General features: G+C 44.1%; 9 protein-coding genes and 1 long non-coding RNA gene across 17 annotated transcripts; 7 read left to right on the top strand and 3 right to left on the bottom strand.

Moving 5' to 3' along the window:
* Positions 1 to 10129: 10129 nt before the first annotated feature.
* Positions 10130 to 11692, bottom strand: LOC129586100 (uncharacterized). Its single transcript, XM_055479107.1, has 2 exons — positions 11128 to 11692; positions 10130 to 10990 (listed from the first exon to the last, which is right to left on the bottom strand). The coding sequence occupies exons 1-2, from the start codon at positions 11377 to 11379 to the stop codon at positions 10589 to 10591; spliced, it is 654 nt and encodes a 217-aa protein (XP_055335082.1). The 5' UTR covers positions 11380 to 11692; the 3' UTR covers positions 10130 to 10588.
* A 2812-nt stretch (positions 11693 to 14504) lies between these two features.
* On the bottom strand, positions 14505 to 20735 carry LOC129586036 (uncharacterized). 5 transcript variants are annotated; one of them, XM_055479019.1, is made up of 9 exons: positions 20335 to 20579; positions 20195 to 20226; positions 19678 to 19959; positions 19523 to 19598; positions 19047 to 19472; positions 17451 to 17725; positions 16989 to 17386; positions 15641 to 15765; positions 14505 to 15479 (listed from the first exon to the last, which is right to left on the bottom strand). In XM_055479019.1, exons 1-9 carry the CDS (start codon positions 20379 to 20381, stop codon positions 15308 to 15310), a joined length of 1833 nt encoding a protein of 610 aa, XP_055334994.1. In that variant the 5' UTR covers positions 20382 to 20579; the 3' UTR covers positions 14505 to 15307. The 5 variants fall into 5 exon arrangements, with proteins under 5 accessions (XP_055334994.1, XP_055334995.1, XP_055334992.1 ...); XM_055479020.1 differs by lacking the exons at positions 20195 to 20226; positions 20335 to 20579 and adding an exon at positions 20605 to 20735; XM_055479017.1 differs by having other exon boundaries at positions 20195 to 20578.
* A 136-nt stretch (positions 20736 to 20871) lies between these two features.
* On the top strand, positions 20872 to 23973 carry LOC129586057 (uncharacterized). 2 transcript variants are annotated; one of them, XR_008690094.1, is made up of 3 exons: positions 20872 to 21492; positions 22144 to 23458; positions 23609 to 23973. It is a non-coding gene; the product is annotated as an uncharacterized LOC129586057 (long non-coding RNA). The 2 variants fall into 2 exon arrangements; XR_008690095.1 differs by having other exon boundaries at positions 20872 to 22420; positions 22485 to 23458.
* A 194-nt stretch (positions 23974 to 24167) lies between these two features.
* LOC129586072 (uncharacterized) lies at positions 24168 to 26620 on the bottom strand. 2 transcript variants are annotated; one of them, XM_055479071.1, is made up of 2 exons: positions 25777 to 26620; positions 24168 to 24429 (listed from the first exon to the last, which is right to left on the bottom strand). In XM_055479071.1, the coding sequence occupies exons 1-2, from the start codon at positions 26437 to 26439 to the stop codon at positions 24361 to 24363; spliced, it is 732 nt and encodes a 243-aa protein (XP_055335046.1). In that variant the 5' UTR covers positions 26440 to 26620; the 3' UTR covers positions 24168 to 24360. The 2 variants fall into 2 exon arrangements, with proteins under 2 accessions (XP_055335046.1, XP_055335045.1); XM_055479070.1 differs by lacking the exon at positions 24168 to 24429 and adding an exon at positions 24924 to 25380.
* A 9765-nt stretch (positions 26621 to 36385) lies between these two features.
* On the top strand, positions 36386 to 37446 carry LOC129586101 (uncharacterized). The gene is made up of 2 exons (XM_055479108.1): positions 36386 to 36992; positions 37172 to 37446. The coding sequence occupies exons 1-2, from the start codon at positions 36551 to 36553 to the stop codon at positions 37279 to 37281; spliced, it is 552 nt and encodes a 183-aa protein (XP_055335083.1). The 5' UTR covers positions 36386 to 36550; the 3' UTR covers positions 37282 to 37446.
* A 3914-nt stretch (positions 37447 to 41360) lies between these two features.
* On the top strand, positions 41361 to 42427 carry LOC129586107 (uncharacterized). The gene is made up of 2 exons (XM_055479115.1): positions 41361 to 41844; positions 42032 to 42427. The coding sequence occupies exons 1-2, from the start codon at positions 41409 to 41411 to the stop codon at positions 42142 to 42144; spliced, it is 549 nt and encodes a 182-aa protein (XP_055335090.1). The 5' UTR covers positions 41361 to 41408; the 3' UTR covers positions 42145 to 42427.
* A 9271-nt stretch (positions 42428 to 51698) lies between these two features.
* LOC129586104 (uncharacterized) lies at positions 51699 to 53619 on the top strand. The gene is made up of 3 exons (XM_055479110.1): positions 51699 to 52111; positions 52262 to 52738; positions 53178 to 53619. Exons 1-3 carry the CDS (start codon positions 51707 to 51709, stop codon positions 53418 to 53420), a joined length of 1125 nt encoding a protein of 374 aa, XP_055335085.1. The 5' UTR covers positions 51699 to 51706; the 3' UTR covers positions 53421 to 53619.
* A 1551-nt stretch (positions 53620 to 55170) lies between these two features.
* LOC129586068 (uncharacterized) lies at positions 55171 to 59435 on the top strand. 2 transcript variants are annotated; one of them, XM_055479066.1, is made up of 7 exons: positions 55171 to 55302; positions 55499 to 55863; positions 56454 to 57026; positions 57145 to 57284; positions 57840 to 58015; positions 58351 to 58555; positions 58701 to 59435. In XM_055479066.1, the coding sequence occupies exons 2-5, from the start codon at positions 55648 to 55650 to the stop codon at positions 58000 to 58002; spliced, it is 1092 nt and encodes a 363-aa protein (XP_055335041.1). In that variant the 5' UTR covers positions 55171 to 55302; positions 55499 to 55647; the 3' UTR covers positions 58003 to 58015; positions 58351 to 58555; positions 58701 to 59435. The 2 variants fall into 2 exon arrangements, with proteins under 2 accessions (XP_055335041.1, XP_055335040.1); XM_055479065.1 differs by having other exon boundaries at positions 58632 to 59435.
* A 612-nt stretch (positions 59436 to 60047) lies between these two features.
* LOC129586070 (uncharacterized) lies at positions 60048 to 61648 on the top strand. Its single transcript, XM_055479068.1, has 2 exons — positions 60048 to 60511; positions 60571 to 61648. The coding sequence occupies exons 1-2, from the start codon at positions 60448 to 60450 to the stop codon at positions 61332 to 61334; spliced, it is 828 nt and encodes a 275-aa protein (XP_055335043.1). The 5' UTR covers positions 60048 to 60447; the 3' UTR covers positions 61335 to 61648.
* A 1057-nt stretch (positions 61649 to 62705) lies between these two features.
* LOC129586028 (uncharacterized) lies at positions 62706 to 68030 on the top strand. Its single transcript, XM_055479007.1, has 5 exons — positions 62706 to 62913; positions 63041 to 63426; positions 66712 to 67176; positions 67235 to 67570; positions 67652 to 68030. Exons 1-5 carry the CDS (start codon positions 62706 to 62708, stop codon positions 67838 to 67840), a joined length of 1584 nt encoding a protein of 527 aa, XP_055334982.1. The 3' UTR covers positions 67841 to 68030.
* Positions 68031 to 68768: the final 738 nt, after the last annotated feature.

Below are 68768 nucleotides of genomic sequence, written 5' to 3'. Positions count from 1 at the left end.
CGAAAGACAGAGTAGTACCTGTAAATTTGGATGAGTAGCACTGTAGTACCATCCAAATAATTATTGGTACTTACCTAACCTACGTACTTTTGGTACTACTCATACGCACTTTGGATTTTGTCCATCAGTTGCAGCCTGCAGGTAGGCTGTACTCTGTAGGTAGATTTTTAGCTCAATTTCCCAATTGCTTTGCCATTTGACTGTGAATTTTATTTCAATTATTGTTGTGTTCATCCCGTAAGCATGCCTAAATACTCCCAAATTTATAGTATGAAGATTAACTTTTGATCACCCAAAACCTCCCGCTGTTATGCTTACTCACCGGTGTCACACTTGTTTATAAATCTAGTCAATACAGAAAATGCCAATGCCACTAATAATTGCAAGAAATGTTCCAGTATTACATTCGCTAAATTTCCACGAAATACACAGTCGCCTCTATGGTTGGCCATATAAAATTATGGTGAGAGTAAAACGTCAAAAGCGCACACTAAGTAGTGCTTGCAAATAAACTACAAACAAAGAACAAAAACGCTTGTATAACGAGAACTAAGACGCTGCAGAATGAAGGGTTAGGTAAGTCGTATTTCGGCCGCACAATTGGCGTGTGAAAATTCAGCTTTGTTGGCGGGCAGTGAAGGTACAAACATGGGCCGATTTGCGTTTCGCTTTACGGGAAAAATCGTTTCCGGTCCATCTAGTTTTTTCAAGTGATCAGAGATCACCTGTGGCAACTCATCTCTAAAAATTATTATGGTATAGTACACAGTATCTGTACAATACACTAGAGCTTTGGTGGCTTTCGGTTTGTGGATGTCTGCTTGTGCAGTGCGTTTACCGGGTATTTGATACATAATTTTATGCTGGTTTCACTTTTTCTCCGGGTGTGCATTCTAATGGTTTGGACACGGAACCGGAATTCTGGCATTCTTTTCCAGATTTAAAATAAGTTTTAGAACTTTCGAAAGTTATTCTAAAATTTGAAAAGCATAATGCAAACTTGGTTTCGCGTCTTCATGCTTATGTGCAATTTTTTGCAAAGTTGGAAAGGATTCGGGCAATAATGAGACTGTGGGTACACCAAGATGTATGCTTTCTAACTTTTTGGAGCTTTCTTACAGTCGTAACTCCCGAACCGGATGTTGCCCCACAAACAATTTTAACACTAACGTATACGTACAAACATTAAATTTTAGCTCTAGAATACAGTAACACAACGCATAAAGTGTTTGGGACTCAAGGAGAACACGAACGTTCATGCTTCTACCTGCTTTTAGCATGCCTGTTGCCAAAATATCGACCTACTTAAAAAAAACGGTTTAATTTATACGTTTTTACTTTTTTCCATTATACAGTAATTACCTTAAATACTGTATTGAGAGAACTAGAAGTAATTCTGGCATTGTGGTAGTGGCAATCGTCCATAGCGCTTTTACGATAGAAACTACGGGACAAGCTTGCACGTGCATTTGTGCATAGCGTGAATATTAAGGTGAAGGTTAGGCAATTAATTACAAAAAGTCATTAAACGTTTTGGAGCATGTATCCAGTTAGACAATGTGTAACCCACATTTAAAAAAATCCGGCTCGAAAACAATGGATTCTTGACTTCAAACGTAAACAAAACATTTTCAGACCTCTAGCACGACAGGCGAGTGTTATCCCCTGAGACGGATCTGAGTTACGCAGCTGCACTGTCCTGACCGATCGAAGCTGCAGCGCTGTGTCTTCCCTACGCTCTGTCTCTCACTGGCGTGCGCAGCCTAGTGTGAGCCGGTCAGTTCGGCTTCCTTGGTAGCGTCAGTCACATATTGTTTATAATTTTCATAATTTATGTTCGTTTTGCTAGTGCATTAATACTATTGTACATAATTCAACGAAATGTTGTCCAGGATAACAGGCTGTGTACTAAGACGAAAGTGCCGAAGTTTGAGAAATGTAGCTTAACACGGGAAAAAGATATAGCGTTTCAAAATTTTTAAAATCAATTTTAAAATCTATAAAAATTTTTTTCGAGAAGCTGTAATGGGCACTTTTTGGGAAAAGCCTTTTTATGCAATCGATCCGCTTAGGGGGTAACAAAACTTCGAAGCGTTCAAATGCAGTTCAACGATACGCATTTTGTTTACAGCCTGCTGTTTACGCGTAGCCTGCCGATATTGTGCTGATCACGATGCACCATTCGGCAGCAAAATTATCCTGCTGTTAGAAAACAGTCGCGATAGCGCTTTAACTACATACAGTAGAATGATAGAGCCTTTAAAGTGAGTTGGTCCATAATTGCCTAACCCTCGCGTTAAGCACGATAAAGTGCTTCTACACATTGTATGCAGTAGATACGGTTTAATAACATGATCGCAGAGCTACAGAAAATATTCCTCATACTGACAACAATGCAAACAGTCCCTTGAAGATATCATCAGAATATTGTGTTCGATGTGTTAATTTTTCCGTTCTGTAGTACGTAGATCCAAGCGGCCATTCTCGGTTACGTACTTTTTTGTTGGAAGAACCTGAATTTTGATGCAGACATATCATAAAACTTTAATCACAAATTCTTAAAAATCAGAAATAGAATGGTTGCCTAGAGCAACCACGAAAAAGTTTTTACAGGGTGTTCGCGCCAAGTGTGGACAGTTGCACAAAGTAAATTTAATTATATTCCTGTAAGAAGATTCAACAATAACTTTCCACTTTCCTTGTGTAACTTTTCCTTACGGAGAAAATAATAATAAACCACAATCTTCTAACGTATTAGTAAGGGGCGGGTGGAGCTTAAGGGGAGGGCTATGAGATGAAAGTGGGTCTGAGAAAACATGAATAAGTTTAAAACAACTGAAAGAACACTGTTGCCATTGTTCTGACTGCATGCGCGAAAGGTTTGGCCACACAATGGTGTGCTGCGATCTTGTCTGCGCTCTGTCTAGACAGAGCTGTTCAAGAAACAAAGAAAAAACTTTGGAATCAAAAGTTGAATGAGAAAGTTTTTTCGAATGAGATGCAATACACATCATTGGATGTGTTTTAGCCTGGAAAGCTTATATTCTCCAACATGTTAATAAAAAATGTTGTTAGTTTACAAAAAAATTGAGAAAAACACTTTTTGAAAAGTGTTTGTTTCAGTTTATTCAAACATGCTTTGTTGGATTACAGCGGAGTGACGGTATATAAGCTTTCTAGAAAATAAAACATTATCTGATGCACATTTGGAAAGTGTAGCAAGTTTTACAATGAAGTTATCGATTTTTAAAGCCCTTTAACTAGTTTTTTGAAAACGTCCGCTGAATGGAGGGCTTGTTGACTGACCGGCAGCAATGTGTGCCAGAGCCGGCTACCCATGCCCGCGCTTGCAGAAAGAGATCAGACAGGACATAGCTTGAGAGGGAAGAATGTGTTTGCTCCGGCCACAGGACAGCATCAGGTGTTCTGTCTGAGATCTTCTGTGGCATATCTGCCATGTCGCTGGCCATGGCTAGCCGATAACATCACTGCATTTATTACGCCGCTGCTGACCCGGTCATGTTTTTTACTAATAACTTATGATTACAGTTTACGAGATCGTGTTGGTACACACTCTCTGGAAGCCCGAAAAATTCCCTACAAGCTGATGTTAAAATTTGAAACGTTTTAAACGGAAAGTCATCTCATAGTGGTCCCCTTAAGGAAGGAGGGTAGCGGGCGTTTTTCCTGTGTTTATAACTGCCCTCCTAAAAAAATCGAAGAGGTGTCCTTTTTGTATGGACTTTTTTAAAAACTATTGAGTGGCCCAAATGGTGTTCTCTGTGGGTAAAGGCGGCCTCGTAGTTCACCGAAAACGGCAGTTTCGACTAAATGGTGTTCAGATTTCGAGCGATTTTGAGGACATCGTTCCCCGATTCTCCGTCCCATTTTTACGGACGACTATGAGGGGACATGATCGTGTTAAAACCGAATCGTCGAAATTCGTCGAAATTCTCCCTAATAAAGTCTCCGTTTTTTTTCGCCCAATCATACATACGTTTGCCCAAGTGGTCACTTCCCACCTGGACGCCCAGATTATTAATACAAGTATATTATGTACCTGCACATATGTCCATCTTGCATATTATAATTTGCACCGACTAATTACTATTACATAAATGCACATCTAACATAGCCCCTTTTTGTTAACAGACATTTTAATTACTGAACTAATTACTCCTGTACGTATATTTTTTCATATCTGTAAGTTAATACATATTATACATGATTTTCCATCTGTGAGCCGTTAGGAAAATTTTACGTTTGTTTTACATCTGCTTATTAAACTGCAGCAAAATGCCTCGTAAAACATTAGCAGCATAAAAAAATTAATACAGAATAACTCGTAATTCAGAGCAGCTGAATGAAATATTGAAGGCATTTGCAGATAACAATAAATATGCCTATGGAAAGTTACCAATGAGGTATTTTGTGCCAAAAATTACCGTGAATGGTTAGACTGCCAAATTAAAAATTTATGAAAAATTTAGTTTTTCAGGTTTGACAACTTAGGCAATAAGTGCTCAGTAACTTGTTGAAATATTGTTTGAGCTATTGCAAAGCCTTTACCAACCCATCCTACTTTTAATCGACATGTAAGTACAGTACTGTAATACCGAATAATACTCAATACTGTACTCGGCTTGCCATAAGCCTAATGCCGGCTTTCCATAATGCAGCCTTCAACCGCTCTGGGCGGTGACTTCCAAACGTTGCAGCAGGCGGATGTCTACTTCCTGTCAACACGGTGCCACTAATATAGCCGAAGCACGGACAACTATGAGGAATACAACTTTCGGACACCACGACGGGACGGTAAATCGGAGTGACCATGTCGTGGGAAATCCGTGACCGCGGAAACTCCGTCAGTACCGTCCCACCGAGAAACTTTTTCTCCGTCCCACAAAACGGTTGACTATGGGGCCGCCTTAAGCAAAGGAATCCTGCGCTATCCGTGCTCGTGGAAATTTCGATAAAAGATGTAACGCCCATAGACCTGTATGTTAAAAGCCACCTTCAAAAGAATGTGGAAATGTACCACTGTAAGACCACTTCATCAGTTGATAGTTCTTAACCACCCACAATTTTAAAAAAATTATTGGCAGATCATAAATATTTCTTATCAAGCAGTGCGAATTTTGTGAAAAAATTGAAAGTTAAAATTCGGCTCCCGATTCCTACATATGAGCTTCTAGTGCAGTTGACTAAAAAAGTTGCTGTAGATAAAGAACTACTTTGTATCATGAAAAAATAGCGAAAGCATTTTGTGTTCAACGGTAGCAGCTGGGAATTTTTTGTTTACTGTCCACACTTGGCACGAACGATCTGTATTTGTTAATACTGAAACTGGTGCCTATAATTAGCTTATTAGAGCGATGCAAAAACGGGTGGCTATGATCAACGGGAATGAAATTGGTGAGGCCATAGTGATTTCCTAACTGTAACCCGAAAGCGGCTCATTAATACTTTCTAAATCACTTGTTTAAGCTTTACTTTATGAAAAGCTCAAACAATTACTGTATGCTGTTGTTGCGGCGAGAAAAAATGAAATGGTGGCTTAGCAGAATGACCTTTCTTGGACAGTGATATTTAGTAGTTTCATAACAATCTCTACTTTCATTGATTTATCTTGACTTTTCACTAGGAAAACCGCGTGAAAAAACGCGCCTTCAAATGGTACTTCTCAAAATTAACCAATTTGTAACTTATTTTCAAATTAATGGTGATCATGTTTTACTAAGCAGTGCGATTTTTGCACAGAAAACCAAATTAGAAACTGAACCTGAAGTTCCCTGTGCCTCAGCTTTTCGCGTCGAAATGAAATTATTGTAGTGCTGCGCACAACGAACTATCACAAAAAAGTTAAAAAAAAATTCAACTTGCACTACAGATCCTGGAGTGCAACAAAAGCCACAAAATATTATCTGTATACGCCTGTTTTGTGCATCGAAGTGCATCGCCGGCAAGTGTAACCCCATAATTAACCGTTTTCTGAGACTTAGAAATAGTTTCTCTAGGAGGCGGTGTTGACGGAGTTTCCGTGGTCACGGATTTCCGATGACACGGTCAGTCCGACTCACCGTCCCGTCGTGGTGATCGAAATATGTACTCGTATTCCTCATAGTTGTCTTTGCTTCGGCAATGTGACAGGAACAGGAAGCAGGCAACCGCCCGCTGCAACGGTAAGAAGTCACCGCCCAGGGCGGTTGAGTGCTGCATAGCCGGCATTATGCTTATGGCAAGCCGAGTATTATTCGGTATTGCAATACAGTAGAGACTACAGAGTACAGTACAATGAGTAAATGTCAAATACAAGTTGCCCGATAGTGATCTGTGAGTTAAGGCTTCTGCAACAAGTCAAACAACATTTTAACAAGTTTTGTAATCATGTACTTACTGCTTAGTTTTCAAATCTAAGAATTTCACAAAAAGTTTTAGTTTGGCAATCTACTTACTCACGGTAATTTTTGGCACAAAATACCTCATTAGTAGCTTTCCATAATTAATGTTATCCCCAAATGCCTGTATTAAGGGATTATAGTATTATTCTATGCAAGTTTGTCTGCAAGATGTACATTAACTATCTAGGCGTCCAGGTGGGCAGTGTCCACTTGGGCATACGTATGTATGACTGGGCGAAAGAAAACGGAGAGTGTGTTAGCAAGGAGCCATCCTCTCCTACACCGCAGTCATCGAAACCACGAATTTCGACGATTCGGTTTCAACACGTTCATGTCCCTCACAGTCATCCGTACAACTGGGACGGAGAGTCGGGGAACGGTGTTCACAAAGTCACTCGAAATCGGAAAACCATTTAGTCGAAACTGCCGTTTTCGGTGAACTAAGTGGCGTCGCGCCGCAGCAACCGGATGTCACAACAGGAAACAGTACATAATATTTAAAATTACTACGTAATTTAAAATAGAAAGCGAATATTTACAATATTTGAAGTGGAAAGCAGTTGATGCATTTTTCGTTTGTAAAAATCAACACCGACCGTAAATTTCAAAATTAACTTTGACAGTGGAACGTAGCAGATGTGACGCTCACGTAAATACGCGTGCAGGCTCTGGAGTCCTGCACGAGCAGTAAAAGTGATGCTCCGCGTCTGATTTTACCATATGTACTGCCGTAACGTCACACTCCAGGCGGGTGACGGCAAGAGAACAGGGGAGCGGTCCGAGTAAAATGGTTACTTGGTATACGTTTATGAATATTAATTATCTGTGCTAGACTGTCAGCCCCTCTCCTTCCCGGCCAGTCATTTCAGCTTCTAATCACCCAATTTCGCTGATCTAAAGTGCAACAAAATCCACAGAGTGCGGAGAGTGTTCCTGAGCTGTTCACCTTTAGTCAACTTCATTTGTTACTCCCAGCGGTCACTGAAACCCTTGTTACCATGCCCGTAGGGCTAACACGGGCTGCTTTGTTATCAATAAGCTTTTGCTACTTCATTTTTCTAGGCCCCTTTGTGATGTGCAGGTCGGCTTCCCTTTTTTATGACGCCAAAATGTTGCCTTATTGTGAATTACGTAAAAATTTTGCTTTGATTGTTTTTGTGAAACTGTCCCTGTACAGTTTATAATTTACGCCTTTTGCGGTTTACGTGCCGCACTGTACCGTCTGTACGGCGGTATGTGATTCAGTAAATGGCGTAATGACAATGACATTAAACTTGTTGAATGACAGTCCTGCATAATGCAGTTCGACTGCAACTGGTCCTATTTGCACAAAGTGACAAAATCCATTTTTATCCTGGCGGCGGTACTTTGACTACTTCTACAGATATGTACATACTGTACATGCACGGGATTTTTCACTTTCCTGCCGTACTGAAGTTCTGAATTACTTTGTGATAGCGTATACAAGTGGCTATAATCATAATAATTTTTGCACTGTATATAAGCGACAAAATAGTTTGTCCGCGCAATATCTTTTAAACATTTATAGGTGAAAGCTTGAAATGTTTTATAATACAGTAAAATAAGTTTACTGTCATTGAAAGCTTCGTTAGAGACGGACCTTCTTCAAATTTTGCAATTAATTTTAGTCCGAGTATCGAAATTAGCACTGTAAACCAAGTGATTTGCACATAACGGACTACAATGCACTTACGGACTCTACTAGACATCTCTCCAAGCGTGGTACTCGTGTAATCATGTTCATAACAATAATAGTTAATAATCTGTGGGACGGCCATTGTCATGGAAACTAAAGGTCATCTGAACTCTGACATAAAAGCAAAAAGCACTAGCAGATCTGCATCCAGTGTTTTTTCCACTCATAACTGTAATAAGTTCTGCACTTAACTTGGAATTGAAGTACTGTACAGTAAGCACAATTTTACTGATTTATACAAGTGTCAAGAACTGAACCGCCGTACCAGATGCGACAGTCCGAATAAGCTTTTGAAAAAAATCTATATGTAAAAGGAAGAATGTCAGCTTTTCTTACCATTCAAAATCGTGACGGCAAAAAAATTAATTTAGATCTTTGCAGTATTCAAAAATTTTTAAAACATTCTACCCCCTCTCGATATAAATCAGCAACATAGTCGTCGTGCCTTACTCATGGCCTTAAAAATTAATATCGTTGATATGAGTATTGCAATCTGTGTTGATGTGCTCAAAATTGCAGCATCCCATGCGATTTTCCCCAGCAAACGCGCATGGCATATTGATATTTAAAAAAAATACCGAAAAAAGCGTGTCACCGCCTTTTCATTCTATTTTCAATTGCTCTTTTATGGTAAACGTTACGTTCGAGCAAAAATCCTGATAGAAATAGAAACGCCTTACCGTTCAAATCGCGTGCTTGCTTACATGTAATTTAATGCAAGCGTGCATTACACCGAAGCAGTCGCGTAGTGTTGACCATCATATCAAACTTTTAATTGTTAGCAGAGCAAAACTAGGACCAGAATACAGTTTAACTTGTTAAGTAGTTCTGTATCTATTAACCATAGTATTAACTTTGATATAGTCATCTAAAAAAACGGTTGTGAAAAGACCCCCGGCCCCCACGGGGCCATTCATATTTCAGGAAGGGTAAAAAAAAATATTTTAAATTTGCGATTTTCGTGATGTTTTGTTTTTACTGATTAAATTCCATTTCCAGGCAACAATACCGATACAAAGTATTGCAATTCCAACAAAAACGGTTGCCCCGAGACACTTCGGCCAAATAAATATACAGCCAAGCCGAATGTCAACAACTCTGCTGTCGTTCCTCAATCAAAATCGAGTGCATGGCTTCAACGAGGAATGTGAGCCGCTATCAAGGACAAAATTGTATTGTGAAAGTTATCTAGGATAAAATCTTGATGTATGAGAGATCCATGCAAGACGCTCATTTCAAACATGACATTTTTCGGTTCACCTGCATGCATTTAAACTTTTTCGAAATCATTTTGAAGCAGTTACTAAATCTCCCGCTAATGTTGGGCGTGCAGACGGATTTCACGCCAAGGCAAACGAAACCTCTGAACACGAAATCTTACAAAACAATGAAAATGAAGTATCTGAAAATGTGTGAATGCAGAAGTTTCGGTGCATGTAAAGAAACTGGTATCATCAATCATGTAATTTTTTTCACTAGAAATGGAGTAACTTCAGTGCGGGAGACACATTGTGGGAAATCTAAGATTCTAATTCATACCTTAATTAACTTGTATCTGTGTGACCTATAATGATCGTCCCGTGGGTGCCACAAAAAGCCGTCCTAGCGCATAAGGCAATCGGTGTATTCATCAGCCATTGTGGGTGAACAGTACGGTGGAAGCGGCGTCATATGGAGTGCCAGTTGCAGCAGGGCCGTTTTTTGGCGACCAGCCGCTGAATGCGGCATTCGTGGAACAACGGGAAACAGGACGAATCATGCCGGAACCGGTACGTGGATACCAACACTGGTGTCGAGTCTATACCCTGTTGTAGTTTCTCAAGGCGAACACAATTTGCAATGCCAAAAGCTGGCGGTGGAAACAAGATTTACAAGCGCCATTCCCGCTGCGAAGCGGTAGAGAGCAATACGCCATGTACTTGTATAAAGCAATTTTAATAAAGAATAGAGGCTTATTATCACGTGACAGTCTCAGTGGAAACAGAAATCTTACTGAACCAACGTTGTTTTTTTTGATTGAACGAAACTACCGCTTTAGTACATGCAGCACGACATTTTTGACGCGTAAATAGGTAGGTAACCACAAATAATTGCTCATATACTGTAAGATGCACATATGCCAATGAATGAGTCTAAACGTCCAGAAAATATGAATACGAATCCCGAAAATAAGCGCTTAATGTTTTGAAACGATACTAGAACTGCTAACAGAAGAGCAATCAATAAGTTCGCTTACGAGTAAGAATATGCCTAGGGGAGCCGATGATATGTGCGGTTGCTCCTTGATTAAATATTATCATGACTGTGGTTACGGTACTAAAGACTGAATCCGTAATATTCCTTTCACAAGAGCAAAAAGAAAACGGTTCATCTTCTTAGTTGAAAACCCTTGCGTGATACCATGGTCTGCGCATGCTTTCAGTTGTTAGAAGAGATCACGGTCTCCATTTTGAATTACAGGTACTGGCCCTCAACGACCAAACGTAACCAAACGCTCCCACCAACCCCAGAAGAAGACTTGCCCGAGATCCAGCCACCAGGAAAGACGATTAACCTTTATGTGAGCGTAGAATTCTTTTCCCAAGTAGACATTGACGTCGATAAGAACAACATCCTCAAAGAAGGTCAGCATCGGACCGACCGCAATTGGTAAGGAGACGAAGCGCAGTTGGCTGCATGCGTCCACAAGCTGTTGACATACGGCTTCACTCTCGATGAACAACCGTGGATTTTTCCATACTTCCTGAGCTTTTGTCACAATCTGCCGGGCGCAACACAGCGTCAGAATGGAAATCAACCAATACACCATCCCGGGTAGTACGACGTTCATCAGTAGATATTCCGTCCGTTTCCGAAAACGCGTTTCTTCCGGCTACCAAGATTTAGAATAACGATCGTTGAACTACTATCTGTACTACTTCTACTGAAAAGCACTTTATTACCTTTATACTACGTCAGCGCTGGCTTACCTCTGATTACTCATTACCGTATTAAAGCGCACACGCATACCTCATGGGGAAACGCGTAGACCCTGCTAGTCAGGGCACTGATGGTATCGCATGGGATCCTGAGGGCCGCCAGAAGGAGAAAGACAGCAGTATAACGACTGACCGTTGCCGCCCATAGATTTATGTTTTCGGTGTGGCTAACCAGTTGGCTATAAACATCTGGATGGAGCACACCCCTTATCATTCGGGGTAGGCCGGGTAGCCACCGTGTTTTCCGAATTTTCGGCGTTTGGACTATGCTGTCCACGAGCATCCTTCCGAGCCATCGTCAAACGAATTATGGTACTGGTTCGAAGAACGGTCTCAACTACAAGGGTCTCAATAGATGACAGTATGAAAATAGGTGTCCAAAGCGGATTTATAAAGCGGTTTCCGCGTTGTAGGAAGGCGATGGTTGTTATTTGATAAAGCAGTCTCTCCTGGCTAGAAACAAGCAGCCATATTTGTTGTTTCCATAATTGCTGCTCTGAGCTATCTTTGGCGTAAAAATTCATGAGAACGGGCTTCCCCCGTGTGTTGCTCGAGTCGTTTGCCCAGTGCTTTGATGATGGCGATAGCGGACGGCCCCCAAGGGCCCATTGTTTCGAAAGCTATCGGTACAAAGATGTATCTGCCACTTAGATACAAATAAAACCGGGACTTCTTTTTTTCCGCTTCCAACGCCGCTGCACCTGCGTTTGCTGCCGTAGACTTGGGCAGGGGATAAAAGGTGGCAGTGGCACCTGCCACTGGCAACTGCCACCGGCAGTGGCAGTTGCCACTGCGCGTTCAGGGAAGCGATAAAACGTGGCAACTGTTAAAAATTCAAAAATCAAAACATTGAAGGAAGGCACCACCTTTCTCATTATTAACAACTCAAAAACCCTTAAACTCTTGAAGGCGTGCACGTGCATGGTCCACGTCAAGTATGATGAACCCTCAGTATAGAAAAAAATCTTAGTCCGACATGGTACGAGGGATACCGTACCAATTGTTCGCTCAGGGTTTGTCCAAAAAAAATAGAAAACGAAAACAAACAGAATATATTGCACAACTACCACATCTGTAGTATCTACCGTACAGCAGAGATACATAAAAAATTACAACCAGACGCGCTCTTTGTTTGCCAGAATCAAGCGCAGGGCTTTTTACCCTTACACCTTATAGTCTGTTGGGCGTAATTGAAGCCTTTTAAGACTTTAAGCCGGTGTTTGGCACATCAGTGCGGCCACCGTCATGCGCCCCATTCGTCGGTGGACAAAAGCGCCTGCAATTCGGCTTGCAATGCGTCCGCCGTAGCATTGCAGCCTGACTCGTACAGACAAAACATTTTTTTAGGTTTCTTGCGCATTTTGCGTTCCTTAGAATTCTTAGGGTTATTAGGTTTTTATAGAATTCTTGATTTGTTTATTTTTAGAAAGCATGAAAAATCCAACAAACTAAGAAATTTAAAATTAAGAAGACCCTTACATAACGATAAAAACGAACAAGACGTGAATTTTGATAGTCTGTCCCTGACTTTTAACAGTCAGAGTCAGACTCAGCCCTACGGCCACGGGCCTGTAGCCCAACAGCTTCAAACACTTTTGGCACATCAGTTATTTGCATTGGTCACAACTGAAGCGAAAACCTGAACGAACTTTTGTATTTTCATTGTTTTTAAGACACATACCGGACCTTCGTCAAACACGCTTGTTTTACGCCGCGCTTATCAAGAGCGGCGTAAAACAAGGAGCGGTTTTATAAAACAAGGAGCGGTTTTAAAATACCGTCGCATTACCGCGCTTCGATCGTAAGCGGCACTGAATCTGAGTGAATCTGCGCCAGTTGTGTCTGCTGAACAGCGTTGCAGCACTCATTTAATGCTGCATTGGAAGGGGTGGTCACAAGACTCAGCTGAGGTGTGCGTCCGTGGACAACTTCGACTATAGAGTCCATCTGTGAAAATACGAAAATGCTCTCCCTAGAAATTATCGTTGGATGGCAAAATTGTCTCAAGCTGATTCTGAATTTTTAACAGTTTGCCACGTTTCATCGCCTGCCAGAACGCGTAGTGGCAACTGCCACTGCCACCTTTTATCCCCTGCCGTAGACTTGACGTGGGAAGGCGCAACCGTGTCGACACAAGTGACGTCCCATGCTAAGCACATCCCTCTGTGCCAGGCGAAGGTTGTGCAACCATCAGGACGTCGTTCGGACGTATGCGATGTGCCACGCGGCTCCAGTTTTGCCGGAATCCCAGCTGACACAAGAGATCGGCATACGATCGGAATACGATAGGCTATTTGGTCAGCGTTTGTACACGTCATGGTGCGTTTTTCAGTTGTAACTTCTCTGCAGATCCGAGCGAAGAGAGCCATTGATAGCAAAATTAGACTGAAAGAATAAAAAAATTAGACGACGGCAACCAATATATTATAAAAATAACTTACAATTTCCGATAAATGAAAACTGAATCGAGTAACTTTAATAACCGCAAACAATGCACTAATATCAGTGGTAAAATTTGCTGTCTTTTTGTGCAATGCGCATTCGTGATTTCTGTAGTCTGTAGTGAAAAAGGTCACCATGTCCAGGTGCAAACATAGACATGTCGATGCCGTTAGCATTATTTTCCCGGTAGCAAAGTGAAGGCAAAGTTACTTACCACTTACATTGTTAGAAGGGCCTTTGGCCGGCTTTGAAGTAGGTAAATTCTCATTTTGTTAGGAAAGGTAGTGTACTGCCGTACATAATATGTCGAAAAATAATTTCATCTGCAATGTTTATTGGGGCGGAGCAAAGTGAAATTTGTATATTGTAATAGATCAGTAGACTGCATTAAGGTTTTATCCGCAATTTAATTTCCATTCTGCGGACAGGTTTTTCGGCTACATACTGCTATGTCCGCAAAATCGAAATGAAAGTATGGGCAAAAGCTACATTAATATCGAAATAAAAATATGCGGTAAATATGCAAAAAAATATGCGATAAAGCACACATTTATGATTATTGTTTGGCCACGCCCTAGTGATCACTGCAGATAAATACGACCTTTCTACAATATAGAATCTTCTCTGAGTTTGGCCGACATCAGCTTTGGAGCCAGCTTACATGACCTAGTTAACTGCAGCGCGGAAAGTTATTATAAGCTGTGCATTATGCGTGATACTAGTATAAGTCTAGTTAATAACACATATTAACTTTAAAATGCACAAGCATTAAGTTAGCTGTTTAAACACTTATGGAGACAAAAACTTGGTTTAGTACACAGTTAACGAGATCAAAAGTTTTACGCTAATATAAGTAGTATTGCTGATTTCTGCAGTATCGTAAGTACATATTTGCCGTAACATTAGAGCCATAAACACGCACGTTGATGTACCGTAGCAGTATGTTTGAGGAAACGGGCCCGGATATGCTTCCGTGAATTTGAGCAATATATTGCAAAAAAAAACAGTATGAAGTGGAAGCCTGGTGTAAGCGTACGTAAATTTTTTGCAGCAGCACTTCAGATTTCCATACGTATAAATCTTTAAGCAAGCTTAATCTGTTTGATGTTCAGCTGCAAAGTTTTCGATCGGGAGATGGTAATCCCCTTCAGGGTGGGCAGGGTTTTGGCTAACAACAAACTGGTCGTCTATTGGGTACACATCAAGTTCTCCCGCATCGGTCTCATGGATCGGAATTTCCTGGCTTTGACGCCGGTTGGAAGTCGACCAGTGCTGGACGATATCAGGCTGGGCACCGTTTTACCCGCTGAGGAAATCCTTGGTTAGCGGGTCGGATAATCAGGGTCGTAACGCAAATCATTCAAATAAAACCTGGTCTTTTACCATTAACAAACAAACAGTACAAAATATATCAGTATTCGCTTTCTGCAACAAATTGTCGCGTAATCTCCAACGCAACCATATGAAGCGTATCTGTGCACATAAAGAGAGTATGTGCGGCGCATTTACGCAACATTTTGCAACAACGGTTTCAATGTTTTATCATGTCGTTAAAGTTAATGTCAATATGTATGTCAATACGTATGTCGTTTGCGGTGCGGTTGTTTGTGATATTGCTTTGTACTCACATTTATACTCTTATTTATAGCCTTTCGATTAGTTTTTAAGCTCCAAATTTCCCACATTATACAGACTGAAGTAAGGATTGGGATCAGCTAAATCGATGGAAGGTCCTACACATTAGCTACAAACCGGAAATTGTAATTGAGCTAACTGAAAGCTGACACCGCGACTGTCCAAGTTCGGACGATTTTGACCTTTGCGATGCTTTGCAACAGGCTGTTTAGGTCATCAAATGATGGATAGCGCCAAGGTTTCCAATCAAACTGACTTGGCATTTCGGGATACGTCAGCGCAAAAGTAAATCTGGTAGCGTCGCGCCTATATAAGTGAAACAGGCATTATTATTGTTAACATTGATAACTGCTAAGATGTGCGGTACTGTTACACACATCGATTTAGCGCTGAGAAAAGTTGGTGAGCATTGAGCAGCGCTTTTGTGAGTCACTCCACGCTGTTGCCGAGTCAACGCTCAAACTCACCCTTTTGTTGTTTTCAAATTATCATCGCGCTCGGTTACAGTGATGGTCAGTGTATTATTGTACCCTGTCTGGTTGTTCGAAATGGCGAAGGCTTGCTGTAATGCATCCAAAACCTTATCGGAATTCTGTAAAGAAAGAGTCCAAAATTTAACAACCTTGGATTGTGCAAGTGAATATATTAACAACCTTGGATTTCACACCTATCGCTTTTGAAACAATGGGACCGTGGGGACCAGCGGCCATTGCCATTATAAAAGAACTGGGGAAGAGATTACGTTCTCATTCTGGAGAAGCCCGCTCGCACGAATTTCTTCGACAACGTCTGTCTATAGAGATACAGCGTGGTAACGCGGATTCTGTTTTGGGGACGGTGGAGAAAGCGGAAATGTTTAACGAGTTGTTGTTTTTGTAACTGCTTCTTTAACACGTGTTTAAGTGGTGGTTTGAAATAAAATAATCATCAGTGAATATTCGTGGTGCGGTAGCGATAGGCATGTCCGCAAGAGTGGATCCTCCTGTCTACCGAAACAGATACGGCAAGCATTGGTCTTACCAGGGCCCCGTCACCGGATGTAAATTCAGAAAATTTTGATCTTTTGCGGAAAGACAGAGGAACATTGCAATAAATGGGAAAAAAAATAAGTTTCATCTGCCTTGATCAACGGGTGTGGCCGTGTGGCCAAAACAGAATTTAACAATAAATTCTACACTATGCTGTAGCCTATGGGCAATGCACCGCATCTTACGTTATTATGTTATCAACGTTATTATGTTTCTTACGTTATTATGTAGGAAATGGTTCAGTCTACATTTAGCTTTTTCAGTAGAAATAGATTTGCACTGCTCCTTATTTTTATCTGTTGAACGAATGCTGAAACTGGCCTCGTTTAGGTTGTTCAGTAACCTTTCAACATGCTATGTAGTCCATTGTCCATTGACTACAGCATAGTGTAGAATTTATTGTTATATTCCGTGTTGGCCGCGCCCATTGATCGTGGCAGATGAAACTATTTTTTTCCGTTTATTCTAAAAGTTTTCTGTCTTTCAGCAAAAGATCAAAATTCTCCGAATTTACATCCGGAGACGGGGCACTGGTTAGAAGACTGAATGCACTCAACAGCGTTGCTGTTAATACAGATATAAAGAATGTAGCAAAGCGAACGGAGAAAATTTTTAAAAAATCGAATGGATTGTGTGCAGAATCTAGAATAACTACAAACTGAACGACCGAACTTAGGGAACAACCCTCGTAACCCTCAGCGAGCACTTGCGTACACATGTGAAGAAATAATTCTACTGACCGGTGTAATTCAATCACTTGGCTTAAATAGGTAATTTCAGAGCCTACCGGCAGCTCCTTGAAGAATCCGTTCGGCAGGTACTGGTTGTGTGAAACAAACGATACCCACTCGACGTACAAGGAGAACGTTTCCTTTAGCTGCTCTTCTACCGGTAAACAAGACCATGCACTCTCGCTTTGGCACTGCGGCGCAGAAGCTGATGCTTTAACCACATCCTGCATGTGACCGGGTAAATGAAATCTCATCAGCGTATAGGTAACATTAGTCGATGGTAAGCGAAACTGGAGACCATCGAGTTTGCGGTAGATGCTGGTGGCATACGGCAGTCTGGCATCTAGGGCCTCTCTTAGCGGGGATGCCGGGTACGGTAGCAGGACAAAAAATTTGACAACCGCAGCATCCGGATCGAAGTCCCATAGACGCACTTCAGCTGTGGAACTTTTACCTAGAAAAATAATGTCGACTGGCGCATTCTTTATACACTGCTAACGCGCTGTACGAGCGGTCACCCATGCCGATGTTCAGTTGAGATTGCATCGCAACTTCCAGCAGCGGCAACCACTGGCCACTCAGTGGACGATCCAGGTGCATACGGAAGGAGAATGCTGTATTCAGTGGTGGGTTGTCGACTATACGAATATTCTTGAAATCTTTCTCGAGCCCTGTTTTCGAAACGAGATAGTAGCGATCCGTATGGTTGAGCAGTGGTACCATGCTCATAAAATCGCGGACTAGGATCTTCTCCCGCGTGCGGATGACAAAAGGTATGGACATAGCTATCACGCTGCTCAAAAAAGAGAAAAGTGTTTAACATTCAACAACATATCTCACAGTAAAGCTGGCACACAATTAAGGCAGTCATGCTATTATTTCCAATCCAGTGTACCGAAGTTTTCTCGATGAAGCTGACGTTCAGTTAGGTCTCACCAAGGCCCGCTCGGACGCTTCCCCTCAGAAAATTTTCATGTTTTGTTGGAAGACAGAATAGGTATTGGGAATACTTAAAAAAAGATTTCATCGCCAATGATCCAGTGGGCGTGGCCAAAAACAAGTAAAAAAAATCCTATGTCTTGTCAATGTAACTACGCATTCTAATAATGCTGGTTATATTGGTGATAACTTATGTTCTGAGGCCCGACTATTGGCAATGTTCGACCTACCTCTTCATTAATTTTTAATTTTCAGTAACTGGTTTTATAATATACATTTTGGAAAATCTCGTTGGTGTTCGATTTGATTTGATCGCATTTCTTAACCTCTGTATTTCTGTTGCACCACTCGTGCGCTGTATGTAAGCGCGAAGGTTTACCAAATGTTGTTTTCCTTGTCAAGCCAGTTATTTCAAAGTAAAATTTAGCGAAAAAAAAGTCAAAATACTAGTAGGAGTTTTCACCAGCATGATAAACAGCATTTACTGGAAATACATGTTTTGTAGGTACATTAACTATGTATAACGTACCCACTGCCAGTACAAAACATACACTGGCAATACATACGTCTTTTAATTTTGTTTTTGGCCACGCCCACTAAACCACTGCCAATGAAAATACTTTCTTAATATTTTCCAATACTTAGTACCGACTCTGTCTTAAAACAAAGAATGAAATTTTTCTGAGGGGGAGACTCTAACGGGTCCCAGGTCAGAATAAAGCCGGTCCGACAGTTAGTTAGGTCTCTTCAGTTGCTATTATGCTACGTCTACTATAATGGCAAATTTACTCCTCTCAATATTTATTAAGGTAATATTAGAGATTATTAAAAATATTAAAATAATAAATATTAAAAATATTGAAGCTGCAAAGTTCCTGTTCTATATTTTATATCGTTAGTTTATAATTTGGATTGATATTTGGCACGCATCAGCCATGTAAAATGCGTGCAAAGCGTGGCGCGTAGGTACATAGTACTTACATAGTGTGACGATGCGCGGCGTAATACGGGGTTTGACGTACGTAACCCGTGAATTTCTATCAGGACTGTAAATAGCGTGACCTTTCTTGTTTATTTTTGTGTATTTTACAGAATCGTAAACTGTGATTATGTAACTGTAACTAATGCCGGCAGCGATTCCACCGGTCAATCTTGCATTGAAAAACTAGTCTTACTAAGTAAAGGAGCCATTATCCCTCGAGGGCACGATTCCCGGCTGGAGCTGGCCAAAATGAATTTCCCAGTCGCTCATGCCGGCACTACCACACTGTTGTTTAAAACGCGATTGCTGAACAACTTCCGTCATATCCGCCTTCAACTGGTCAATATCCAAGAAGCTGTCTGTAGAATTTGCCCGCAGGAAAACATAGTCCAGAGCACCATTGTCCTTGTAAAATACTGGACCTTCGTAAACTGTTAAACCATTCTCCTGCATCCGCTGTACCAAACTGCCGATCAAAGGTGGAACAATGGGGGTTAATTCGTGGTATTTGGAGTTGCTTGCGTACATCCAGGGAAACCGCTGCAGATGGCTGGAACAATTCGCCGGAGATATGGCATCGGACACCGGTAGAATGTAGCGAATAACCATCAACGGCGACCTGCAAACTCTCATATATTGTATTCCAATACAAGGCAAACGCATGATTACCCGTCTCTCGAGAAATGAATGGTTCCGTTGTGGATCTCCAGGATTTCGGCGTGCGTCGCTGTCCAGTTGCTCTTTTCTGAAATACACTCTTTTCTGAAATATTCCGTCTTAAAAGAAGAAGTATATCTACAGAACTACACTGTAGTCAATCATACCGAGACTGGGCAGCCAGACGTAAGTGAGAGCTTCCTGCAGTTCAGCTGCTGTTCGGTTGTTGGTCTGTAGCGCAACCTCATGCAGGCCGACATATTCCTTCAGCTCGAGGAACGTCTGAAAATTGTGCATAATATAGCTGAGCGGCGCATTGAAGGTTGTACTGCTCCTCCCACGTAAAGACCGAAGGTCATCGTAGTGCCGCTGTCCTGTGCTGGCATTGAGCAGTTTCGTGTCCGAATCCGGGCACAGGCTGAGTGTTCCGGGGAAGGTTTCGTTCTCGCCTACAAGTGTACACTGTACAAAGATGTCATTCGTCCTCCGGGAAAAATACTGAAATAAATTTAAAATATAATTTTATAAATGCAGAAGGACTGGAAATAATCAATTCAACGGTTGACTATTTTTATGAGTAACGCTCAACCGTTTCCAGACCTGATTCCGTATAGGTGACCGAAGCGCATAGTAGATAAACCAATTTTTTAGTTTCATGGTTTTAACTAGACAGGAGATACGTACGTAATTCGTTGACTTGATCAAGTATTTTTGTACTGTCAAAGAACGGATTTGGAATGTTACTAGAAGTTATAATCTTGATGGGTGACACGACTGGCACAGACAAAGTCAGAACAGAAATGAAAATCGGTGCCGCAGTTGACCTTGATACGCCACGGAACCGGAGCAAGTTTTCTAATATAGTCCTCATGGTTTAAATCAAAACTGCGGATTTGGCTTAACTGGTACTGGCGGTACATCAGCAAGCTTTATCTGGCACGACTTCGTATTAAATAATATATGCGTACGCGGCACGCCATTTGCGCCAGAAGCAAAGTCAGCTAGTTGTTGTGAAATCCGGTTAATATTTCAGCGCCAATGGTAAAGAATTAGAGTATACCCATGTGATTGATTGCGCAGCGTTTGTTACTCACTGTAGGTACAAGGAATTCGGTTCGAGTACTGGCAAACAATTTGAACGCCGTTGTGGGAAGCCTTGTTCAGCATTTCCGGAATGATCTCGCACTGTTCAGCACACAGTGCCAAACACTATGCTATCAAAAACTCGTTTCCGGGATTTGTTTTTGTTTCTCGGTTGATGTGCAAGTCACGAGCTATAACGTGACTTCAGGCGCTCAGAGTTAAAACGAATGGGCAATGCATAACGTTTGTAATAACGAAGACAAAAGATACCTGCGAGATTCTTTCAAGCTGGACAGCTTTCTAACACAGTCAAATGGTCCTTGTGCCTGCCGATTATTATTCTCGCGACGTGCACTGTCGAGAACGAACATCGTGTCACATTTAGCAGTGACTCAGCACAACACGCATGTGTGGCGTGCCTACTCGAAATTTGGCGATGAAAACAGTTGCATCGTACACCTACTCTCGCGATGTCTACGACGACTTGCACACGATCACATACTGCAATAAAGAAGAAGCGAGCAAAAGACTGTACTGAATCAGAACACGGCGAAATGCAAATTGGCAGCGACTGGATGTTCTCAAACGGATCACCAAGCAGACCGACGCATTTCTTTGATCGTTTTGTGATTTACGGTACCACCCCTGAAGGAGTTGAATTTCTTCAGAGCACTGCAACATGAAGGCACGGTTGCGGGCTCTGGACTATGTTTTCCTGCGGGCCAATTCAACAGACAGCTTCTTGGATATTAACCAGTTAAAAGCGGATATGATGGAAGTTGTTCAGCAATCGCGCTTTAAACAACAGTGTAGTAATGCCGGCATGAGCGACTGGGAAATTAATTTTGGCCAACTCCAGCCGGGAATCCTGCCACGAGGATTAATGGCTCCTTTACAAAGTAAGACTAGTTTTTCAATGCAACAATGACCTCTGAGACCCCTGCCGGTACTAATTACAGTTACATAAACGCAGTTTACGATTTTGTAAAATACACAAGAATGAACAGGGAGAGAGTTCACATTATTTACAGTCCTGATAGGTAAGAGAAAATTCCCCTTCAGCCCTCATATTGCTCAAAAGGCTATAATAAGTCTGCAGTCATACAATGGGTATACAATAATACAAGCACGTCCCGTAATTTCTATCGGATTAACGCAGCGACAGATACACATTCACGGGTTAAGCCAAACTAAATAGTAAGGCGCCCCCCGTCACACTATGTAAGCTTTGTACGCATTTGACATGGCTGATGCATGCAAAATATCAACCAAAATTATAAACTAACGATATGAATTATAGAATATTAACATTGCAGCTTCAACATTAATTTAAATACTGATAGGAGTAAATTTGCCATTAAGGCAGACGTACTGCAAATTGAGAGGCCCAACTGATCGGATCGGTTTTATTCTGAGACCTAACTGAACGTGAGCTTTATCGAAAAAACATTGGTACATTGGATAGATGATAGCATGACTGCCTAAATTGTTTGCCTGCTTTTCTGTGAGATTGGTTGTTGAATGTTACACTCCGTTCCCTTTTTGAGCAGCGTGATAGGTATGTCCATACCTTTTGTCATTCGCACGCGGGAGAAGATCTTAGTCCGCGATTTTATCAGCGTGCTCCCGCTGCTCAAACATACGGATCGCTACTATCTCGTTTCGAAAACGCGGCTCGAGAAAGATCTCAACATCACCGATATTCGTATAGTGGGCAACCCCCCACTGAATACGGCCTTTTCTTCCGCATGCACCTGGATCGTCCACTGAGCGTCCAGTGGTTGCCGCTGGTGGAAGTAGTGCAGTCGCAACTGAACATGGGCATGGGTGAATACTCACACAACGATTTACCTGTGAACAAGGAATGTGCCGGTAAATACTGTTTTTCTAGGTAATAGCTTCCCAGCGGAAGTGCGTCTGTGGGGCTTTGATACGGAAAATAGGGTTGTCAAGTTTTTTGTGCTGCTACCGTACCCGGCATCGCCGCTAAGAGTGGCCTTGGATGCGAGGCTCCCTTATGCCGCCAACATCTACCGCAAACTCGTTGGTCTGATTGGTCTCCAGCTTCGCGTACCGCCGACTAATGTTACCTATACGCTGATGACATTTCCTTTACCCAGTTACTGGCAGGAAATGATTAAAGCACCAATCTCCGCGCAATGCCAAGAGGATGAAGCAGGAATTTTTTTTACCGATTGAAGAACAGACTGATGAAGAAAACGTTTACCTTGTACGTCGAGGGGGTATCGTATGTTTCACACTTACAGTACCTGCCAAACGGGTGTATCAAGGAGATGCCGGTAAGCTGTAAATGTGTTCATGCCAGTCGATTGAACTACACCGGTCACTAATTCTACCCTGCACATCGGTACGCAAGCGCAAATTGCGATGGGTGCTCGTTACAGTTCTTACTATTTAACTTTATCTTCTGTACAATTAAATAAATTTTTTCAAAGTATTCTCCTTAAGTCCATTTGCCTTATTATATTCTTTACATCTGTGTACCCGTTCATTGTACATCAACTTGAAAACTTATGGTCGAGAGAAGAGATCCTCAAGATCGCTCTCTTCGTTATCTTAAAATTTTTCCTTTTAGCCGCGTTTTCGAGGTAAGCATACACTAAATAATTCCATGGCACGACCGTGGACGTTACATACTATCGACATCAAATACCGCGATCACCTCGAATATTCACTTGCACCATAAAAAGCTGTTACATCTTGGACTATTTCTTCGCAGAATTCTGATAAAATATTGGATGCAATACAGCAAGCCTTTACCGTTGCGAACAACCTGACAACGAACAATATCACACTAACCATAACTGTAACGGAGCGCGATGACAATTTGAAAACAACCAAAGGGTAAGTTTGAGCGCTGGCACGGCAACACCGTGAAATTTACTACAAAAGCGTTATATAACAGCTTTCTCTGCGCTATGTTACAGTACCAAACACCCTGACAGTCGGCAGGTATTACTCATAAAACTAACAATGCTTGCTTCACTTTCACAGGCGCGACGCTTCCAGATTTACTTTTACCCTGACGTATCCCGAAATGCAGTGCCAGTCAGATTTGGAACTATGGCGCTATCCATCATTCTATGAACTAAACAACCTGTTGCAAAGCAAACTTGGACAGTCGCGGTGCCAGCTTCCATTTAGTTCAATTACAAATCCCGTTTATAGTGCTTATATGCCTGGAACATAGAACTTTTGATCGGTTTAATTGCTCCCAGTCCACACTTTTGATCTGTGCGATTTGAAAATTTGTAACGTGAAAATTAATCGAAAGGGTGTTAGTACGAGTCCGAACATCAATTGTGTAATATTACAGACAGCCGCAGTCCGCAGATGATGTTTTCGCTTTATGTTTTCAAAATTTGCCTCACCAATCAGATAAAGATTTGCCATGCGCTTGGTATTGTATTATGAGTACTACTGTATTATCGTAACTTTATCTTTATTGTATCGTATTGTTCGGGAAAACAACTGAAAACAAACTAGGGAATCGTAACTGAAGAGCAGCAAGCAACAGCACTGAACAGGAAAAACAGGAGAAAAATTGCTTAGTGGCAACTGGCAAAGGAACAAAAAGAAAAACATTAGAATAACAAGAATCACGAAAACTCCGTATATGAGAATTACAACCGGGATGAGCCATTGCCCGCTGATTTCCGATGCGCCACACAAACACGAGATTTATCCGTACTGGCAGAATCGACGGACTTTAAGTTGCAACATTTATTGTTGAAGACTGGGAAGCCTCAGGTGTTTTGCTCACTGTATAATTTGAAACAGTTTCCTTTTGGAATAGCCGTGTGGTTGAGGCCAATCTAATACGAAATGTGCTCGTGGATTCCTATTTTTATTTTGGGCATCTTTGCTTATACAATATTTTCATACAAGCATTTGAGCAGTTTTTCGTGATAATTACTAGTATGAATTATATCAGGCGGTGACCATGCGCCTACACGCAGCTATGGATTGTGAGCAGATGTCAACGAGAAAATTGGTGTTTTCCATATTTTCGTCGTGGCAGTTGCTCCTCCTTTATCATGCTATCGGCTCCTTCATTACTGTTACTTCTATATACTGATCTTGCTGCTCATTGTGGAAATTAATATCTACCATCTGCATCGTTTGAAGGCAGTAGCATTGTATTCGGACTCCTATTCTGTGAAATAAATTTCTTGAGTAAAAGAGTCGGAAGCCTCTTGGCGTGACTCATTATAGTACTTCCCTGTACTCTGTTTATATTTCCCCTGTTTATCTAAACCAGAAACTGGTCGCGTACAGATACCATAATTCAAATGGCTGGCTCACCGATTGCGACAGAGCACACCGGAAATTGCACTGGTGTTTAACGTATTACGTATAACACTATTTAAATCTTTTAAATTTGATGGGTTGTTATTTAACGAATATTAGTTTACTGTTACGTGGCTGCTGCTGTAAAATTTAATATTGCTCTTGCTGGTTCAGATACTACACCATCGTACAACCAGGCATCTTTGTTTTACATAACCTAAACTGTAAGTTTCCATTTTTGATAAATGATCATCGTTTGGTGTTTCATGGGTTTTGAAGAATTCAGTTTCGTTTGTCGCAGATCGCTGCAGAATGCCATCGCTTTAATGACACTTCCGATTATACAGTATCCAATTCGGGACGGATTCCAAAAGATTCTGCGTTAGGTCCAAAATACGGATGGTTGTGGGAAAAGGCGTCGTGCTTAGTGTCAATGCGCGCAGCTTGGGCGTTTGACTGCTGAGCGTCAGCATCCACTATCATAGTGAATAAATTATTAGTGCTCTCAAGTGCACTTTTATACGGTTTTCAACTATGGACAACGAAGGGAAATAATGAACTTCGCTGTTTTATACTAGAAATACTTTTTAAAAGTTTCTTTTTTTGGCCGTCTGACTGCCAGAACAATAGATCAGGGGACCAATTTTCTCCAGTTGTAAAGCTAACGCCAACTTTGTTGACACGATAACACTGTTGGTGAAAATGTTGCGCCAACTTATTCTTACATGTGTACGCTTTGTATGGCTGCGTATTTACAGACAAAATATCTGTTGCAGAAAGCGAAGTATCATTTTTCAAAACATAGAGGTATTGCCAGTGGTGAATGACCAGGTTTTGCTTAAATGGTTTGCGTTACGACCCTGATCACTTACCAAGGATTTTCTTAGCGGATAAAACGCTGCCCAGTCCAGCCGCTGCAATGCGTTCCTGTCCAGCCTGATATCGTCCAACACTGGTCGACCTCCAACCGGGGTCACAGACGCAAAAGCATCGACACTTACATCGACAATATCGTTGTCATCAAGGTGTAACCATCTGAGTGCGTGAAAGCCGGCCAGGAAATTCCGATCCACGCGACCGATGCGGGAGAACTTGATGTGTAAACGATAGATGACCAGCTTGTTGTTAGCCAAGAACCTGCCAACCGGTATGGGGTTATCATCACCCGATTGAAAACCCTGCAGCTGAACATCGAACAGATTGGCTCGATATGGCAAGGCTGATACGTTGGTGTGCATGACGTTGCAGTAATTGCGTGTCTCCGCGTTGGGACATGTAATGTAAATGCTGGTAATCTCCGGGAAAACGGACGTGGAATTAAATGTTTCCGGCATGGTGAGTTTGGCATCCTCGCACCATAGCTTGATCACGTCGCCTTTGTCGAGGTACCGCTTCCCGCACAGTAGATTGGGCAGTTGGCCGTTAGCGACTTCATGCAATGCCAGAAAACTGCAGAAAATCAATAGGAACGCAAATGAAAGAGTACGCGGGGAGCTCTTTGGGCGATACTGGTTGTCAAGCTGATTGTGAGTCATTGCTGCTGTCCCTCCACTTCACGTTACAGGGATAAGAAGATTCCGAGCCGATTGGTTATGTATATAAAGCGCGCAAGAAAACCATTCGTACACATGTCAGTAATAACGGGCTAGTGATCGCACATGGATATCCAGGGCGTAAATGGTAAACACACCAATACAGCATAATTGTAGCACTGCAGAGAATCAGCCACATTTCCGTTGGCGTGCTTGACATTGAATCTCTGTTTGCCCGGTCTCTGATAACATGACCAATCTAAGCGCAGATCGCGATCATACGATTACAACGATCAAACGATTACAACGATATAAGACCGGTATTTCCAGGCAGACTGCATCGACCTTACAGACTAAGAAAAGCTGCGATATCCTCATAGTCTTTCGTTTACAAGTACGTTTTCATGTGAATTTAATTGACCTTGTCCGAGTCAAAGTACTCTGCATAAAAATATAGATGATACATATATCTGGCAGTATTTATTTTTTTATCAAAACCATAAGAAACACAGGTAGGTTTTTGCATGCGGAATATCATTATCAAAGACCAGCAAAGAATCTGTAATGTTGCATTGTTGGCAGACTTCCTTATGATTGTAGCTGCGACAAGACAGTTAGGCTTTCGAACAGGATGCCCTGAACTATGCTGATAGGCTGACAGTGCAGCACATTAAAAGGAATTAGTCGGCGCCGGTATAAGGCACTGGCATTCAACAATGATGTCCAGCTGGATCTCGCGCAGCGCGGGCAAAAAGTCGCATAGCGTTTACTTTTTCACACCATTTAAACACGACAGTCCACTAAGCTTCCCAGTTCCCACCAAGATGCGCTGATTTTGGCTTAACAAAAGCAAGGAAAAAGTTGTTAGCGCATCATATTAGATAAACGGAGAACAAGGGAACAAAAAACAAGGAGAGGCAACCTGGTAGTGTGTGAAAACCAGTCGGGAAATTAGAATCCCACAATTTCTGCCTGAAACTCTAAAACAGAGACCCAGTGCATGATTTTTTTCAATGTCCGTCTTGATCGGCATAGCACCAAGCAAGAGCTGCCAAGGCCACATTCGTCAAAGAGGCAATATCCAGCTGTCGCAGATCCATCGTGTTCCATCGCTGCGGATCGTCCTCCAGGCGAAGATTGTTAAAGCTATGGTCGAAATTCAAAAACTTGAATCACTTTTAATTGATTTGAAACAGAAAATGGTTTTTGAAAAAAACCTGTAAAATGCAACATAACTTATCGCAACAGTATTAATTTTTTAAAAATTACCTTTAAGCTCCAGTTCACCAGGAACGAAAAATTTTCTTCAATTTTTACAATTTTTTATTGTATTGTTTATCTAATTTAGTGGTTTTGCATCGCCTAAAACTATTTAATTAAATTTTGTCACACTAAAAAGATAATTTCCGTGTCAAACAGTTCCAACCTGGGAAGGCTTATGAAATCACGTTTAAGACTTAAATCTGACACGACTGATTTAAACCTACAAGAAGTCTTAAACCTATTAAACCCTAAGAGAAATATGCAATGCCTCATATTAATTACCTACTGATGTTCAGCGGTAGCCGAACGTAATGCTACTCACAAATGCAGGAAAGTGCGAATGCCGTTCCACTGATCCGGATAGGCCAGCGTCCGCACCCATCGTGCATGCATGGCTTGGACCTTCTCGTACACACGCTGACTAACGGCCGGGCAATGGGCGTCCGTAGCTGCCAATAGCATTCGACACTGTTCGGCCGCGGTTTGCGAGACGTTGAAGCGCAGTATCGGAATGGTAACGGCGCAATCGACGCGCTCCCGGCGAAAGAAGGCTATCTCCGAATGCGAGACCGTTAATTCGGCGAGCAGCATGCGCAGCGCAGACCCGGTGATTGCTTCCGCCACGGCGAAGTTAACCAGTATCAACCGGTCGCAAACGGTCAGAAATTCTAAAAGCGCTGGGCATTCGAAATGGCCATTATGGTAGTTGCATCGGATGGCCAGGAATGATTCCAAAGAGTACCCCATCTTATTGCGACTGTTTTTCACAATAATCAATGGCAGCCGGACATTCAGGGCTTGTAAAACAGATCGAATTGACAACATTTGGTAGGTCAGATCGAATCCTGGGTGGAGATGATTTCGGTCCTCCGTCAGAATTACTGCTTTTGGGAATTTGCGACTAGCGTGCTGCAGTATGGTTACCACTTCGTACCTGAGAAAGGCATCGTATTCGATGGGATATTTATGGTCATGTGATCCTCTTTTGCACGCTGAGCAGAGATCGAAGAGAATGCACCGGCTGTCCTTGTTGTGTCCCAAAAGCATACTCCACAGCACACATACTCTGGTGAAGAACAGCAAAATGCAACACTGTCTAATCCTGTTACGTGGACTTGTGCCGTTGTGCGAAAGGATACGGTAATAAGAAAACTAGGCAGGATAATATTTCATGCCAATTTATGGCAGTTTAAACGCTTAGTGATTTCGCACAGCGAAAAAAATTAAAATCAAATCATTACGAGGAAGGTGTACCATCAATTAATAGACTTGGTAGTCAATATTATCAACTTCAAGTGGCATCAGCTGATAGCCGTGGCCATGTTTGTGCAACACTGCCAGTAACCCCAATCGACAGCCAGATTTTCGTTGACACTGTCGGCCTTGGGTGGTTGGCAACGCCCAAAACCACGAACACAGCTGTCATTTAAAAGTATGTAACGGGAAGTCGGTCTATCAAATGAAGGTGCACCGTCCTTGTAGTCGAATGCGACTTAATTAAAATAAGATGTAAGAACGGCTGAGAATTACCTGCTTGTCTGCATCTGGGCATCCACATCGAGATAGCGTAATATATAACCAATGATAGGATGCGGAAGCTCGTTAATCGTGACGTCTTCCACATCTGCGATATAACAACTATTAATTTTCTGCAGTTACTTATTTATTATCAAGTTTATTTTGCAAGCTGTCGTTTACTATCCAAATTTTTCTAGTGGTAACTGATTGAGTCTTCAGCAATTATTGCAGATTTTCCTTCCCAAATTGTGCAGGACGAAAAGCATTATAACGAATGAAGCTGAAAAGGTATGAACGAACCAATTTTCAAAAGTTTAAATGCAAGTACAGATAGGAATGAATTATTGAGTTCAACACAAGTTTCAAAGTCTTATGTCTCGAAAAACTGCAGAATGCAAAATGCTGCTTGTTCTGTCTTTCAACTGGAAGTAATTTCAGATTTACCAAAATTTCCGACAATCAACGAAGTCATGTCCGTGGTAACAGATTCCGATGTGGATTTCTCCGTAAGATACTTTTGACACGCTTCCAGCAGCGAATCCTCGTCCCAGAACATACTGCGTTCGCCTGAATGTATCTCAGCACAGACGAAAGTGACTGTATCGGATCCCAGCCGTGCAAAAAAACGACACCCGACACCTATAAAGTAAGATATATCGCTTCCCCGTCGTTTGTAATAGGTCGGATGAACTGACAGTTCGTACCACTCTGTCCGCCGGTCAGACCAACAGACAACCGGCACGTATTTTCCAAAAAAGTCGGGATGAAATCTATATCTGGCAACAAATAAGCATTGGGAAATCCAATGACATGTTTTCTGTACAGGAATCCAGTGTCTGGTCCGAAGAAAATTCCCCCATCGCCAGGCACCGGCAGATTTTCAGTGATGTGACTGCATAAAACGATGTGGCAGGCTGTTGAAGGTGGATTTTGGTCATCCAGCTTGACAGCGCAGAAGATACTTTGCTGATCCCGGGCTATAGTGCATTTTCTAAAAACCATCGGGTCCCCATCCGTAGAGCGCAGCGCCACATACACCGAGGAGCCTAGACGTGATACCCCAGTTTTGGATAGGAAATGGTGTGGCCAAAGATATTGAGAATGAATCAGTTGGGCCTTGAAGCTGGCGTCGAAATCAACAAGGAAGTAATCGCCGTCAATATCCTGAACGTATCCCAGCCACCATTGGCCGCTGTCGCGCTGCACCAGTACCGTGTTTCCGTAGTTCACTTCTCGAGATCCCGTGAACAGCTTGCGAAAGTACAGCGATGTCGCGTTCATGTTGGCACTTTGAGCAACGATTGGGACGGCCGCAAAAACTAAAACTCGCGAAACAATCGTATCATAAGCGCATTATATTAGCCAAAACGTCAAGCTACAGCTTAGGACAAAAAAGACGCATAATCCCACACACAGCATTCCGAACGCATGCGGCGCAGTGCGCTGTACGACTCAGGGAAAGTATTCGGTTGTCGTACAAGTGCACGTGCCACATGCGTACGGATATCTGGGTTTGGGGTTATGCGTCTTTTTTGTAACATGAACAGATTGCTGAGTACCTCCGTAGTCCGTGCGTAATTGCAAATCAGGTTATTTTTAAGGTGCCCACAAAACGACTGGTATCAAAATAAATCCCTCACTGAGTAAATCTGCGAACGTGAAAAAAGACACACGAAGACTGGCGAAAGCTTAAAAGCCACAATGACCCCATTTACACAAACTGGGTCACTGATTGACGGCCAAGTACAAAGCGCTGAAGCAGCTCGCCCTAGATTCACAGCTTAGTCTGCACTCTGCCCTGGCTGTTATGGCTCTCTATTGCGCAGGCGGACAGCTGCAGACCAGACGGTCCAGACATGGGCTAAATGAGCACGACGCGGATGCACCTGAGTAAGAAACAACTAGCCGAATAAAGCAATTGCAAAGTACGGCTGTTTTTTTCGGCAACAAAGCTCGTTAACTGTGTCGGTGCATTACGGTCTGTCACCAAGGGACGGCAGCCTATACTAACACGCAAAATATTGACTCGGCGTTGAGTTCGAATGTTCGATACTTATATTCGATACGTTCGATACGATAGTATCTTTTATTTTCTCCATACAGAACGACTTGATGCTAAACTGAAACACTTGTGGCTTGCACATTTTGAAGCGAAACACATTCCAAAAGAACCAGAATAAAATTCACGATTTCGAATGTTATTCGGGTCATGGCAAACAGTGTCTCATCTTCCATGCCCCAACCAGTTCCGTTGGTGATCAACCAGTTCTTCGTCAATAAATTCGATAACCGCACTGCCGCATTGGCTTGCGACTTCCACTGGGAGTTATAAAAAACAACCTACAAATTTTCCCTTTGTTGGACCGTAACCGGCAAAACAATAAAACATGTTTCCGAAATTACGCCATATACTGTACATATGTATTACCATTACGAGTATACGTGACGTCAAATTTTAAAAGCAACGAAAACCTGATCGAACAATATTTGAGGACAAATTTGATGAGCTGTCAGCTGAATATCGCTAGACCTGCAACCTGCGGTACCTTTGTACAGATATTATAAGGTCCTAGTGGAGTATCCTAGTGGAGTATCACTAATCTGTGCAAGCACGGAAATCAGGTTTCATGGGTTTGAGCGGTTGACCATTCAGAACGTCCATACTACAGTGTGTAAATCAGGCAATGCCAGCCAGGCTCTTAACACAACGGACGACAATTCCGCTCCACGTGCCGGTGCTTACTGGTTAGCAACGGCACGTGGAGGTGAGTGGCCGCGGTATCTTCCGCCGTCTGGTCTACTGTCAGCACAGTGTGCTCCGCGCAAAAAACATTAGAAGACCTAAAACAACAACCAATATAAACAGCACAGGAGACTCTGTAGGTCCAGAAATGGTCCAAGACCATGAATTTAGTTACTCTTGCGCTTGACAAATTCGATAAACAGTGCATAGATGGATGACCAGATCGACTGCATTGCATCGACCCGTGCACAGGAAAGAAGACCGAAACTTAAGTTAGATTTCGCAATAGCAGGGTCAGTTTGCAATAAATCTGCACGCTCGCATGGTAATCTGATAAAAATAAGTGCTTCTAGTCAACCCACATCAGAAAACTAGCGAACCACTGGCTTTCTCAACAGAATGGGTTTGTTTTTGAATAGGAGGAGAAACGACAAAGTATGCTGGGTATTATTCTAAATAAACAGCAAAATATAGGTTACGAAATTAGCACTACAAGGTTTCTGATCGAGGGTTAATAACCATTCAACGGAGAATAAAATGATGGATCAGTGCATAACCTTTCCGAAGCTTACAAAGCTGAAACCGTTTCAGTGAAACGTATATATAACTGTGTATCATTCAACGTTTCAGTTGTCTGTTCTAATTCTTTAGGCATCCATCAAGGGCTGCAAAAGTTATGTTCGTCAGAGAAGCAAGATCCAGTAGTCGGAGATCCATCGTATTCCACCGCTGTGGGTCGTTATCCTGGTGGAAACTGTTAAACCTGAAAAATACTCGCAGTTCACCTGATTTTCCACTGCTGTATCAGCCTAACGTAAATGTGGCTCACAGTTGCAGAAAAATTCGAATTCCCGTCCACTGATCCGGATAGGCCAGCGTCCGAGGATCGGATGCGGAAGCTCCGTAATGACCGTGTCCTCATATCTGGTAAAATATTTGCAAATTTTTAAGTAACTTTTCCATAATTATTAATTTTATTTATTTATTTATTAATACTTGACTATTTTATTTGTTTAATAGGCTTATGTACGTATTTATGTCCGCAAAAGTCCCAACATAATATCACAAAATAAACAGCAAATTTGATGAGTTACTTATCCATTTGGAGCAGACATTACAAAGCACTTGCTGAGTAGGCTAAAGTTTGTAGAGTGACTTGTTAAGAACTTTCAAATATGTACTTTACCTAATAAAAGTAAACGTTAAAAGCACCCGAAAAGTTAACAAAATGCAAGTAAGCTAACCTTGGAGAAACTTGCAAGTCATTAGCCTAAAATTTAGCTTCTGGCATTTACATTATAAATTATTTTTATAATGAATTATATTATAGTTAATTTCAATAATTTATTAATTATCGCAATCCTGACATCTAAAAACTGCGAAGTAAATGCTACTGTTTTTGAATAATTCGGAAATCCCTGGCTCGAAGTACTGTAGAATAATGGTTGCACAATCCTTGAACAACTCAATGCATTGCTCACCAAATTGGTGGGCCTCCCACGGAGTGGTCTCCACGCTAAAAGCCGCTGATATTTGTCTCCGTAAAAGATAATTCTGACAGGTTTCCTTCAAGGATTCTTTGTTCCAGAACAAACTACGTTCGGCTTTATCCAAGCGCATTTCAGCGCAAACGAAAGTGACGGTATCGGATCCCAGCCGCGCAAAATGACGACAACCAACATCCACATAATAACTTAATAAGACGACCCTGTCACCCAGTGCAGCTCTGTGCAGGTGAAGCGCATCGTATCCCCCAACACAAACTTCGAAAACCGACAGCCCGGACGACACTGGCCATCACCCTGGCTTAACGATAGCTGGCATGTCTCTTCTACGAACGGCGGAATGAAATCCATATCTGGCAACAAGTAAGCTTTGGGAAATTCGATGACATGTTTTTTGTACAGAAAGCCAATGGATCGTCCGAAGAAGCTTTTACCATCGCCTGGCACAGGCAGCTCTTCAGTGATATGATTCCACAAAACGATGTGGTAGGCTGTAAAAAGTAAATCGGTTCCAGCAGGGCGCTGATCATCGAATCGTACAGCGCAGAGGCCCGCGCTCAATCTCGGACTTGGACTCGGACTTGGACTACTAAAACTTGGACTTGGACTTCACTTGGACTCTAAAACTTGGGACTTCAATTGGACTCTAAAACTCGGACTTCGCTTGGACTCTAAAACTTGGACTTCACTTGGACTCTAAAACACGGACTTTATGACTTAGACTTGGATTTAGGCGTTTCTCATGTCTTCTTACGTTTCTTCATGTTTTCTCAGGTTTCTCAGATTTCTTAGTTTTCTCAGGTTTCTTAGGTTTCTTAAGTTTCTTAGGTTTGTTGGGTGTTCTTAGGTTTCTGAGGTTACTAACATTTCTTAGGTTATCTAGGTATTCCTTGGTATTCAGAAACCCAAGAAACCTAAGAAACCTATGAGACCTAAAAAACCTAAGAACACCTAAAAAAACCTAAGAAACCTAAGAAGCCTAAGAAACCTAAGAAACCTAAGAGACCTAAAAACCTAAGAACACCTAAAAATACCTTAGAAACATAAGAAACCTAGGAAACCCAGGAAATCTAGGAAACCTAAGAAACCTAAGAAACCTAAGAAACCTACTAAACCTAAGAAAACCTAAAAAGCCTAAGAAACCTAAGAACCCTAAGAAACCTGAGAAACCTAAGAAACCTAAGAAACCTAAGAAACCTAAGAAACCTAAGGAAACCTAAGAAAACCTAAGAAACCTAAGAATACCTAAGAAAACATGAAGAGACGTAAGAAGACATGAGAAACATAAGAAACGCCTAATTCCAAGTCGAAGTCATAAAGTCCAAGTTTTAGAGTCCAAGTAAGGTCCGAGTTTTAGAGTCCAAGTGAAGTCCAAGTTTTAGAGCCCAAGTGAAGTCCGAGTTTTAGAGTCCAAGTGAAGTCCAAGTCCAAGTTTTAGTAGTCCAAGTCTGAGTCCAAGTCCGAGTTTGAGCATGGGCCCAGCGCAGAAGATATTCTGCCCGTGCCAGAGGATGGTGCACTTTCTAAATACCCTTGGCTCTCCATCCACAGGATGCACCGCTACGTACACCGAGGAACCACGACGTGATATCCCAGTTTTGGGTAGGAAATGGTGTGGCCAAAGGTGTTGAGAATGAATCCATTGGGCCTTGATTGTTCTGGCGTCGAAATCAACGAGGAAGTAATCGCCGTCAATATCCTGAACGTATCCCAGCCACCACTGGCCGGTGTCGCGGTGCACCAGCACCGTGTTCCCGTAGTTCACTTCACGAGAACCCGTGACCAGCCTGCGAAAGTACAGCGATGTCGCGTTCATGCTTTCACCGTCAGTAATGATTCGGGCCTCAGTAATGAGTCATCGGATAGTCTTAAAATGCCGTCAGTTTAGTTCGCGGCAGAGAGAGGCACCAAAATAAGGACTGCAAAATCTGTACTTTTCAACTTTCTCTTGAATATCTACAATGCGATCAGGAGGCGACAGTCTATGTTCAAAAGCCAGGAAACCGAGTGGATGTGCAGAGTGAAGACCGTGCACTCTATTCAGGAATGATAAACTGCTTGGCCTATGGTTGACTGACAGAAACACAGGCAAAACCGCAAAAGTGCAAGCTCGCAGAAGAAAGTGACAGAGCCCTAACGTACGCTGCCGCCGAAGCAGCCAACGCCTAAGGTTGAAAAGAGGAAGGAATAAATAAATAAAGGAATGTTTTTTGGTCAAAAAGAGGAAGGAATAATTAAAGGAAGGAATCTGTTTTCATCAAAAAGAGGAAGGAGTAATTAAAGGAAGGAATCTGTGTTCATCAAAAAGAGGAAGGAATAATTAAAGGAAGGAATCTGCTTTGATCAGAAAGAGGAAGGAAATTTCGATGGTGAAAAAAGGAAGGAAATTTTGCGATCAAAAAGGCAGGAGATTCCGATGGTCCAAAAAAAGTGGAAAATGCGATAAGAAAATTTTTCAAAAGTTTGGTATCACCATTTGGGTAGGCTTTTGGGTAGGCCATTGGAAAATTTTCAAGGTAATTGACAGTTGAAAAAGGTGCCTTCTTTCAACACCTGTCCAAAAAACCGTAGATTTTTAAAGTGGCTGCTGGATTGTCAAAACGCTGTAAGCGATAAAAGAATTTGGAATTGTGGAGTTGGTCGCAGCCCGTCGCCCATCGCCGGGCGTACAAGGCACCGACTCTTTCGCAGAAACTAGCAAATTCTGAGTAATGACATTGAGTAACCTTGCAGAGTCTGCATTCCTGGATCATTTCAGCTGACAGTGCCGGCTTTTCCATCAACACTTAACAACCCTACGGGTTGGTTGCCAAGTATTCGCAGTAGGTAATTTCACAGTCAGCGAATTGTCAGTGCAGCTGCGGGAAAGGCACTTGAGTTTATGAAATTGTCTAGACTGCACGATGGACAGTGCTTGGCATCTACTGAGAAAAAGCGGCGGTACGTTCGCGGTATAAGCTGACGATAACACAAACCTAGCCGATCAATGTGGTATATAAAGCGCTTACCGCGTTCCCAGAAACACGCTTGAACAGAACATTATCAGCGGAGTGTTACGTTAAACGGAGAAAGCTTTGCTAAAAGGATGTTTGTTATACTGATGCCTTTTGTAACCGGTCTGACACTGTCTTTGACAGTCAACGGCGACTACATCGAGTACAGCACCCCGCCAGGTCAACCGGATGGCCTGACACCTTACGTCCTCATCGAACAACCCCACCCGCACGGTGAAGCCAACCGCGATCGATATGGCTTTGACGGGAACAGAAACGAGGCACTTGCCAATGATGAGCTCAACCCGGGGCAGATCAGGTGTCCTGTGGACGGTGATCCTCACTGTCGGGACTGCGTGCCAGGCCATGCGGATAGTGACTTTGTACAGACCCAGTGCTGTTTCTCGCACCACTGGGCCTGGAAAAATAACCGCAGCCTCCGCGACGTTTTGCCATATCGCTTCCATTTGTCCCCACTAATCCAGAACGAACCGGATCGCGACCGGTACGCGACGGCTGGCGAAATATGGCACGGTAAGCGCAACTGGTTCACTTTCTTAGCACTGCGGTAAGAGTACGATTGTCACTGATGATCTAGCATGTGCGCGTTTAATATTTTCCGGCCCGTTGGCCTGTTCAGTCCGCATGACATTGTAATTTACGTCGCGCTAGCAATCAAGTGCAGTTTGGGTGTTAATGTTAATGTGATGTAGTGGATGTGTGCACGAATGAGTCAGTTGCGACCCTTCCGAAGGGAGGCTACATCCCGTGCCGCCAGCGCAACGCTTGCCCGGACGTTAGACCAGATGGAACCATCAATTGACGTCTGTACGTTGGCACCCGGTAACCCGTGTTATTGGTTAGGCAGTCTTGATAATCCTATTTTTCTAACTGCGGCTCGCTGTACAACAATATGTCCAATGTAATCTTTATTAAGCCTCTTCTCTCCCGTGTGTGCGCGTGTGTTAAATGATATTTTTATCCAATATTCAGCATTGCTACCGCGAATAAATTCTTGTCAGTATTGATGTATGGGACAGAGCAAGACTACCAGCAAAAGGATCTCTTCGAACAATTACGGAGTTCCGTATTCTACGAAAATATCTGGTTGAAAAAAGCATTTGAACAATTTTGCCTATTACGAAGTCGGTTCACACACAGATCTTGTCTCTAAACTTTCGGAATTCGTATTTTATTTACTTAAAGCTCAAATATCGCGATAGTTGAGCCGTTAGTCGTGTTACCGACTATTCATATCATCGCAAAAATGACACCAAACTTCGTCATTAATCACAGACCAATTAAATAATTGTAAACATATGGTCACAATTCCGGCATTTTAACTGCAGACGGCTACATCGAGTTAGATCGTTTAGCTACACAATACACGGTAATGAAAATGACATGGTTTTGCAATTTTGCGACGCATGTGTTCATCTTCTGGATGCCTTGTAATCTGCTTACTTAAATTTAAGTCACTATAGAGCGCAAATTTTCTAAGACGCTTACAGAAGCTACGACACAAACACCCTGCTGCTGGCCCGCAAGCATTCTACCAGTAAGATCTAAAAATCAAACCTCTTAAGGGATTTGGCCCGGTACGATCTTCATGGTTATGATCATTTACGTGCAAAATTTGAAAGGGATCGGTCCATAATGAGACTTTTGGTACACCTGAATGCATTTATACTTTTTGGTATTTTCTAACAGCCATAGCTCCCGAACCGGATGTTGCGCGCAAAAACGGATTTCACGCCTATGTAAACAAAACATTTGGCTACACAGTGTCAAAAAGCAACCCAAAAATGTGTTTGGAAGTGCGCGAAAGCGAATATTCCCGTGTATGTACACGAATTTGGTGCGAATCCCATTTATACTCGTATCTGGAAGGGCGTTACATCTTTTCCCCGATTGGTTTTGAGACGATGGGCCCTTGGGGTCCGGCGGCTATCGCTATTGTGAAGGAACTGGGAAAAAGGCTGCAACAGCACACAGGAGAGCGTCGATCACATGAGTTCCTGCGCCAACGACTATCGCTGGAGATTCAACGCGGAAATGCAGCATCTATCCTTGGTACGATGGATGGAGTGGATAGTTTGAATGAAGTTTTGCTGTTGTAAACAATATCACGTGTTCCCTTTTCTTACCAGAAATGTGTGTTGGTTATTAATAAAGCGAAAAAATTTGGTGCTATGTACCGGGCCAAATCCCTTAACTTGGCCGCCATCTGGTTATTCAGTACACCTTCTCCTTATCTCCACTACATAACAGTTATAGCATCAGCCACGATTGCACCTGCTTGGAAAATCCTCTGATATGATAATTATACATGGCTACTATAGTTCGACTTGTATCGGGTTCAGTCCCCGTTATGGGATAAGCCGCACTGCCTGAAAATCATCACCAAAATCATTATCATGAACTTTCGGTCGCGCAATAATGTACCCAAAGTAGCAGCCGCATTTCCTGTAACAGCAGTTAGATGTAAAGCTTGTCTATGGGAACGTCGGTTGGTCTTCCCCCGTCACTCCGCAGTATTCTTCTGCCAATAAAACGAATCATTTTAGCGAAGGCCTTCCCCAAAGTTCCAAACAATGAGACTGTGAGTGTGTAGAAAGGGAACTCTCCATCTGCAGAAAACCACACTTCCGGTGTAGTGCTGCATTTGAAAGGCATTTGGAACAAGCAAATGCAATAATCGCTTTTAATATTACAGGTAATGGCCGGTGTTTTGTTTCCATCAAGCGCGGACCAGACCTTTCTCAGACACATGCTAGTATTATTCTTATTCTTTTCGCACTGCAATTGCCAAACTCAAGTCGGAGACATCTCACCGAGCAACTGCAAAATTTTTAGGGATTTAATAATGTCGTAGTTTATTTGATTTGATTTTCTGAGATAAAAGTTGCCCAACTTAGCGATGCAACTATCTGTAGGACATACGAGTATATTCTTAAAGAAGGCATAATTAAATGTATGATTAACTATTATTTGTGTAACTAGTATCAGGACCTACTGTATACAGGCCTAATAAGAGGTTCGATGACGTCGAAGTTGATCAGACAGTTATGTATATGTAGTTGCCAATGCAGAACATCGGAATGCTGGATTAATTTGGGTTGATTTTCAGAGTTGCCGTTATTATTAAACACAGCTTTTAATACAAAATAAAATAAGCGAATTTTCTGAAACATATTTCTGCCACAAGACGAAAAAAACAAGTGGAAAATTCTAAACTGGAAAGGTTTTTGCGATAACTGTTGTTTTCCCACTTCACCTGCTGCTACGCCAACACTGTCGTTAACAATTTTGTATCAACAATTTTTCGTTAACAATTTTGTTAGACCTCAACATTAAGCATTCTTCGAAAACGGTCAAAACTCAAAAACTCTCAAAACAGTTTCCGAAATCTAAGAACCGTACGCAAAAGGAGAATAACCCAGGCGTTTATTTCCGCCTGTCAGCGCCTCAACAGTACTGGTATAAGGGCTTCCTTGTGATTCTTCGTTCCATAGAAAGCCCCACGTTAATATTACAACACGGAGATTAAGGTAGAAAACAAATAATGGCTTCGTAGGTAATTAAAGCGGATTAGATTTCAGAAGAAAGTCAATACAGCACAGCACAGCGTGCATGGAACAATACAGTGCAGTATGGCTTGATATGGCTTGAGCTGCACGGTCGTTGCAGTAGTCTGCTTCTGTTTCCAGTTACACTTTGTAAACCCATCTTCCACGATAGATTTTGATAATGATAAAAAATAGGTACATTTTACGTACTGCACAGGCGTCTTATTAGGCCTGTATACAGTAGGTCCTGCTAGTATGATGTATAAATAGCATACTAAGGCCTCGTCCCGAGTTCAAAGCGAATCTCGTTGCGATACAGCAACTCTACCTCGCGAGGTGGCTTCGCGTACCGTATCTATAGGCCTGGCCACTGTATACAGCCACCTCGTGCGGTTGAGCAACCGTACCATAGCGAGATTCGCTTTGAATTCGGGACAAGGTCTTAATGTATGTTTATTGATATCGCACGACAGAAGCCAAATCTCATGAGTTTAGTGGAGTTTGTGGAGATATCTTGCCAGGCTGCTCGTAAATGTTTTTGGCTTACTTAGAAAATTTCACCTTCTCACTATCCATGAATTTATCTGCTAGCACTGCAAATTTGAAGTGATATTTCTAATTTCTTCAGTAGCAAACAACCGAAGCACGCTAGCATCAACTTTTACGACAGCGCCTGTCAATAGAAATTCGACGGGGTAAAGCGGCGTCTGTGCTGGGCACGATGGAAGGGCTGCATAAACTGAACGAAATTTTCTTGTTGTACTTTGTGTGTTTCTTTCCTCAATTTGCTACTACGTATGATTTGACTAATAAAGTGGACGCTTCATTTTTAATGCCACTTCCGTGTCTGCACCGGGCCTCTGCTGACATTGAAAATGCCTTCTTTGAACACTTGTCCATAAACCCGTAGATTCTTCAATAGGGTGGTGGATTGTCGAAAAGCTGTCAACGATAAAGCACTCCGAATCGTGGAATTTGGACAAATTCTGAGCAATTACGCTGAACACGTACATGCAGAGTGAGCATACTAGAATTTCGACCATTTTATAGCTGACAGTGCCCGCTTTTCCATCACCACTTAACAAACCTACGGGTTTATTGCCAGTTATTCGCAGTAGGTACGTTCACAGTCAGCGCATTGCTTGTGCAGCTGTGGAGAAAAGCACTTGAATTTAGGTAACTCTGCAGTACGGCGGACGGTGCCTGGCATTCTGCCTGGAAACAGTGGCGGTTCGTTCGCTGTATAAGCTGACGAAAGCACGCAGCTGGCCGAGCAATGCGGCATATAAAGCGCTCACCGCATACACATGCTTGAGCAAACCGTTACCAGCGACGTTTTAAGTTAAAGTTTTAAACAGAGAAATCTACGTGTTCTAAGAGAATGTTTGTTATCTTGATGCTGTTTATATTCGGTCTGACATTGTCTTTGACCGTCAACGGCGACGACATCCTTTACAGCATCCCGCCAGGTCAACCGGCTGGCATCACACCTTATGTCCTCATCGAAGAACCCATTCCGGGTGGTAGAGCTAACCATGACCTTTACGCTCAAGGAAAGGATGCGAATAATTTTGATGATTCTCTCAAGCCCGGGGAGGTCAGGTGCCCTGTGGACGGCGATCCTCACTGCCGGAACTGCCGGGCAGGACATGTGGACAGCGATTTTGTCCAGACGCAGTGCTGCTTCTCGCACCACTGGGCTTGGAAGAATAACCGCAACCTCCGCGACGTTCTGCCATATCGCTTCCATATGGCTCCAGTGAACCAGACCGAACCTGTTCGCGATCGGTACGCTAAGGCTGGAGAAATATGGCACGGTGAGCGCGACAGTTACTGTCTTAGCAATCATATATGATTACCACAGATGATCCGGTGTGTCAGAGAGTTTAAAAATTTTCTCCGGTATGTTAGCTTATTTGGTCTGCATTGCATTTCCGGTGGAATATCCGCTGTGCTAAATTTACATTTTTTTTGACAATCAAGTACAGTTTGGGTGTTTTTTAGTGGACGTGTGCACGATGGAGCCGGTTGCGACCCTACCGGAAGGAGGCTACATCCCGTGCCGCCAGCGCAACGCTTGTCCGGACGTTCGCGCAGATGGTACCATATATAATTGACGTCTGCGCGTTGGCGCCCGGTGACCCCGCTTACTGGTTAGACAGACTTCGCAATGACATCGTTATGACGGCGGATGGTTATACAGCCATATTTGTAAATTTAACCTTTGTCAAGCTTTCATCTTTCATGTGGTATATGATCTTTTCATTCGGTGCACTCAGTGCACTGACACGATTAAATGCAATGCGTCTGTACCGTACCGCGCTTTTGCTGTACCTGTACAAAATTCTTTAAACTGCTGGGTGGCGTCAGTAAATTAGTAAATATTGCGTAACGGTTAAATCCAGAGCTTACACTGACAGAGCTAAAGAAAATGTACAGAAATTCATTAATAAGAATTACTGAGCTTGGTGACTTTGTTTATTATTTAGTAAATAATAATTATCGCATTCGCCTATAATCAGAATTCCCACGTATTATGTTTTTGGTTTGGCGGTTACCACTCTTAGAAGAAACTCGACGCCGTGTAAATACAAAAGAATGAATAGCATACTGTATGCATCAAACTCTAAACAAACTTGATTTTAGAGTACTAATTTCCCGCTAGCCGCTTGTGGTCGGCTCGCTGCGGTCAATAAAATTGGACTGGATGACGCGGTAAATGTTTGAAAGTTTTTGTTATCTTAATATTTTCATTCTCGACGCCACAGGAACAGAAACTGTTAGCACTACCATGCTGTATTTATATAACACAGAGTAAAACATTCAGGGATAAAAATACTGTTAGAAAACGAAAACTACAGCTTAGGACGAAATCGTCGCATACCCAACATGTCCACATTCAGTACGAATGCAGTACAGTGCACTGTACGACTGAGTTCAAAACAATATTTTGAATATTTTTTTTTTTTGAATACCGGATATTTTGAAAATATCCGGTTCGTACAAGTGCACTGCACCGCATGCGTACAGAATGCGCGGTATGGGGCTATGCGACCATTTCGTCCTACATTGTACTGGAGACAGCATTAAATATCCCGCTTCATAGTAATTCGCTATTTCAAAAGTGTCTACTTTTCGCCGTCAGGAGATACGTTAATAATGCTTTAAGCATTTCACGCGCATTTAACTCGAAGAATTTTCATCATCACTGCTGTCAGGGCGGGCTTATGATTCAGCCCTTCTGTCATTGGTTGGTTTTGGGTATTTTCCTGTCTGGGCATTGGCATGCTTTTTGACGGCCTGCAACACAGCGGTGCTGGCTGCAGGATCCGTTTTCTGGCCAGTTGGTTTTGGCTGGCGCACAAGGCGCGGTGTGTGTGTTAGATTTCGGCATTAAAGCCTACATCCGGGTTTGCTTTTGTTCCTCCTTCGATGATCGATGCGCGCTTAGCCAGCGCCATCTGATACTGGGGGCCAGCGGCAAGGAAAACAGTGCTGCTTCATATTTATAGTAAATGAGAATTTTCACATTTCTGTGTTCCGTACATCCTGTGTACAGTCTGTAGCACTGCAGATTTGAAGCGTTATTCCTTTCTATTACCAATTGCGTGTCTGCACTCTGCACCGGAAGTCTGGGACTTTGTTAACGTTGGAACTGCCTTCTTTGAACACTTGTCCATACAACCATTGATTTTTCAGTTGGTGGGTGGATTTTCGAGCGCTCTCAGCGATGGAAACATTGTGAATCATAAAATCTGGACGCAGCCCATGCGCCGGCTGCTTCGCAGAGACTGGCAAATTCTGATCGTTTACGCTGAGTGCTTACATGTGGAATGTTCATTCTAGGATTGTGTTATAGCTGACAGTGCCCACTTTTTCCATCCCCACTTAACAACCCCGGGGTTATTGGCAAGTATTCACAGTACGTACTTTCTTAGTCAGCGAATCATCCATGCCGGCGCGGGGAAAAGCACTTGAATTTAGTCTTGTCCGAAGTTTCTTTACTTGGTGTCGAATGGATATTGCCTGGCATGTACATGGACAGGGTGGCGGTTCGTTCGCGGTTTAAGCTGACGAAAACATAAAACTGGCCGAGCTAAACGGGAAACTTTACTTCTTAAAGAATGTTTAGTATCTTGCTGCTGTTTATAACCAGTCTGGCACTGTCGTTGATAGTTAACGGCGACTACATCCGGTTTAGCATTCCGCCAGGTCGACCGGATGGTCGCACGCCCTACGTCCTGATTGAACAACCCTACCCGAATGAATGGTTTAGCAAACAATGGTCGAGTTAGTAGTAACACTAGGAAAGTGCACTCGCTTCTGGCGGGCACTGAGTGACCGAAGCGTAGCATTAAATTATTACGAATAATTTTTATCTACATACTTATCAGCAAAAATTTGTAGAATAAATGTTACAATTTAAAGGTGTGTACAGTGTCCGTAGAGCAGAACCATGTGACCGGTGAGGCCTCCCTGGCAGATCAACATTTCGCTGTTCTCGGAATATGGCTAAAGTTTTGAATCGGACATTTTTGCCAGTCATATTGAAAAACATTGTGTTAAAGTAAAGCCTATTTGGAGGTATTTACGGTCTCACCAGTAATGCCACGATAGAGCCATATTCCTCAAAAATTGAGACTTATCTGTACATCATTGCATAGTATAAAATCTGTGTTAAATTCGTTAGTTATGGTGAACGCCCTTCTGGGCCGGCGAATGCATGCCATTGCATGGTTTCACCGGGTCTAAACGTGTTTTAATGCAATTCCCACAATTTTTTTTGAAGAATCAGGTAACGTCAAGACTTGTTTATTTTACTCGATCGCCATTCGAGTAGGTGGCGGTAAGCTTCCCGGCGAAATACCAAAATATTTTCCACATGAGCTGGCTGTTAAAAGCGGTTTTAGCACTACACGTTAAACTACTGTAGCCCTCCATGAAGCCCTACCAACGGTCAGATCAGAACGCAGCTTGGCATGCCAGCAGTGCGCTGGTCCCGGTAGATAGTAGTGCAACGGCAGAAAGGTACCGTCGTATCGGTTACCAAAAAAAAGACCTTGCGGTAGCCACAAGCCTCGAGTACAAATGGACACTGCGCCTTTACCCTTTTAAGTGGGGTGGCGGTGACCGACAAACAAACGCAATGGTTTAAGTATGGTGCAAAAATAGGAATGCAAAATGCTAACCTTGAGTTATCAAAGAGATAAAACATACAGTCTCTGAAACACCAGCAGCCAGCATAGGATTTTTATACGGCTATCGCGCCTCTGGACACATTAGTAGTAGAGATGGTGACCAGCGGACACCACATTTTACACGCGTCCCGAGTATATACGAACAGCCAGCATTTTTGTTTTTGATAGTAAAGTGACCGTGCATGTGTGCGTTTCATAGTATGTAGTGACCGTACAAATACCCATTAGATAGCGGTGGGTGACCGTGTGTGTATGCGTTTTAATAGTAGGAATGCCGCGCATACGTGCATTAGAGGGCGGTGACCTACAGACACCACAGTTTGCACGCGCCTTGGGTATATACGGCCAGCGCGCGTATGTGAATTGATGGTGGTGACCGACAGACACCACAGTTTGCACGCGCCTTGAGTATATACGGCCAACGCGCATATGTGCATTAGATGGTGGTGACCGACAGACACCACAGTTTGCACGCGCCTTGAGTATATACGGCCAACGCGCATATGTGCATTAGATGGTGGTGACCGACAGACACCACAGTGTGCACGCGCCTTGAGTATATACGGCCAACGCGCATATGTGAATTGATGGTGGTGACCGACTGACACCACAGTTTGCACGCGCCTTGAGTATATACGGCCAACGCGCATATGTGCATTAGCCTCGAGTACAAATGGACACTGCGCCTTTACCCTTTTAAGTGGGGTGGCGGTGACCGACAAACAAACGCAATGGTTTAAGTATGGTGCAAAAATAGGAATGCAAAATGCTAACCTTGAGTTATCAAAGAGATAAAACATACAGTCTCTGAAACACCAGCAGCCAGCATAGGATTTTTATACGGCTATCGCGCCTCTGGACACATTAGTAGTAGAGATGGTGACCAGCGGACACCACATTTACACGCGTCCCGAGTATATACGAACAGCCAGCATTTTTGTTTTTGATAGTAAAGTGACCGTGCATGTGTGCGTTTCATAGTATGTAGTGACCGTACAAATACCCATTAGATAGCGGTGGGTGACCGTGTGTGTATGCGTTTTAATAGTAGGAATGCCGCGCATACGTGCATTAGAGGGCGGTGACCTACAGACACCACAGTTTGCACGCGCCTTGGGTATATACGGCCAGCGCGCGTATGTGAATTGATGGTGGTGACCGACAGACACCACAGTTTGCACGCGCCTTGAGTATATACGGCCAACGCGCATATGTGCATTAGATGGTGGTGACCGACAGACACCACAGTTTGCACGCGCCTTGAGTATATACGGCCAACGCGCATATGTGCATTAGATGGTGGTGACCGACAGACACCACAGTGTGCACGCGCCTTGAGTATATACGGCCAACGCGCATATGTGAATTGATGGTGGTGACCGACTGACACCACAGTTTGCACGCGCCTTGAGTATATACGGCCAACGCGCATATGTGCATTAGATGGTGGTGACCGACAGACACCACAGTTTGCACGCGCCTTGAGTATATACGGCCAACGCGCATATGTGCATTAGATGGTGGTGACCGACAGACACCACAGTTTGCACGCGCCTTGAGTATATACGGCCAACGCGCATATGTGCATTAGATGGTGGTGACCGACAGACACCACAGTTTGCACGCGCCTTGGGTATATACGGCCAACGCGCATATGTGCATTAGATGGTGGTGACCGACAGACACCACAGTGTGCACGCGCCTTGAGTATATACGGCCAACGCGCATATGTGAATTGATGGTGGTGACCGACAGACACCACAGTTTGCACGCGCCTTGAGTATATACGGCCAACGCGCATATGTGCATTAGATGGTGGTGACCGACAGACACCACAGTTTGCACGCGCCTTGAGTATATACGGCCAACGCGCATATGTGCATTAGATGGTGGTGACCGACAGACACCACAGTTTGCACGCGCCTTGAGTATATACGGCCAACGCGCATATGTGCATTAGATGGTGGTGACCGACAGACACCACAGTTTGCACGCGCCTTGAGTATATACGGCCAACGCGCATATGTGCATTAGATGGTGGTGACCGACAGACACCACAGTGTGCACGCGCCTTGAGTATATACGGCCAACGCGCATATGTGAATTGATGGTGGTGACCGACAGACACCACAGTTTGCACGCGCCTTGAGTATATACGGCCAACGCGCATATGTGCATTAGATGGTGGTGACCGACAGACACCACAGTTTGCACGCGCCTTGAGTATATACGGCCAACGCGCATATGTGCATTAGATGGTGGTGACCGACAGACACCACAGTGTGCACGCGCCTTGAGTATATACGGCCAACGCGCATATGTGCATTAGATGGTGATGACCGACAGACACCACAGTGTGCACGCGCCTTGAGTATATACGGCCAACGCGCATATGTGCATTAGATGGTGGTGACCGACAGACACCACAGTTTGCACGCGCCTTGAGTATATACGGCCAACGCGCATATGTGCATTAGATGGTGGTGACCGACAGACACCACAGTTTGCACGCGCCTTGAGTATATACGGCCAACGCGCATATGTGCATTAGATGGTGGTGACCGACAGACACCACAGTTTGCACGCGCCTTGAGTATATACGGCCAACGCGCATATGTGAATTGATGGTGGTGACCTACAGACACCACAGTGTGCACGCGCCTTGAGTATATACGGCCAACGCGCATATGTGCATTAGATGGTGGTGACCGACAGACACCACAGTTTGCACGCGCCTTGAGTATATACGGCCAACGCGCATATGTGCATTAGATGGTGGTGACCGACAGACACCACAGTTTGCACGCGCCTTGAGTATATACGGCCAACGCGCATATGTGCATTAGATGGTGGTGACCGACAGACACCACAGTTTGCACGCGCCTTGAGTATATACGGCCAACGCGCATATGTGCATTAGATGGTGGTGACCGACAGACACCACAGTTTGCACGCGCCTTGAGTATATACGGCCAACGCGCATATGTGCATTAGATGGTGGTGACCGACAGACACCACAGTTTGCACGCGCCTTGAGTATATACGGCCAACGCGCATATGTGCATTAGATGGTGGTGACCGACAGACACCACAGTTTGCACGCGCCTTGAGTATATACGGCCAACGCGCATATGTGAATTGATGGTGGTGACCTACAGACACCACAGTGTGCACGCGCCTTGAGTATATACGGCCAACGCGCATATGTGCATTAGATGGTGGTGACCGACAGACACCACAGTTTGCACGCGCCTTGAGTATATACGGCCAACGCGCATATGTGCATTAGATGGTGGTGACCGACAGACACCACAGTTTGCACGCGCCTTGAGTATATACGGCCAACGCGCATATGTGAATTGATGGTGGTGACCTACAGACACCACAGTGTGCACGCGCCTTGAGTATATACGGCCAACGCGCATATGTGCATTAGATGGTGATGACCGACAGACACCACAGTTTGCACGCGCCTTGAGTATATACGGCCAACGCGCATATGTGCATTAGATGGTGGTGACCGACAGACACCACAGTTTGCACGCGCCTTGAGTATATACGGCCAACGCGCATATGTGCATTAGATGGTGGTGACCGACAGACACCACAGTTTGCACGCGCCTTGAGTATATACGGCCAACGCGCATATGTGCATTAGATGGTGGTGACCGACAGACACCACAGTTTGCACGCGCCTTGAGTATATACGGCCAACGCGCATATGTGAATTGATGGTGGTGACCTACAGACACCACAGTGTGCACGCGCCTTGAGTATATACGGCCAACGCGCATATGTGCGTTAGATGGTGGTGACCGACAGACACCACAGTTTGCACGCGCCTTGAGTATATACGGCCAACGCGCATATGTGCATTAGATGGTGGTGACCGACAGACACCACAGTTTGCACGCGCCTTGAGTATATACGGCCAACGCGCATATGTGCATTAGATGGTGGTGACCGACAGACACCACAGTTTGCACGCGCCTTGAGTATATACGGCCAACGCGCATATGTGCATTAGATGGTGGTGACCGACAGACACCACAGTTTGCACGCGCCTTGAGTATATACGGCCAACGCGCATATGTGCATTAGATGGTGGTGACCGACAGACACCACAGTTTGCACGCGCCTTGAGTATATACGGCCAACGCGCATATGTGAATTGATGGTGGTGACCTACAGACACCACAGTGTGCACGCGCCTTGAGTATATACGGCCAACGCGCATATGTGCATTAGATGGTGGTGACCGACAGACACCACAGTTTGCACGCGCCTTGAGTATATACGGCCAACGCGCATATGTGCATTAGATGGTGGTGACCGACAGACACCACAGTTTGCACGCGCCTTGAGTATATACGGCCAACGCGCATATGTGCATTAGATGGTGGTGACCGACAGACACCACAGTTTGCACGCGCCTTGAGTATATACGGCCAACGCGCATATGTGCATTAGATGGTGGTGACCGACAGACACCACAGTTTGCACGCGCCTTGAGTATATACGGCCAACGCGCATATGTGCATTAGATGGTGGTGACCGACAGACACCACAGTTTGCACGCGCCTTGAGTATATACGGCCAACGCGCATATGTGCATTTGACATTAAAACGCCGCGCATATGTGCATTAGATGGCGGTGACCGACAGACACCACGTGTTTCATGAACGCTGAACATAGAGGACCTTCGCTACGCTTCGGTCGATGAAGAAGAACGAGGAGCTTGCCAACGATGGTCTGAACCCGGGGCAGATTAGGTGCCCCGTGGACGGCGATCCTTACATATCGATCTTACTGTCGGGACTGCGTGCCAGGACATGCGGACAGTAATTTTGTGCAGACGCAGTGCTGCTTCTCGCACTACTGGGCCTGGAAGATTAACCGCAACCTCCACGATGTTCTTCCGTACCGCTTCCATTTGTCCCCAGTGAACCAGACCGAACCCTATGAGTATCGCGATCGGTGAGCCACGGCCGGCGAAATATGGCACGGTAAGCGCAACTCGTTCACTGTCTCTGCAATGCGCGAATACACGAATATGTACGATTGCCACTGATAATTTGGAGTTTTAGTCAATTTGTTTCCGATCTGTCGAAGTAATTTGGTCTGCATGACATCTTTGGCGGAACATCCGTTCAAATTTCCGTTGTTTCGTATAATTTACATTGTACTAGCAGTCAAGTACAGCTTAGTGTTATGTAGTGGATTTGTGCACGATGGAGCCAATTGCAACCCTTCCGGAGGGAGGCTACATCCCGTGCCGCCAGCGCAACGCCTGCGAGGACGTCAGACAAGATGGAACCATATATAATTACTGACGTCTGTGCGTCAGTAATTATATAAAAAAACACGAATTTTGACAAATACGGAGCATTTTATTCTACAAAAGTGTCTGGAAAAAAACAGCATCTGGACGATTTGCTTGTCACAAACATAGTCAACCTCGTCATATTACTTTGTATTTATTCTCTTTATTTTCGAGTGGTGGCTTTTTATAAATTATTTACCACCAAACATACACCGATGAAGAACAATAGGTCAACAAAAATTATATGACTATTCAAATTACTAAATCGTGATTGCGCATATGCTGGCATTCACTCATCGAGACTGCTCATGAACTCATATGATTCTTATCAGGTCTCTCTCCGGTTAAGTTAGCAGCTTGCAGATCGTCGACTGCAGCATTTGGCCTTTCTTCGGTTGCATCTGGCGCAATGTAGGGTGATCATGTTATGGTGAACGTAAAGCCACAGCCAGGCAGATCATTGTCCCGCCTTACTCTAAATGGGCGCAATTGTTTTCCGACATCCCCCCTGCTCTCATTGTCCTCTGGTCAGCTGTAGTTGAGATCAACGGGAAATCCCCATTGAGCGACAGGCAGACTGCTCCGTTTGTACTTTGTATTCTTATGTTCCTCTCGCGATGAGTGTATCAGCCTGAGTATAGCTAGACAGTACTTTTGCTAAGCTGTCACGCAACGGCAGAATAAAGTAATCGCAAAATACTGTTTTGTCTACGGTAGGCAAAATTATTTCTGGATACACACTGCGCAGAACGATTTTATTACTTTCTCCCGGTGGCAAGGTTGCAACTCGCAACGTACGTTTGGTGTGTATCACTGTAGACCAAAATTTGTTGGCCATGGATTTGACAACGACTACCAAAGGATCCAGATCGTCCGATGGTTCGAACGCGTCGCCTCCTTGTCAGATTTATCCTGGCAGTAGCAGCGATATCTACCGATGGAACGCAGTGGACGTGGAGAATACCGACGGACTTCTCGAGCGCGGTCTGGTCATCGATATGGATCACCGTGACTTGCTGGTGGATTTCGGCGTACCTGGTCGTCGCTCGCAGTTTGTCGAGCATAAAAAAGCGCTTCACTGTCGCAGTTCCCGGAACAAGCGCTACGCCCCGTTTGCCTATTGGGACACTGAATACGGCGGAGCGCTGAGCCAGTCCATGTCTCTGGGAGACTTTCAGGTTCTGGCGCGGACGGCAACCGACCACCCGTGGACCTGGTATCCGGCGGTGTTTCTGGCGCCCCGGGTCTTATGGAATAAATATGCCTACGTTCAGATCCAATTAGGTCCTCACTTCGTGGAAAAGTTTGTCAGTGCCGAGGTTGTTCGGTGGACGTGCCGGGACGGGGTGAGTCGCGCTGTCGGGCCGGTGGATTATGTTGTGCGGGCGTGCACCCTGCCGCCTGAGTATGCGACGGGACTTCCGATTGAGCCGGCGTTGTGGTGTTTGTGGCAGGAAACGATGTCGAAGCAGGTCGACACCGGGCATCCCCTTTGTGTGGTATATAAGAGCATGCTGTATCTTCAGGATCTGTCACTGACACCAGTACAAAAAAAAGATTTGGTATGGTCATTAATTTTTTATTATCTTTAATTTAATGTTATTACCTAACTGCATTTGTCTTCCTCTAAGTGAAGATGTAAGTCGTACGTAGCAGACCATAGGAAAGAAATTCGGTTGGTTTAAAAAATTGATTGTGTTGTAATCTAACAGAAGCGAATAAATGGATTGGCCAAAGGGAAGATGGCACGGCGTTTGAAAGCTGGCTGGATTTACAGCGAAGACCAGTGGATCCCGCCCAAAATCCAGTACGGAAATGGCGTTGCTCGGTATGCTGCACCGGTACCACCGTTCAATCAAAGGCGAGCCGCGCTTGTACCGGAATTGTGGCGCGAGATTCTCACCTGTTTCTGCACAAACGAGCGCTCCGTCTACCGCCGTGTCAGTCCGCTGTGGAACGCGATTATTCAACATGAAGAGAGTAGCCAATACCTAACGCTCAACTTCGGCAACCGCGGCCCGGTACTCCGCTCCGTGGGCATATGCATCGTCCACTGTTTAACTGCCGCCACGGAGATGGTCGTTATTACTTGCACCGAACAGCGCAGGACGCTAAATGACCTCAGCGACTGCCTGTGCCTCATCAGCGCCTTATACCAACAGCTCGGCTACCGCCCGCGAAGGTTGCAGGTTTGCGCCACTAAACTTAGACTTCGATTTTTCCGGAGAATTACGAACTAGTTATAATATTTTTACTGTAGCCGCCCGCACAAGTTGCACCACAGATTGAAATGCACGATATCTGCACTCACCTTGCTCGCTGTTTAACACAGCGTGTGCAATGCCCAGCAGGGAAAAGGCAACGGCCGGATCTGATAGCGATGCAACGTGTGCAGGCGGCTACAGTATTTCCCGGTAACTTATGTTTATATAATGAATTAGATGAAAGAAGAAAATAACAATAGGATGATTCATTGAACGCGGTGAAGTTTGAAGTAGACCAGCGCTATATTAAACGGCCAGATAATGACAGCATGGCGGACGGTAATTTGCACGAATCTTTTACGATTATAGGGAAATATTAATCTGCACACTGTTCCTTTGCGTGGAACTCTGTTTTCTTGCGCAGGTGATGGTCTACTGCTGTAACTGGAAAGTGAGTAATAAATACCTGGTCTCGGAGGGGGAGGTGCTGGGCCTGCTGACCAACACGTGTGCCAACGCGGCGGTCGCCGTTGAGCGCATCTTCTGGCGCAACTGCAGCTTTGCCGGTAGCGGCGGTGAACATACCGAGAACACTGTGCTGAGCGATATGACGATCGTCCGCGGCACTATGATTGCTATGCCAACGGCAATGTGCTTGAATGGATGAATGGTTCTTCTCTCGCGAGCTGGTTGTGTGGATTAATGAACTTACTTTTGAATGTTGTTATAATTTATGTTAATAAAGTTGCTGTGCATTTTAGGTGTAGGTAATGCTGTACCGCGTGCCCTGCCACTACTGCGGGCAACATGTACAAGTGATGGATAGTGGTGGTGGTAGTATGTACGGTATTATGTAGTAATGCAATGGTGGCACTGGTATTAATGGTTATTATGATGCTGATGTTGGTAGCGTTATCGACGCGTTCAATGAAATGAAAAGCATAGATCTTCAAGTGCAAACTGGCTCACAGTTTACAACTTTGAACACTAATATTATTATTATTAATAAAATAACGTAGATGCTAACGTTATTCGAACTTTGCAGCCGGGCCTTGTTAAAATTAGTCATTACGGGGCTGTAAAGTAGTTTCAGCGAAAACCAAATTTAAATTACAGAACCAAATGACTGTACAAGCAAAAGCGTTGGGGAACGAGGTATGTTTTGCACGAACGCCATATGACGTGATGACTGAATGGTTTTTTTACTAGTTTTGGAGCTGGCCGTTTATAACTATCTGACCAGATCTTTTTCTCCACAGTACATTACTTTTCAGAAATAGATGGCGGAGTAATTTCTTACACGTCAACGGCATCGGATTTAGTACAGACTTGTGATTTCTGTTAAACTGCTTTGAGTTTATTGGCTGTACTGGTGGTCGGGGCTTATGACGGTTATTATACATTGGATGGCCTTGATGATTTACGTCTTCAGTTCGGATTTTATCGTCGTATGGCGCCAGTCGTTTGCGTGATTCCGTAACTTTCCCAAGCTCAGGCGGCACTAGACAGAAGCGGAAGAAAAAGGCGCCGATGGCAACTAACTCTATGATGCCTGCCGTTGTCAGTCATAACAAAATAACCGAAACACCCATTGTTTTCAGTGTGGATTGTTTCCACAACCTAGCGCACGATAAGTCCGTGCTACTCCAAATCTTTCTGCACAACGAAATACCCATATTTTTTCTCGGTGGTCAGACAGACTGACCATATGGAAACCAGGGCAAATTTTGAACTTCGCTGCTTTAGAACTTATCTAACTTGCTCGCTGGAAAAAATGAAAGCGTCGTGTGGGATTGCCTTGTATGGTGTTCCAAACACGGAAGGACGGCTTCTCAATTAGCACGATTTGCTGCAGCAGCCGGCATCGCAACCAATGCGCGTATAGGTTATGAACTGTAATTTATTTCGAAAAAGATCCGAGAATTACCCTGTGTCATATGGTTAAACTGTTGCAAGAAATTAATAATATACGTCTATGTGCTCGCTTTAAAATTCAAACTGTTCACAATAACATCGTGCCATATATAGATCTGGACGAAGGGATCAAAAGCCGCTGTATCATGTGTGCGAGATTTAACATTCATTTCCTTCTTTCGGTGAACCGATCGGCTTAAGGTACTGCGTTACGATTACACTAGCTGCGGCTGTGTATTGTGCATAACTCTCCTGTTGTACACGGATGCACTGTCCCGCTCACGCAAACATCTCCCGTCATCCAGCAAGTCGCACGGGATAAGACCCATTCAGCTATCGATATTTACGGCGATCACCGCGTGATCGCGATTTGCGCAGATGTGTATTGATTTCTTCTCTGCATTTTGCCATTTAGGTAGAAAGGAGTTGCTGTATGGCATTCTCGCTTTCCGTTGTGTTTTCTCCCACGCAGCCGCGCGTGCAGAGTATTGTATTCACAATAAATACCGTATTGAATGTACCGTAGGATTCAACAACATGTATTAATAAGTGGAGAGCAGCGTGAGCTGCACCCAAACCAGAGGAGATTTATTGATGATTAACGGGAAACCTGGACTGCGGGCAACATCACTGACGTAAGTCGCTTAACGACCAGCTTTTATTAGATTAGAATTTAGAGATTCGCAACGGCGCTACTCAGAGGAACTGCTCCATATTCCTACCCTTGCCAGTGTGAAGGTTTTTATCGGAATATTGTGTAGCCCAGAATATCCACGATTGTCGACCCAAATTTTGTATATTAATCCTCGAAGAAATATCTCTATCGTATAGGCACGATCCACGTTCTCAAAGGCAAGGAAAATCTGGGATTACTCATAACGATTCGGCAACGGACGAGGAATACCTCCCCTTCTGCGGTGTTTTTGACAGTTGTCGGTGTTCTTACGTCTGTTTATCCGGCTGCAAGTAATTGTACTCCAATGGGGAAGCCGGCTAAGACGTTCACGGTGGTCCTCAACCGCGACCTGACCTGGGCCTACCACGAGATCATCACGGAAGCCCTGGCCGTACTGTGGATCGGCTGCCATCTGTCGGTGAAGTTTGGTACCCGTTTCTTCCCTGACTGGGAACTAACACGCATTGATCCCGACAACTACACGGGACTGGATGGTCTGCTCTGGTTTCTGCTTCGTCAGGTTGGCTTGCTCCCGATAAAACCGCTTTTTGTCATTGTATTATTTTTGTAAGCTAATAAATATATTTGCACATAAATAAGTGACATAATGCTGTCGCTCAAGACAATGATCACAACAGTAGAATTATCATGAAGACAAATTTAATACGCACTATTGTACCAATATGTCATAATCTCGCCAACTTCTGAAATATCTGACGACTAGCAACATCGCGAAACGTCAAACGCAACCCAGCGCAACACGTAACCAAAAAAAAATTATTAGGATATTTTATATAATTTTATTATGATTCGCCGGGCACCATCCATATCAAATGCAAGCACACGTAAACACTGTGGCATGACGTGTCATGGAATGAAATTCTGAGTAGTCTAAAAATTTTATATTCGTTGTTCAAATGCGAGTTTAATTGTTGATCGGGCATGTATAGCCGTTCACTGTTGTGCATACGAGCGTTGTACTGTGTTCTTCCTAACATTAACATTACGGGAACTTATTTCACATAAACAGTTTTGAATTACTGCAACATTCCTGTTTTTGTTATACACGTTTGGCAGAATTAATTCTCTACTTGCTCTCTCCATCAACAGAATATAACCGGCTGCGTCTGGGATGATCTGGTCTCCAACTGGAAGCCTTCCTCGTCCCAGGCGGTCACCAGCACAGTTGCCGGCTCACTACTGAGCGCAGCGCGAGCCAATATCGGCTACATCGGCGCCGTCGCCACCGTCGTCATCACCGTGCTGCTGGGCGTGTCCATTGCCTGCTCCGCCTGGGTCAACCGTCACTGGAGATTTCCCCGCTGGACACAGCATCTTCCCTGCTGTCACCGCATCACGGCCTTCTTGGGCTACAGTATGACCAACGACCCAGATGACAGCGACGGATGGAACGCGGATCCCGATACGTCCAGATGCCGCTTTGAAATCTTGAATGTCCTGTTCATGGCCAGTATGAGCGCGGTCCTAGGAATCTGGGCGGTCTTTTGCGCGTTGCCGGCGGTTATTGTATCTGCACTGACCGTTGCGTGTATTGGGCACTGCATTGACGACGCCATGTTCCCGGTGACTGCTGCCGGCTTCTGTCTGTTGGCACTGCACCGGAAGGATCTGGGGATTGTGGATGGAAGAGACGTATTTCATGTGGGTGCACGAAATCATCAGGTAGAAAACTGGATTTTTTTGACACCGTGAATCGTTTTCCACTCAGAAGTTAGAAAAGCCGAATTTGTGCCGATGGAGCGTTCAGACAGTTGATAGAGGGTTTTTGTATCTCCCAAAGGAAGGTAACGGGAGTCCGGCTCCTGCAGCCGTTCGCGGCTGGTCGACCGCTGGAAGTCGCCATCAAAACGGAATCACCGGCTGTTTGTCCGTCGTATTACATGCGCTGGTCATGGCTGAACAAGTTCCACCTATGGCACGGTGCGTACAGATACTTCGTAAATGCTACATAATTCAAGTGAAGTTTGCTCATTTTCTGGTATGCTCCAGCAAGTACAAGGATTAGTTATTCAAGCCATGTCGGCCCCTTTTTGTTACCATCAAAGCTTCAAACAGCAGGTTACGTAAAGGACACCTAACCCTAAAGGATGTTGTTGTAGCACTGTGGAAGACATCGTTAACAGCGTTTAAAGTGTAAAATATGGGTTGCCAGCTGGTAGTTGCATGCTCTAAAGCTACAGTATCACAGCGCGCCCGCAGTGTAATTTTTACGTATTCTGCCCTCTTTTGGCCGTTATAGAAGCTTTATCCGCTGAGGATACAGGAGCCATACGCCGTAAACGTTAAAATTCTATGTACTAAGAAACTCAGCTAAAGCGAAGTGCGGCGCTTAAATAGAAAAACAACAATAGAAGTAGAATATGTACAAGTACCAAGGACGCACGTTGAGGATATATAATGTGAGATATCGTGGACACAGTTGTACAATATATAAAGTACAAGAGCTCATCCATAATTAGATTTTTGTGTTTGTAGCGATTCCAGCGCTTCAGTGTTTAATTTACTGCGGCCTGGAGATGCTGTTTCGAGTGCCGGTAGTTTTCGAGTGGTACAATTCCTTCTCATTCCTACCATCGTCCCGTGGACCAGGCGAATCAAAAAGCTACTGGACCACCATCAACTGCACCGAGTGTTGTGACAATTTCGGAACGGTAGGAAAGCTATATACGCTCCTTAGTACTTATTTTAGGTCCCGAAAAAAAAACAACAAAGAAAATTTTTGATATCGCCAAGAAGTACTAAGCAACAAACGCTTCTTGTGTTCTTCAAGAACTGGTGATGCACAGCAAAGCGGGCGCAGTCGTAGAATGCACACATTCTGCTAAGTATACGGTAACTGATAAATTCGTGTGGATTGTACAATGGATGAAATCAATTTTAACAGCATTTAGTCCCTTCTCTGCGGCGTTTCCTTGCGAGACTTTTGTGCATATAAAATATTTTTAGGGAATTAGCCAGCTGACCGTGATGCTTTCGTACTATGTAGATATACACTATCCCCGTTGGTCGACCCATAACCCGGTTATGTTGGCGCTGTTTAACACGGTCATCTCGCCGGCGACGGAACGCTTCTATACGGTGTGGATCGAGGGCATCGCGGCGTTGATCGGGCTGCCGATGACTGCCTTATTGTTTGCCGAAGTGGCTTTCGCTGTTGGGTTTGGATGCTACTGCCTGATTGGCTGGCTTCTGTAAGCGATAGCTATATCGTTCCCAAAAATATCTTCTGTTTGTGATACAGTACTTAACGAAAATCTTTTCCATAAGGAAAACACCGAAGTGGACGGAATTCTCGCCAACATTTAGGCGTTAGTTAGCACGTTTATTTCTCAACAGGAAGCCGAAAACCGCTGGGAACGATGTGGAAGGCAGCAAGGAGAAAACGACCGACCCGGATAAATCTCGCCAGGCCAACAAGAAGCCGTTCTGCGTGTGCGCTCTGTGGGCGGACCTTGAGGGTTGCTTACTGGTATTAGTTTCCCGTGTGGTGTTCTGGATGTTCCTGCCCTTTCCCGTGCTGGGACTCCTTGTCCCGGAGCAGTTCCAGTTGCCGGTGTTGCTGCTGTTGCTGAGTGTAGTCGAAGGCGGCCTCTATTACTATGCTTGGAAATGTATCGGCTGGATGTGGCGCAGAATGCGCGCGGTCAGCAGCGATCGTGTTCTCCGTGAGAATGCTGAAGGTAAAGATGAGGCGCTGCTGTTGACGACAGAGGAAGACGAGGCGCTGCTTTCGACGACAGAGGAAGACAGGGCGCTGGGGACACCCTGCTAAAACGGCATATAAAAATTATCTTTTAAAAGAGATTTATTTGCCACAGACAGCCGCACCGCCAATGTTTGCACAGAATTTACGATGATAACCTGGCGAAATATTATTTTTAAAGCGGTGTATAACGTACAACTTTGTACAAAGCATGTATCGATGGGCTTGGGTGCATAGTATTTTTGGTTCGCCCCGAAAGGATCCATCAAAAAATAGCAGTAAAACTGTTTCATCTGTGTTCCTAGATATTTTAATTTACTACTGGCGAAAATGATTTTAGCTTGTGCTTGTTTTGATTTCCGTAAATAATTTTCAAGATCAGAATAAGAAAAGTTTAGAAATGTCGCACGCCTCAGCGCTATCGGATCCGGTGTGATAAGTACTAATTATGATTAATTTTATGAATGAAGGGGACATTACCCAGAGAATACCCACCATCAGTTCGTTTACAACTGGCTGCGTATGCACTGACATAATTATCAGTGAATTACTATACTCAAGCGCCAAGTCCAGTTTGCATTTTTTTGTAAATTGAGTTGTACATCGTTCACTATACTGTAAACATGTTGAACAGTACCAAAATGCCAGTTGCGTGTCGTGCGCAGTGTAAGCGCGGGTAGAGCTTGCGAAGGCTCTACATTCCCCTCAAAAATTTTAATCTCACATTGTTAATTACTTTAACATGTATAATCGACGACTTAACTCAGTTTCAAAAGATTGAACGCAGGCTTGTTGAGTTGGTTTAAATGTACGGAAATACTATCTTTTATTTTCTCGCATTTTATACTCCACAGAACACAGCATGACAGCGTATCACGCAGAATTCTTTAAACAATGCCAGCGGCAACACTCGCCGACAAGGCAAATCAAAACGAGTTCTTGCATAACCACATTATGTGTCCATACAGCATACGCTGTATGTAGCACACACTGCTGCGTGGAGTCACTTCCGTTTTCATATTTTCATATACAGCATTCTGCCTTTTCTTCGAGTCCTTTGGACCGATTTAGCAACAACAACACTCCCTTTGTTTTATCGGTTTCAAAGTTTTGTGAGCACGGTATCTAACCAACCATATGTTCCATGTAAGTCCAGATAGCTATCAAATACTGAAGTCTAGTCGATCACACCGCCTTCCCGACGTACGAACCTAGGAAAGCTTGGTCAAGCGTCTCAGACTCTCATTGGATGTTCCAACGCGGATAACATACAGAGTGTAAGAAAGCGTTTCAGAAGCAGCCAGTGGCATTCGGCAATTTTGTCCGCAATACCCGCCACCAGCGCGCTGGAGACACCACGACTAGCACACTCTAGGCAGCATGTATAAGTCTTCCCGACCCTGTCTGTTCGCCATCGTTCTGCTCTCGGGCGCAACATTTGCTGGTGCGTCGCCGAACTCACATTACTGAGGCTTTGCTGTAAATCAGTTCGCTGTTTTCTAGACCCCGCCAGGGAACTGGAAGCCGAATGCAGCCCACCAACAGCCTCCGCTCTATCTCCTGACTCGTTGCTGTCGTCGGATAACTTCACCTTCCGCACGGATCTGCTAACGCAAGAGGAATGTCATGCATATGTTGCTTTGAAGAACAGCACAACGTCCCTGTACTATCCAAAAAAAAAAATCCATTCACAGTATATAGATATAAACATCTACTGTCCTGACGACGGGCGGCCGGGACCGATACCTGATGCTCCGACGTTCATTCGCGCGTGGTGTTCCTATTACAATCGGTCCGACACCGCCCGCTTGACCCGCCACATCCGCCGGATCAGCCCCGGTCGTGCGGTGCTCCTGCTGTTCAATGAAGGCGCTGATGCGGACGATTCACTTCATCCTGACGTCATCGGCCCGGTGCGTGATCAGCTACTGGAACTGAGCATAACGCCCTGCGTCACACCGCATGTCACGGCCAAAATCCACGCTGTCGGGCCACTGCCCCATTTGGTTACACTAGAGCTGGAGCTCGGCCGGAATCTGGTAATAAAAAAGCAGCATTTTACCGGGATGCCGCAAGTACGACAGATCACGTGTTATAATTGCACGATTGCACGATTGCACGATTGCACGAATGCACGATTGCTTCACTGGAAGCGTACACGTTCACCGATCTGCCGCAGCTCGACTTCCTGGCGTTGGAGAACGGACTGGGGTGGGATTTGCAGCGACTACAGAAAGATCCCCGTGACACGCTACCAGTTTTACTGACTCAGGCTGATTTTTGTCGTCGTACGTCGTCTGCATTGTGACTGCTCGCTGGCGTGGTTCCGCAACTTTCTGAAGCACAAGTCGCACTTGACAACCTCTAAGAGACAAGGCGAAGTGGTGGTGATCGAGAGCTACACGACGCCATCGGTTGGGCACTATTGGGATGAGTGGCCGCTTATCTTCAGTGTGGATTGTTCCCGTGACCTGACGTACGATAACATTCGAGCTGGTACAGATTTCTCATACAACACTTCTTGTTATTCCATGGCGCATTGCTAGTGTCTGATGTCAGTGAACTGTTAATTAAATGATGATTTAAGTTAATTATGAGAGAATTTAATTAACCTGTCAAAAGTAGAATACCGTAATTATACAATAACGCCTCCACCGAATCAGCGCGTCTCAATGGCGGCGCTCTAAGCCGGCACATTATTGTGATTTGACTCAGTCTTTCTTTCCTGTCAACAATAATTATTGATATCTTCTGTTGCTTGATACCGAAGCATGGAGGCCTCGGCGGGACACAGACGTTCCCTGGGGACATCGCTACAGCACTACAGGGATTACCTACAGCACTACAGGACGCAGTGCCGACATACTGTACACTCGATAGACTGCCATTACTTTTACCCGGACTTTATCCTATTGACTATTACTCTCTATGTCTCTGCTTTCCTCAGGAAAGCTGATCGCATTGCTGCTCCATCAAGAGGCAGCGCTTACCCGACAGACCGCTAATGTGCCAGTATACGATGTAAACTATGAAGAGAAAAGAGAGCATAGTGAGCATACTCTCCTGACGCTGCGGTGCCATGAGGGATTACACTCGTACACATAGGCCATAGTCCATAGAGAAATACAATATTAAAACAATGCACTGTCTGTGGCGTATATTGTGAATGGGCGGAATTATTTGCTGCTCTCTTTCCCTCTTGGCACTATACTATCCTTTGGTCAGCTGCAGTCAAGTGGCTCAAGCCACAGCCCAGCTGATCATAAACAGAGAGACAGCTTGACTACTGTCTACCGTCCATCCACTGGGGAATGCTCAACCGAGCGTGGCAACGCTATGGTCTATGTGTATTCCCAATGGCCCGTATGTGTACGTGTATTCCCTATGGTCTTCGTGTATTCCCTACGTGAGTATTCCTGATAACGCTTTGGGCTATGTGTCTCATGGCACCGCAGCATCAAGAGTATAATATCGATATAAGCTGAGAGCGATTAACAGTGTTTGGTGTTTCCCCTTGGATTCCGTCAAAGTTGCCAACTTGCCATGGAACAACGAATGGAAAGCGCAGTTGTCACTTTCCGTTTCGTGATTGCAGCGACTGCAATCAAGTCGATCTCCTTTTGGCAAGTACCAGGACGATGTACACCAACGGAATCCAATCGTTTGATTGTGCGGGCTCAGCGCCACCCTGTGAGGTTTATCCAGGCACCGACGTCTACCAGTGGAACGCAGTGGATGTACAAAATGCCAACGGACATCTCGAACGCGGTCTGGTCATCAACACCGCCCACCACGGCGGGGCGGGGACCTTATCGTGGATTTCGGCGTGCCGGGCCAACGTTGGCAGTATGTCGATCTAAAAAAGGCGAGGCACTGCCTCAGCTACCGGCAATGCCGTATCGCTCCATTCCACGACTGGGGCGCAGATCACAGCGCAGCGTTAAATAATTCTATGCCGGAGGCCCGTTTCGAGGTCCTCGCGCGGACGGCCGCCTATCGCCCGTGGACGTGGTACCCGGCGGTGTTGCTGGTAAATATGTCTTCATACGGATCCAGTTGGGAGATAGCTACGTGGTCAAATACGCCAGCGCCCTCGCGGTTCGTCCTGCGCTCCGGGATTGGAGGGTGCGATTTGTCAGGCAGGAGGATTATTTCACGGAGACCTGCGCCCTGCCACGGGAATATCGGAGGGGGCGGCCGGTGGAGCCGGCGTTGTGGAGTCTGTGGGAGGAGTGGATGATGAAGGTGCTCGTCCATCCGGCGTATCCCATCTGTGTTGTGAACAACCGCCTGCAGTACCTCCACTTCCGTGATAGGTGGAGGCCAGCGAAGCGGAATCCACTATCGGATGCGGAGCTGGTAAGGCAGCATATGCACTTTATATCAGATTTAACCAGAAAAAAAATTGTCGCGAGGTGATTGTACATAGTTGTAGTAGTAATAAAACCATACTCCTAAAATTTCTTATGATTGTGCTTGTACTCTGCAAATTGTTAGCATTCTAACAACTACAAGGAACAGGTATATACTTAATTATAAGATATGTATGTTTAAATATACTGTACTTCATACATAATTGTACTTACGATTAATATACTGTACCAATACATCTGACATATGGCAAAATTTTTAAATTGTATCTCTAATTGGTGTCCGGCGACGTTAGCAAGATCTATACCCGCGGCAGTCAAAACTCGATAGCAGGCGCAGTATGCGTAAGTTTTTTTGCTGTTTCTTATACGTTTTAAGGGTATCGCTTTACATTTTTTTTTACTGGTCTGGATAAATTTGCGGTCCACTGACCGCCTGTTCGACGTTTATAAGAAACTTTCGTCATCCAATATAAATTTGCTTCTGTCTATGCGAATTTGGTACTGTACTGGTGAGTGCCGGGGCACTCAATAATGAATTCTAAATAATTTTAACAGTATGGCTGTTTGTACGAATGAGCTTTTTCATTTCTGAGTCCGCACAGGTTTTGGCTGAGTGTCCGGACATTTAGATTTCAATAATGAAGTATTTACTGAATAATGTTGAAGTTTCTAATCTGAGTTACTGTATCTGTATGACTAAGAGCCGTTTTCCGCACTTACTTCGACTTTAACTAATTTTAGTACGAATAATTTTTCAGCGCTTTTGAGAGATATTTTGTAGTAAGCCATAATCAAGGTACATGTATTTAAGGAAATATATGTCTACTGGGTGAGACTTTTATTAACCCAGTCGGTGTTAGGAGGAAATGGTGTGATGCTGATATTCATGGTCCCGAATGCTACCTTCATATGATCTCGCACCATTCCCGGTCCGAATGTTGCCGTTCCCGGGTCAAACCTGTAGAAACTGCGGTGATCTATAGAGCCACCCTACTTAACGCCCCTGTGTTTTTAGAACCGCTCCCTGACCACACCCACCCCTTCCTCTTCAAGTTTCGTTATCAGATTACCATGAATTAGGCGCTTCGTTTCTGCCGCCATATATCCAACGCAAAAATCGGCTTTAAGGGAAATGGCCCTGTAATGGCGTCACAAATGGGATACATACACTAAAACTTTCACTTTCGCGCACTCCGAATCACTTTTTTGTAACACTTGATGTCCTTCCAAAGCAAAATAATTTGTTACATTGTGCTTAAAACCGTTTGCGCGCGCAACATCCGGCTTCCGTGATATGGCATACTAAAATGGGCGAAGAGTTTAAATGCATTGTTGTGTCCCAAAAGTCTGGTTATCACCCGATCTTCTTGAACTTTGCTGTATAAGATACATGGCCTTGAAGTCGAAAGTGAACCAATATCAGATCCATAGAATTTTTTTCCGATTTTAAAATGAATTTCCAAAAATTTATCATTCATTTTAAAATTATGGGGAAGTCCTATGAACCTGGAATTGGTTCACTTTCGACTTTATGGCCAAGTGTTTTTTGCAGCAAAGTTTCAAAAATATCGGGTAATAACCAGACTTTCGTGCACAACAATGCATTTAAACTTTTCGACCATTTTAGTAGGCCATATCTCGGCAACCGGATGTTGCGCGCGCAAACGATTTTCAGAACAATTTAAACAAATCATTAAGCTCCAGAATACTTAAAGTACGGCAAAAAAGTCATTCGGAGTGCGCGAAAGCGAAAGTTTTAGTGTATGTGTCCCATTTTTGACACCATGTGCCGAGCCATTTTCCTTAAAAATAAAGAATTTAACCGTACACATAGTGAGAACTTGCACGTGGCTTCGACGTTGTTTTAATAGTTCTTTAGTGACCGCGTGTCATCGGCAGAAAGGTTTATGGGTTAATGGTTTACGATTAAAGGCGCCACGTAAACCTTTCTGCCGGAAGGATAACCTTTCTGCCGGATGCGTAAGCCTTTCTGCCGGACTGCTGGCGGCATCCATTGAAAAGACAACGACACCACTATGGCCATTCGGAGCCATTGTGCGTATCCAACCAGTGGCAGAACTAGATCGTTCTTGAAAAGTAGTAAATTTTACCAGTCAGATTGGATTGGAAAAAAACATTCTAAAAAATTCGCCCACTACAAAGCGAAACTGCCTAAGTCTGTTGGTTAAGTACAGTATGCCGGCACATGGTGCGGCAGAAAGGTTTATGCTAAGAAAACCTTTTTCATTTATACGTAAACCTTTTTCATTGACACGTAAACCTTTTTCATTGATACGTAAACCTTTTTCATTGACAGCGGAAACCTTTTTACCGGATCCGTAAACCTCTCTGCAGGCGGCACCTTTGAAGCATTAACCTTTCTTTCGGAGCCGTAAACCTTTCTGCCGGCGGCATCTTTGATGCGAATCTTTCCGTCAAACTGCGTAAACCTTTCTAAGGGGCCATTGTTTCCATTCTGTGATGTTACAAAGACGTTATTGTGCGCATTAAGGCTCGCAAGCAGTCATAAAGAGGTGTGCAACGACAAAAAAGGCGGCCTCACTGGAAAGGGAAATGCCGTATGCATTCCGTACTCACGTTGTTGCTGTTTCAGTGTTCTGTTTATTTGCACAGAAGGGTTGAAAGTTGGCCCGGCGAACATTCCTTAACACACGTATTGAAATGATGTATGGCTATTATAGGCGGAAACCGGGCAGTAGCTCGCCGCATTAAAACTTTGATCGCTTGATGAAAAATCACTTGGTTCTATTGGTGAGAGCCTTTAATTAAAAAAGTGCATACACGTCTTAAAATGGTTCATATTTTCACTTAAGAAAACTGCTGAAATTGTTAGCGTAGTCCGGCGTTTTAAGGACGCATATTCTGTTTCTAACGAGGCAGGAGCATTTCCCTTAAAAACAGCCAAGCTTAAACACTGCTTCAAAAATGTCTTAATATAAAACTGCGTATGTTTGATGGCTAACCGGAAGGTTGATGTGCCTGAATGCACATAATAACGTGCTTGATAGAATCATAAAATGAAAATAAATGCCCAGCAGAAAGGTTTACGCTGCCAATTAACAGTTTTACGCATCCGGCAGAAAGTTCAAGCTTCAAAGGTGCCGCAGGCAGAAAGGTTTACGGCTCCGGCAGAAAGGTTTATGCAGTTCGGCAGAAAGGTTTATGTGGCTTCTTTGATCGTAAACCATTAACCCGTAAACCTTTCTGCCGATGACAACCGCGTGTTATTTATTTTTTAAAAACTAAATAGGAGCACCTGAATGAAATGTCCGAAGCTTCTATGGCACCGCGCGCGCTGACCGGTTGGGCCTTCATCGACGGCCAGTGGACACCGCCCATAATCCAATCAACTTTTAATGTTACATCAGCACAGCGATCTCGCCAAACTGCCGCACAATTACCACTGGAGATTCTGAGGGAGATTTTGTTCTGTTGCGGTACGAATGAGCGGTCGTTCTACCGCCGTGTCAGCCCGCTGTGGGATGCGGTCATGCAAAAGGGCCATCCAAGCAAACGCCTGATGCTCACCTTCAACAACGCCGGCACGATCGCTTGTTCAGTAGGCATGGCCATTATCCATTATCTTACCGTCACCACGGAGATGGTTGTCATTAACAACGCCAGCCAGCGTTGTTCATTGCAAGAACTTAGCGACTGCCTACGTCTTATCAGTGCTGTGCACGAGCAGCGCGGCAACCGTCGGAACAAATTGCAGGTAAATGCGCTGCGATTTAAAATGCTCGCCACCTTTAATTCTCCACATTTTGTGGCAGGTGGTTGTAAGCCGCTGTCGCTGGGACTTGGGTAATCACCGTCTCCCTGCGGAGGTGCAGCTGCTGGCTACGGCGTGTATCGGAGCAGCCGCCGTCGTGGAACGCATTGTCTGGCGCAACTGCCGCTTTCGCGGTATCGGCGCCGAGCATACGGAATTCATTGTGCTGCGCGACGTCACCGCCCTCTCCGGCATGCTTCTGGAGATGCAGACGGAGTTGTATGCACTGCTGGAACGGAGTTTGCGATGGGAAGAGCATTGGCTCCCGCTGGATGCATTCGGGTTGATGCGATGGATTGTGAACGAAACGCAAGTCAATTGCGGCAATATTCGACGGGTGGGTGGCGTCATTTTTTTAAAAATACCGCTAGTATGCGGATCTGAAAATCATTGCTTCTGATGTTAAATATTCTTCCAGATCTTGCTGACCAACCAGTGCGCAGATCCACGGCGGACAAACCGCTATCGTGGAAAGTCCAGCTGGACGGGAGAGGAACTGTGTCGCTTAGATCTGATGACCTTGTCCACATTGACGTTGTGGGTGCTCATGCTTGGCTTCACCATACGGTCGCCAGTACAGTGGACTCTCGCTGATCATTTTGTATGATCGTTGTTGTTTGACACGCGTACGCGATGGACTGTTGAGCCGGCCGGATAGGGGAGCGCATTTTACCACAAGAGGACGCAACCAAATGTCCAACAGAAGAATGTGTATAGTGTGTACTGTGTAGTGTGTAGTGAAGTGAACAAAATACTTTTGTCTTTTAATTAATATATCTGCAAATTTTATAACATTCTTAGTACCCAAATACGTGCAACAATAATCATGAATTCAACTATCTTTTTCCCTTTTTTGTGCTGCAGTTCAAAATTTAAGCGCCTTTTGGAAATTCCACCGCTTGGGCATTGCCGATAATATGTATTGCTTAAGTTATACATGTAGATACGTATGCGGCATATTGTGCAGTCCTGGGTACTTACTACATGCAATATGATATGGCATATCGTATCGTTGTATCGTTGTATATTGTATCGTTGTATATTGTATCGTTGTATCGTTGATATTGACGTTGTATCATCATAATCGGAATCACTCTGCAAGAAGCTTGCTGGATGCAGAAGTATTGAATGAATAAGAACGTGTAAGATTTTGGTAAGGAAATCTGTATATTATTTGGACGTACAAGATCCGCCTTTGGTCTGCTTGGTCTGTCGTGTGGTTTGCTTAGCCAGTATAAGCGTTGAGTATAAAAGGCCGGCGTACTCTGTCATTCCCTTTCGCATTGCTGTCATTTGCAGTTCGCAAAAATTTTTTTTTGTTGTTTGTTTGGTTTTTGTGGGTGTTCCGGCTCGGCGTGTTACCTCACCCTGGATGTTTTGGCAATAAAATCCAGTCCCCCTTTTACATAGTGATGTGTTGTGTTTAAGCGCGATACCACAAGTACAAATAATGCTGATGTACATTGTCATCGCTTTATTCGGCTTAGTGTTTCGAAAACGGCTCAAGGTGCATGCTCAGCATTCAGCAATCTACG

This window comes from Paramacrobiotus metropolitanus, unplaced genomic scaffold (assembly GCF_019649055.1).
Source record: "Paramacrobiotus metropolitanus isolate TYO unplaced genomic scaffold, Prichtersi_v1.0 Parri_scaffold0000019, whole genome shotgun sequence".
Classification (NCBI taxonomy): Eukaryota; Metazoa; Tardigrada; class Eutardigrada; order Parachela; family Macrobiotidae; genus Paramacrobiotus; species Paramacrobiotus metropolitanus.
The sequence above is the reverse complement of the archived record's forward strand: the minus strand, read 5'-3'. Positions and strand labels throughout refer to the sequence as shown.

What these genes read in the sequence shown, in the direction of transcription:
- LOC129586107 (XM_055479115.1), top strand. Translation starts at nt 41,409, where the DNA reads ATGTTTGTTATCTTGATGCTGTTTATATTCGGTCTGACATTGTCTTTG. An exon ending in GGCTGGAGAAATATGGCACG is followed by an intron (nt 41,845 to 42,031) that starts GTGAGCGCGACA and finishes GGTGTTTTTTAG; the next exon opens with TGGACGTGTGCACGATGGAG.
- LOC129586104 (XM_055479110.1), top strand. Translation starts at nt 51,707, where the DNA reads ATGTCTCTGGGAGACTTTCAGGTTCTGGCGCGGACGGCAACCGACCAC. An exon ending in CAGTACAAAAAAAAGATTTG is followed by an intron (nt 52,112 to 52,261) that starts GTATGGTCATTA and finishes GTAATCTAACAG; the next exon opens with AAGCGAATAAATGGATTGGC. An exon ending in ACCGCCCGCGAAGGTTGCAG is followed by an intron (nt 52,739 to 53,177) that starts GTTTGCGCCACT and finishes TTTCTTGCGCAG; the next exon opens with GTGATGGTCTACTGCTGTAA.
- LOC129586101 (XM_055479108.1), top strand. Translation starts at nt 36,551, where the DNA reads ATGTTTGTTATACTGATGCCTTTTGTAACCGGTCTGACACTGTCTTTG. An exon ending in GGCTGGCGAAATATGGCACG is followed by an intron (nt 36,993 to 37,171) that starts GTAAGCGCAACT and finishes AATGTGATGTAG; the next exon opens with TGGATGTGTGCACGAATGAG.
- LOC129586072 (XM_055479070.1), bottom strand. Translation starts at nt 26,439, where the DNA reads ATGACTCACAATCAGCTTGACAACCAGTATCGCCCAAAGAGCTCCCCG. An exon ending in ATCCGCTAAGAAAATCCTTG is followed by an intron (nt 25,381 to 25,776) that starts GTAAGTGATCAG and finishes TCACTATGATAG; the next exon opens with TGGATGCTGACGCTCAGCAG.
- LOC129586070 (XM_055479068.1), top strand. Translation starts at nt 60,448, where the DNA reads ATGTATAAGTCTTCCCGACCCTGTCTGTTCGCCATCGTTCTGCTCTCG. An exon ending in CTCGGGCGCAACATTTGCTG is followed by an intron (nt 60,512 to 60,570) that starts GTGCGTCGCCGA and finishes GCTGTTTTCTAG; the next exon opens with ACCCCGCCAGGGAACTGGAA.
- LOC129586028 (XM_055479007.1), top strand. Translation starts at nt 62,706, where the DNA reads ATGTACACCAACGGAATCCAATCGTTTGATTGTGCGGGCTCAGCGCCA. An exon ending in CACTATCGGATGCGGAGCTG is followed by an intron (nt 63,427 to 66,711) that starts GTAAGGCAGCAT and finishes AAAACTAAATAG; the next exon opens with GAGCACCTGAATGAAATGTC. An exon ending in ACCGTCGGAACAAATTGCAG is followed by an intron (nt 67,177 to 67,234) that starts GTAAATGCGCTG and finishes ATTTTGTGGCAG; the next exon opens with GTGGTTGTAAGCCGCTGTCG.
- LOC129586036 (XM_055479017.1), bottom strand. Translation starts at nt 20,381, where the DNA reads ATGAGGACTATATTAGAAAACTTGCTCCGGTTCCGTGGCGTATCAAGG. An exon ending in ATTCATTTCTCGAGAGACGG is followed by an intron (nt 19,473 to 19,522) that starts GTAATCATGCGT and finishes GAGAGTTTGCAG; the next exon opens with GTCGCCGTTGATGGTTATTC. An exon ending in GATTCTTCAAGGAGCTGCCG is followed by an intron (nt 15,766 to 16,988) that starts GTAGGCTCTGAA and finishes CTTTCTTTACAG; the next exon opens with AATTCCGATAAGGTTTTGGA.
- LOC129586068 (XM_055479066.1), top strand. Translation starts at nt 55,648, where the DNA reads ATGGGGAAGCCGGCTAAGACGTTCACGGTGGTCCTCAACCGCGACCTG. An exon ending in TCTGGTTTCTGCTTCGTCAG is followed by an intron (nt 55,864 to 56,453) that starts GTTGGCTTGCTC and finishes CTCCATCAACAG; the next exon opens with AATATAACCGGCTGCGTCTG. An exon ending in CAAGTTCCACCTATGGCACG is followed by an intron (nt 57,285 to 57,839) that starts GTGCGTACAGAT and finishes TTGTGTTTGTAG; the next exon opens with CGATTCCAGCGCTTCAGTGT.
- LOC129586100 (XM_055479107.1), bottom strand. Translation starts at nt 11,379, where the DNA reads ATGCTCGTGGACAGCATAGTCCAAACGCCGAAAATTCGGAAAACACGG. An exon ending in TCTACGCGTTTCCCCATGAG is followed by an intron (nt 10,991 to 11,127) that starts GTATGCGTGTGC and finishes AAATCTTGGTAG; the next exon opens with CCGGAAGAAACGCGTTTTCG.